Source organism: Chiloscyllium punctatum, chromosome 21 (assembly GCF_047496795.1).
Source record: "Chiloscyllium punctatum isolate Juve2018m chromosome 21, sChiPun1.3, whole genome shotgun sequence".
Classification (NCBI taxonomy): domain Eukaryota; kingdom Metazoa; phylum Chordata; class Chondrichthyes; order Orectolobiformes; family Hemiscylliidae; genus Chiloscyllium; species Chiloscyllium punctatum.
In genome coordinates, this window is record NC_092759.1 from 38,698,312 (window position 1) to 38,770,400 (window position 72,089).

Below are 72,089 nucleotides of genomic sequence, written 5' to 3' on the forward strand. Positions count from 1 at the left end.
GCAAAAAGAAAATGCTGGAGAAACGAAAAAGGTGAGGAAGTGTCTGCCGAGAGCAACAGAATTAACATATGTAATATGATGTGACACTGTTCTGAAAAGTCCTATTAGAATCAAAGGTTAACTTTTTGCACCTCTGCTCAGATGTTGCCAGATCGACTGAGTTTCGCTCCAGCTCTTTTGATTTCTTTCTTCTTTCTGAACTGTGACAATGTGTCTGATCTGAATGATAGCAGCAAAGCTGTTATCTTAGTTGAATCTCGAGTAATTTGTTATTGATTTTAAATGAGAAATTACAAAGTTCCTATATTTGACAGGCTCTAAATATCGATGACGTATTGCATTGTGAGACCTTGCCATGACAATGTTGAAACAAAACAGAAGGTGCTGTAATCGCTCAGCAGGTCTGGCATCATCTGTGCAAAGAAATCAGAGTTAACGTTTCATTCCAGTGCCCCTTCCTCAGAACTGACGGTAACACGGAAAATGTTCAATAATATGCAGAAGAGACTGGATAGCTCTTAATGGAGACTGTTAGCAGCTAATAATAGGGTGTGAGAAATGGAAGGCTATGTGACAACTCGGCCTGGTGTATGGGTAGGTGGCTAGGACATTGGGGAGTTCAGGCCAGAAAATTATTGGACTTGATTTTGAATCTAAAGGGCTGCAGAGTCCGCACATGGAAAATGAGGTGTAGTTCTTTCAGCTTGCGCTGAATTTGCCTGGAACACTGCAGCAAGCCTGACACAGAGATATTGGTCAAGGAATAGGATGGGCTGTTAAACTGGCAGGCAACTGAAAACTCAGAGTCATTTGCAGTGGTCCAACTTGGATGTTCTGTGAAGCGGTCACCCAGTCTATCCTTCATTTCCCTATTTGGAGGAGACCACATTGTGAACAACGCATGTAGTAGACCGCATTATGGGAATTGTTGGTAAGGTGCTGCTTCACCTGGAAGGTATAGTTGTGCCCTTTGATACTGATGAAGAGGGAGGAAAATGGGAATGTGTGACACCTCCGGCAGGGGAAAGTGAAGTGGACCTGGAGTGGGAGTAAATAAAGAGTAGACCAGTGTGTCCTGGAGGGAATAATCCCTCTAGAAGGTGGACAGGGGAGGAGAGGTGAATATGTGCAGATGGGGACATCTCGCTGGAGGTGGGAGAAATGTGGGCTGATGATCCTCTGCATGTGAATGCGGCTGGGATAGTAGGTAAGGGCAAAGTAAAATCCGTTGCTAGAGGGAAGGGGAGGGGTAGGCTAGAAGTGCAGGAGATGGGTCAGACACGGTTGAGGACCCTATTGACAACAATGATGGGTAATCCCTTGATGGAGGAACAAGGTGGACATTTCAAAGACTTCCATATTGAATTTAGGATCAGCAGAAGCAATGCAGTGTAGTCGGAGGAAGTGGGGGAATGGAATTGAGTCTATGCAGGAAACCAGGTGTGAGGATGTATACTCCAGGAAGCTGTGGGAGTCGGTGGGATAATACTGGATATCAGTGGCTTGTCTATCCCCAGAAATGGAAGCAAAAATGTTGAGGAAAGGAAGTAAGGAGCCAGAGATCGGCCAGGTGAAAGTGATGGAGAGTTTCAAATTCCAAGCGAAATTGGTGAACTTTTCCAATTCTGGACAAGAGAGAGATGCAGCAGCGATGATATCATCTGTGTATCGGACAAAGATTTGTGGATGGGTGCTGGAGTAGAACTGGATCAGCGAATGGTCAACGTCCCCAAGAAGAAACAGGCATAACTGGGGCCCAAGTGTTTATCCATGCACTTCATCTGTGTGGCAGGACCAGGCTGAAGCAATGGGTCTGCCCGGGCAGTTCTGTTTGTGAATTTTTGAGAGGAGACAGAAGTGAGCTCTGCTATCAGAGGACCATCAGCTCGAGGGCATTTGGGGGGGGGGGGGTGGGGGCGAGTGGGGCATAAACCTCCAGATGAAATGTGGTCAGTTATTGTAGTTGATACAATGGCCTGATGTGCCATGGTAGGGTCATGGTCCAGGGGGAGATTAGAGGAGGTACCTGAGAGTGGGCGTTCAACCTTTGCAATGTCGAGGTCAGTCCACCAGACGATAGCAGCACGACCCTGTTCGGAACAGGCTGAATAACACAGTCAGGGTTGGACTTAAGTACATGGAGTGTAGGCTGTTCGGACATTGAAAGTATGGATTTGGTGAGGGGAGTGCAGAGAAATTAAGACAACCAATGTCATGTTGAGATTTCTCAATGAACCGATTTAGTTCAGGTGAAGGCCAGAGGGAGGGGTCAAGGTGGAGGGAGAGTGTATATGAGACAGGGAGAGGAATCTTGCCGAAAGAAATGGGCTCTGAGGCGAAGACAGTGGAAGAACTCAACTAAATATCATGCCTAAAATTCATTAAAGTGGGGGCACAAAGAGGTAAAGTTCAGACATTTGATTAGTACAGACCATTCAGCGTCAGAGAGTGGAGGTTAAGGAGGGATAGTGAATCAACGACAGGAGGTGGAGTTGGGGGAGGGCATGGAGTCAGTGGGCAGGTATGGGAGGGGAGGAAGGTTCCAGAGGGTCAAGGACATCTCTACCTTGTTGCAAATTGTGTGCCCAGTACATCTGTTTAGCACGACGAATGAGCCGGTGAATAAATTAGAATTGTGGAGTGGCGCAGCTTTGAGACAATATAATGCGATTCTGCTGGACAGAGAAAACGTTGATCTCAGTGGTACTGATATCACACGATCAGACCTCAGAAAGTAACTGATTGAAAATAATTGGGAATGTAACCTTATTGTAACGTCCTGATTTCACTGGAGTGACACTCAAGCAGCAAGGTTCTAATTTTCAGAGACGTTAGACCAAACTGTGAAAATACAATATGTCTTGATGTTATTAACAAGAAAAATTTATCCATGGTTTTGGAAGGCACTAGCAAGGGCAGAGTTTATTTGTCATTCCCAATAGCTCTGGGGAAAGTGTCATTGTTTAGTGAGGAAATTACCAGCACAGAATTTCCTGCGATTCTCATTGACCACAGTTTACCTAGGATCCCTGATGTCACATGAGTCAAATACTACTTTAATACAACGCAAGTTAGTCTGATCTCACCTCAACTGACATTGGAAGATCAGTTAAATGAATAAAGAACAAAAGGCCAGTACACAGCCTGTTTGAACAATGTGCTCACTCTACTCACAATGTTTAAAGTAAAACTGATGCATGGATTTCTGATTCTGAGGAGAGGTTTGTTCGATTTGTGATGAGGCTGTTTGGTTAAGCGCTGTGACAGAGAGACAGAAAGACACTCCACTCTGTACCATGAGGAATAAAACCACCCTGTTCACGATGGATCAGTCAGTGACAGAAACACACTATTGTCTGTTCCTATTGGACATTGATCATCTCAATCTCATCATTGACTGATGATCATATAGCAGCCCAGAAGCCAGCGGCTCCCAGCATCCCAGTTGGAAAGCAAAAAGTGGAAGGGATGGCCAGAGAAAGTGGGAGGAACTGGGGAATTGGTGTAACTTACAGGGGAGTGGCAGAAGAAAAGTGTGAAGGGAGATCATCAGTGGAAGGGTATATAGCTGCAGGGGGGTAGTGCAAGGGAAGTAGGAGTGTAAGAAAAGAGTAGGACGGAGGAGGAAGAAAGGCAGATTTTAGTGACAGGGAAAAGCTTGTTTTTGCGGTAGTGAGATTGGATGAGAAAACATCTCTGTACAAGAAAATCAGGATCTGGATTCCATTCTAAATTAAGAAAGGATTTCTTGTACTTTCTCTTCTCTCACTTGATTTTTGTTCAGGTTGTACATATATTTCTAAATCTCCATCAAGTGCAGACGACATGTTTCTTTCTCCCCTATGTGGTGTTTCAATGTTTTTAATTTTTTTACAGTATATATTTGCTTCCAATTCAAGGTGGATATGAGAATATGATTTAATCTTCTGCAGTTTGCCCATAATATAGAATTTATTTTAATATTTATTCTCATCACACTCGCTGATTAAAACAAACAATGAATGAGTGCATGTCCATCCTGCAGATGAAAAATTTCTTCAGCTCTGGCTGTTGCAGGGAATGTTAAATAGAACAGTGCCACGTAAAATGCTAATGTTCCACCGCAAGATGCCAAATCCTAGTTTATCCTCAATTATTTACAATGTTTATAAACAAAACATGCAGAGGGGCAGAGTGTAAAAGGTGAATTCAACTCTGTGTCGAAAATGCAGTTTGTGGATCCCTCATAAAATGTGTTAACTACATCACTCATAAATTCACCAAAATAGGAAAAGCAAGAGACTGGAATTGTCAAATCATCGTCTGAATAACATCTGGAGAACAGGAAGGAAATCACGGTTTATTTGCCATATTCAGAAATAACGGTTGTGAGAATGTGGAAGGTGGGGAGCAGTGGAATGATGACAATGTTGTGCATGACACAAAGATGGGCGGGGTGGATCACAGTCAGGAGGAAATTGTTAGGCTACAGGAGGATAGAAACAGATTATTCAGATAGCTAGATCAATGGTCTGATTGAATTTAACACCGATAATTTGGGAAGATGCAATTCAGAAGTAACAAGACAAGTGAGTACTCAAAAGTGAGTATGAAAGAGGAGCGATAAATTTGCTCGTTTTTTCTTTGCAGCAGGGAAGCTTGAGGAGGGAATATAGTACAGCTGTACAAGAACATAAGGGGTATGGAGAGGATGAACAGACAGCAGCTGTTTTCCTTAGTCAAAGGATCAAAAACAAAGAGACAGACTTTTAAAGTGAACATCAGGGGATTGAGAGAGGATTTGTGGAATGTGGAATTTGTGGATTTTCGAACTGAGAGGATGGTATGAATCTGGAATGCGTTGTCGAGGAGGGTGATTGAGGCAGGTAACCTCACAAACGTTTAAAATGTCTTTGGATATGCACTTGCGGGCACAGACGTGATTGGCCTGTTTTTTCATTGCATGATTCTTTGCAGTGGCAGCTATGAACACTCTGGTATATTCTGAAACAATTAACAATGGCAGTTGCTGCTTTGTTCCTTTGACTGTACTTAGTAAGTGGCTATATTACAAGCCAGCATCATCTAGTGCATCTTCAGCACTCACTCAACCAAAGGTAGCCCAGCCATCTCTGTGACCATCTAGTGTAATTCAAATGCTCAGTGCACGCATTGTCCAATAACAACACTGACACCATTCTAGCTGAATGCAACCATTATAAAGCTACATCCATAATATGACGACAGCTTTTCCTCCATTACAATACAGACCTCGAGCAATAAGGGTGTTGTTTATCTGAAGCATAATAAATTCTTTCCCAGGTATTCACTTTGACAAGCAGCAAGTTTTCCCGTGTTTTGCTGCCAGTTGTTTATCACAGAATTCCCCAGCTCAACCTCTTTCCCCTTTAACATTTTCTTGTGCACTGTCTCCCTGATCCCACACAACTCACTCCCTGACATCCCCCACACTCTCCATCCTTACTTGATAATCTCTGAAAAATCTGCACTTCCTCTCTATAATTTATTCCAAATCCCAACTCACTGTTTTGATTCCATCTCTCGGCATAGTCATTAGATTGGCCGTGCCTGATATCCTATTCACCTCTACCTTCTGCTCAGTTCCTGATCTTCTGCTTTGGTTCTCACTCTCCTGGTTTATACAAATCCATCTGACTTGCACTAGAAAACCTCCCCACAAGGATGTTGGTGCTTTTACAGTTAAGATTCAACCTGTCTTTTTTGTACAGGTCCCCACCTGTCCTGGAAGAGATCCCAATGATCCAATAATCTGGAACTCTCACACCTGAACTAGATTTTTAACAACATGTTAAGCTCTACTGTCTTCCTCATCCTTCCCTCTTTTCCACATGGCACGGGGAGTAATCCAGAGATTACAGAGGATTATTCTTTCTCTCTCTCTCGCTCTCTCTCACACATACACACACATTCAAACACACACAGAAAGACACTATATTACTTTGCAGAATACAAATAAACTTAAAATAATCGGAATGACAAGTGGAATGAAGTATTTAGTTATAGGGAGGATGAGAGAAATTGTGCTTCTTCTGGAAGTCAGTTTGCTCACTGAGGTGGAGAGTTCATTTTCAGACGGTTCATCACTATACTAGGGAACATTATCAGTGAGACTGGTGAAGTGCTGGTGTCATGTCATGGTTGCTATTTATGTGTTTAGGTTTCTTTGAGTCAGTGATGTAATTTCCAGTATTGGTGATTTTATGTCCGGTTCTTTTGTCAGAGAGTGTTCGATGGAATCAAAATTGATATGTATGTTGATAGAGTTCCGGTTGGAATGGTATTTTTCTAGGAATTCTCGTGTGTATCCCTGTTTGGCTTTTCCTAGATGGATATGCAGACCCAGTCAAAATCGTTCCCTTCCTCATCTGTATGTAAGTATACTACTGTTAGTGGGTCATGTCTTTTTTTTCTGGCCAGTTGTTGTTTATGTATCCAGGTGGCTAGTTTTCTGACTGTTTTTCCGATGTAGTGCTTGTAACATTTCTTGTAAGGCTTATTCTTCCTTCAGCAGAACAGAAAAATATGTGAACTAATTGCGGTGCTCAAACATATGAAAAAAAGTTGTAGAGTAAAACAGGAATACTCTGTTTCCGTTAGTTGGCATTACATCATCAAGGAGTTCTAATTCCAAGATTGTCAGCAAAAGAGCCAGGAATGAGATGAGGAAACACTTCTTTATTGAGAGAGTTGTTAAGATTTGGAATGGAACTGCCTGGGAGAGTTGTGGATGAACATTAAAAAATAGAACTGGATATGTATTTGGAAATATGAATTTAACAGGCTGCAGAGATAGGGCTGGCAAATGGGAGGCACTTAGGAGACATTCCTGGAGCTGATGCACACACCGTGGCCAATGGCCTCCTCCTGTACTTTAAAGTTTTGCACTCTATCATGTGTCTGATGCGAATAAAAGTCAGTATCCGATTATTTCCCAGTCTAAATGCTCACGAATATCTGATTATTTAGTGCAGCATAAGCATTTAAAATGCAACTATTGCAAGACCACCTTCATTATATAGTCTAATTATTGTTCAGATTATGAATATTTTAAATGTTGTGTTCCAACTACTCAAACAAATCTGTCATTGCTTTGGCACAAATCTCTTTGAAAAGGTTTGACTTTTCACTCACACGATAATATGTTCATCGTTTTTGTTCACTGTCTGCACTTCAAATTAAATAACAGTGCTTCTAAAAGTTAAATGTTTTCAAATTATTGTTCACTAAAATTTGATAGCACAAATCATTTATTTCGTTTAATATTCACAGAGCATGTTGAACTATAGACATTTCTACTTCGCTGACAAATAGTTGAAGCTTGTACATTTCAGTGAGAAATTAAACTGATTGATTATATATAAATATATAAGAACTCCAATTCTATTTGATTGTTCAATCGTTTGCTCACCCTGACCATGTAATCATTCAGAAGCCAACCACTTTCAAAATGTTGGAGTGACAATGCATTGTTTTGAATCCTGATATTGTGTGTTTAATTCTGATCACCAAAAGAATTACATCCATGTTCTTTGTTCGATAGAAAATAAAATGAGCATTCTTTATTTATGTGTTAGAAAATCTTGACAGGAGTTTATATTTTTGTTCCATAAATATCGAATCAACCTAATTCTTTTCAGAGATTATAGTTCAGTCGAGTAATCATAGTTGACATCTTAGTTTTGCGCAATTCACGAAACATAGCAAGCATTTGATTAATACATGGGTCACCCAACAGTTTTAATCTGAAGAAAACAGCAGCAAATGACAAGTTAAGAATTGCGTTAATAACTGAACTTGGCGGAGCCTGCCTGATGTAGGACACCACACATATTGTACTGACATTCAGGTGAATGTAACAATGAACAACATAACTGGAAGTTTTGGGCTAACGCCCCTCCCCAGCTTCCTAATCTCACATACATCACTCCCTCACACATTCAATAATTGATAAGAATCTACATGCTGGGTGAAACATAAAACACAGAACAGTGCAACTTCGTGCAGACCCTTCAAGCCTTGACGTCCTGTCGAACATTTATCCTACTCGAAGTTCAGACTAACTGACATACCCTTCATTGTACTATCATTCATGTGCCTATCCAATAGTCATGTAAATATCTGTAATGTAGCTGACTCTACTAACGCTGCTGGCAGTGCATTCCAAGCACCCACCACTCTCTATTTAAAGAACCTACCTCTGACATCTCCTCAAACCTTCTTCTAATCATACTAAACTTATGCCCGCTCGCGATAGCCATTTCCACCCTGCGAGAAAGTCTTTGGCTACCAATTCTGCCTGTCTCTCAACATCTTATACATCTGTATGAAGTCAATTCCCATTCTTTATTGCTCCAAGGAGAAAAGACCTAGCTCCCTCAACGCTTCTTTGTAAGACATGCTATCCAATCTAGGCAGCATCTTGGTAAATCTCCCCGGCACCCTCTTCGAAGCCTCAACATCTTTGCAGTACTGAGGCGACTAGAACTGAACACAAAATTCTAAGTGTAGTCCAACCAGAGATTTTTGGCGCTGCAGCATAACCTTGCGGCTCTTAAACTCAATCCCTGGCTAATGAAAACACCATAATCTTAATAACCTTATCAGCTTGGGTGACAACATTGAGCGTCCTGTGATATAGACCACACAATCCCTATGGTCCTCTAGTCTGCCAATAATCCTGCCTTTAAACCTGTATTCTTCATTCGAATTCGACCTTCAAAAATGAATCGCTTTACACTTATCCATGTTGAACTCCATCTTCCATTTACCAGTCAATTCTGCATCCTGTCAATGTCCAATTACAACCTAAGACAACCCTTCACACTATCCATAACTCCAACATCTTTATTACATTGTAAAACTTACTAAAGCACCCTTTCACTTTATCATCCAAGTCATTTGTAAAAATCACAAAGAACAGCAGTCCCAGAACCGATTCCTGAAGAATGCCACTGCTCACCAAGCTCCAGGCTGAAAACTTTCCATGTTCTACCACCATCAGTCTCCTACAGGTCAGACAATTTGTATCCACACACACAGATTTCGCTGTTTCCCTGTACCCCATGCCTCCTTACTTTCTGACTGAGCTGATCTTTTGGTAACTTATCAACCACCTTGCTAAAATCCATGTGAATCACATCCACTGCTCTACCTTTACCAATTTGTTTGATCAAATCTTTAAAGAATTCAATAAGTTCTGTGAGGCATGATTGCCCCTAATAACGTCATGCTGACTATATCTAATCAATCTATCATTTTCCAAGTAATCATAAATTCTGTTTCTCAGAATCCTCTCCAATACGTTTCCCAATACAGAAGTAAGACTGACTGGCCAGTATTTCGCAGGATTATCCCTATTGCCTTTCCTGAACAAGGGAACAACTTGCCAACCTCCAATCATCAGGCAATACTTCAGTGGACAGTGGGGACGCAAGGATCATCTCCAAAGGCGCAGCAATCTCTTCCCTCACTTCCTCTGTTAACCTCTGGTGCTTCCTGTCTTGTCCAGGTGACTTATCTACCCTTATGTTTGTATTTCAATCAGTCTGTATTTCAGCTTACTTTGTCTACTCCCTGTCCAAACAACTGATTGACTGCTTTCCATTTCAGGGCTATATACAGCGCTGCCCTCCTGAGCAAGTACCGTTCCAAATGTCCCATGAATCATGGAATGGAAAAAATGTGAACACACCAATGTCTTCCTGATGAAGGGACTGTGCCCAAAGTTTTCACTCTCCTGCTCCTCGGATGCTGCCTGACTTGTTGTGCTTTACCAGCACCACACGTTTCGACTCTGATCTGGAGTCCGTACTTTTTCCATTACTGAGAGCTGACCCCTCTGCACACTGAGCACAGTAAAATATTTGGAGCTGACTGTTCAGTTCTGGAACGTTGCATTTGATTAACACATTAATTAAAAAAGAAATTACAACTCAACAATTATTCATTCATTCCCAGAGTAACAGTTTTAGTTCATGGAAAGGCAGCTTGATAACAAATAGTAAATGACTGAAGAACTCCAAGGTTCTTATATTCCAGGCTGGATGTCCTTTACCTTAATGCTGGGAATATTATCGAACCGATAGATGTGATAAGGGATTGAGATGACATTTTTGGAGTGTGACATTTTCGCCATCACAGAGATGTGTTTGAGGGAAATCAGGGCTGACAACGCAATATTCTGTGGTACAAGAACTATGGGCAGCACACGAGAGGGGTAAAAGAGAAGGTGGTGTTGCCTTATTAATTATGGAGTTAATGACTGCATTTAGCTAGGATCATATCTTGGAAGGGTATTCAAATGACGCTTTGTGGGTTGAGGTTAGGATCCAAACGATGACAGATGCACTGCTGGGGATATATTATCGACTCTCAGATAAAAGAAAATACAGCAGCAGATATATAAACAATTCACTGAGGTGTGTAAAAACAATAATAGGATTATTATATTGATACATTTCAATTCCAAATATTCATTAGGGCAGTGATTTTTTTTAAAGAGGGGAAGATGACTTGACATTTATTCCAGAGAGACTCTTATACCAACATGGAGAAGATACAACAAAGAGTTGGGCAGTGCTAGGTCTCACTGTGGGGAACGAAGCCAGTCAGGTGCTGCAGGCAGGATTGGGAGAGCATTGCAGGACCAATGACCGTGACTCAAGCATTTTTAGCTTGTTAAGGAAAAGATCAAAAGAAAAAGGTTTGAAAAATAAAAATTCTTTGAATGAGGGAGGCAGAATGTATCATAACAAAGGCAGGATCTGGCCACAGTACAGTTATTTCTGGGTGAAACTGTAACAGAACAGCGTGTAGGTGGGTGTTGGTGGGGATCACATGCTCACAATGGAATTGATGAGAGTGTCACAACAACATGTTACTCCAAAGATGAAATGTAGCAAAACAAGCCCGGAGAGACTGGGATATCTACAAATATTCAGAATGGAATTAAAAATGAAAGAGAAGCTTAAAACAGGCATAAAGTGAACAGGTCAATGGATGTCCCAGAAGAGGAGAGAATGTTTAGAGCTAAACTCTAAAAGTAAGTAAAAGAGCAAAAAGGGGGTGGGGGATGGTGATAAAAAAAACATTAGTGGGCAATATTTTTAAGTCTCCAAAGACATTTGATCGGTTTATTAAGGGTAAGATGGTAACAAGAGAAAGTATTATGGATCGAGGAGGCAACCTGTGCATAGAGCCAGAAGATATGTCAAAAACGTACTACATATTTGTCTTCACTTTGGAGAAGCGGTTACTGTATTCAATGTCTGTTCCTGACAGTTTGGCATTGAGCAAATTAACACAAAAGCTGAGGAAGAATTGGAAGTTGGTGCATGGCAAAAAATGGGCAAATCCCTTGATCCGGATGAACTGTATCTTTGACTGATGTGGAAGATGAGGGAGGAGATTACTGGCTCTTAAACTTTGTGTTGCTTTTTTTTGTTTTGCCTCTTGCCACAGAGGTGGTATGATCGAACATGACAACATCTAATGTAGGTTCAACTTCCACACAGAGTGCTAGACAAAAAGTCATAGGATGAAAGACCACCAAGTCTCACCTCAGTGAGAGGGAAACAATTGTAGAAAATTGAGATAGCTGTTGAGGAATGATCACTAAATATGTTCAAGGCTGAGATGGACAGAGTTTTAAACAAGCGTTGCAGGGAAAATGCTTAAAAATAGAATTGAAGGTTATCAGAATAAATGTACCCTAATTGAAAGGAAAAACAGAGTCAGCGAGCGGATGGGCATTATATCGCTCATATGTCTAATGGTAAACCTTTTCAAATAGCCTGTATTCACTGGAACACCAGCATCTCTCCCTCCAGAATGAGACACAGTTTGGAAAGCAATCAATAGATTCAAGGAATTCATAAATGCAGTACTAATAGACAGAAAAGACAAGATGACTGCGACAACGTGGATTGGATGTGAGGGTGAATATTTGCATCAGCGCAGTCACCACTACTAGGAGGAAAACCTCAGCAAGACACTCTCCAAGTCCAAGTCTGGGCCTGGTGTGAAGAGTGCTTAAGGCCCAAACAATACATCGCTGCAGTGTTTCCCTCCTGCCCGAACCAAAACTATATGTGGAATGGTCTATTGACTTGCTGATAGTGGCAGAGTAGGTAGTAAAGCTTTGGTTCCAGAGGCTTCGGTGAGCAGCGGCTCAGCAAAAGGTACAGGTAAGCTCAAGTAAAGTCTTTTTAATACAACTTTGACAGTTGAGCTGGCAGTTAGGGCAGTTGCACGTTCCTCCTGCGGGATGTGGGAGCTGAGGGAGATTTTCACTGTCCCTGATGACGACGCGTGTGGGCAGTGCAGCCAGCTGCAGCTCCTGGGAGACCGTGTTCGGGATCTGGAGTTGACTGCTCTTCGGATCATCCATATACAGAGCAATTCAGAGGTAAGAGCTTTAGTGAGGTGGTCACACCCAAGTCCATCCCTTGTTTCTTTAAAGACTGTCATAACCCAGTCCCATGTAAAGATCCACGTCCTGAGTTCGTCAGCCTTACCTGTCAGCCGTGTTGCATTAAAATAGACGCAATTTAATCCAACTGGCGTTCCTTGCTTCCTGTCGTGTTCCAGGCAGAGAGTAGCTGGGCGACAACCAGGAATGGGGAAGGGAGTAGCAGAGAGTGCAAGAATCCCCTGTGGCATTCCTCTCGAAAACAAGTATACCATTTTTGATACTGATTTTGTAGTGTTGGGAGATGGATGACAGGAAATGACCATTTAGGGGAAACCAGCAATAGCCAGCTTAGTTGCATTACGACTGGTTCTGGGGAGCAATGGGAAAGGATAAAGGTAAACAGGGTCTTAGATATAAGAGATTCTGTGGCCTCAAACGGCAAACCAGGATGGTGTGTTGCCTCTCAGTTGTCAATGTCCGGGATGTCTCTGAGTGTCTGCTGAACGTACTCGGAGTTGAGGGGTGGGGGTGTTGGTGAGCTGTAAGGAGTCATTGTGCACGTTGGCACAAATGACACAGGTAGACATAGGAATGTGGTCCTACAGAGTGATTACTGAGAGCTCGCAAAAAGTTAAAAAACAAGACCTTGACAGTCACCTGATATCTTCCAGTGTCATGAGCGAGTGTAGGTAAGAACAGGAGGATATGGCAGATGAGTATGTGACTAAAGAATTGGTGCAGGGGGAGGGATTCATATTTTTAGATCATTCGGAGCTTTTCTGTGACAGAGTTGACCTGTTCAAGAGGGACTGGTGGCACATGCACATGCACTGGACGGGGGACCAATATCTTCGCAGCCAGTTTTGCTCGTGCTACAAGGGAGTGTTTAAACGAGTTTGGCAGGAGGTGGTATCCTCAAGAGCAGGGAGGCAAGTGTGAGGCTGGAAGGAGATACAGTATTCAGAAATACTACGTTGAAGAGACAGATCAGGCTGGAACATGATAGGGAGCAAGGAATGCCTTTGATTAAATTGCATTTATTTCAATGTGAAAGGGCTGACAGACAAGGCCAATGAATTCAGGGTGTGGTTAGATAATCGGCGCTGGATAGTCTAGCTATTACAGAAACATGGCTGAGGGATGGGTAGGACTGACAGCTTACTGTACCAGGATAAATGCATTAGGAGGGACAGAGATGGTGGAAACAGGGAGGGGAGTTGCATTTCTAATCAAGGGGAGTATAAAGCAGTGATCAGAGGTCAAATAACTGACGAATCATCCAGTGAGGCTTTGTGGGTTGGACTAAGAAATAAGAAGCGGATGGTGTCTTTATTGGGGTTGTAATGTAGACCCCCAAACTGTCAACAGGAATTACAGAAACAAAAATATCTAGAGAGTTTGGGGAGACTTGCAGGGAACATTCGGGTTGTCATAATAGGGGTTTTAATCTTTATAACACAGACTGGAACTGCCGGAGCATGAAGGGATTTTATGGGATGTAATCAATTAAGTGCGTCAGGAAAGTGTCCTCCAGCAGTATATAGAGGGTGCTAATCAGGAAGGGGCAATATTTGACCTACTCACTAAATATATCAGGATAGGTGAGTGAGGTGACAGTAGATGACACTTTGGGACTAGTAACCATAGGTCTGTTAATTTTAAAATAGTTATGGTGAGGGAAGAAGTTGATCCACAGATTCAAGTTCAAAATTGGGGCAAGGTTAATTTTGATGGTCTCAGACAGGAGTTTGCAGGGGTTGATCGGAGTTGTCTGTTTGCAAGCAAAGGGACCTCCAGCAAGTGGGAGTTTAATATCTATATATTCCTGTGAGGATGAAAGGAACGTTGACAGAAATGAGGAAACCTGGATAACAAGAAATGTTTAAGCTTTGACCAAACAAAATGTGGAGGCGTGGCTCAGGTAGAGGCAGCTTGGATCACGGAAATCCCTGTAGGTGTACAGGGGATATAGGAGTATATTGAAGAAGGAAATCAGAAGGGCGAAAGGGGGGATGAGATAACCTTGACTGAGAAGATCAGAGTGAATCCAAAGAGGCACTTTAAGTATATTAAAGGAAAATCATTAACTAAAGAGAGAATAAGACCCCTCAAAGACCAAAGTGGACATGCATGTGCAGTACCATAAGAGATAGGCAATGTTCTAAACAAATATTTCTCCTCTATATTTACAGTGGAGAAAGACATGAATATATGGGAATTTGGGGAAATTAGTGGTGATATCTTAGGGACAGTCTGTATCACAGTAGAGGAGTAATTGATGTACTAGAATCTTTGAAGTTGAAGAAATCTCATGGTCCTTACCAGATATATCCAAGACCACTGCAAGGGGCTAGAGAAGAATTTGCGGGGGCCCTGGCTGATAATTTTGATCATCAGTTACCACAGGTGAGATCCCAGAAGACTGAAGGATAGCAAATGTTGTGCACTTAATCAAGAAGGACTGAAAAAATAAAGCCTGGGAAATACAGACCAGTCAGCGTAACATCCGTGATAGGTAAATTTCTTGAGAAGATTCTGAAGGATAAGATGTACATGCATTTGGAAAACAGGGTTTGATTAGGAATAGTGAGCATGGCTTTTTGAGTGGAAGTTCATGCCTGAAGAATTTGTTAAATTTCTTTGATGACGTGACCAGGAAGATTGACTAGGGCGGGCCAGTAGACGTCCAAATGTGTGGTGCTGGACAAGAACAGCAGGTCAGGCAGCATTGGAGGCGAAGGAAAATCGACGTTTTGGGCATAAGCCTATCATTAGGAATGTCCAAAGTTTCGATACTCCTGCTTCTTGAATGCTGCCTGACCAGCTAGGCATTTCCAGTGCCACACTTTGCAACTCTGATCTCCAGCATCTGAAGTGTTCACTTTCTCCAAGGGTGATAGATCTGGTCCAAATGGTTTTCAGTTACACCAGAACAGGATAAGGCTTTTCAGCCCTTGGAGTATGATATACAGTTACAGGAGGAGGCCAATCAATCCTCATGGCCATAGAACTAGACCCATTCCAGATCATGCAGCAACACGATCAGGCTATTCAGCTACTTGAAGTCAATAACACAGGAAATGGAAAAGGCAACAAAGTGACTGGACTATGGGGTACACGGGAATAACACCAGGCTATGTAGCCTGTAAAGCCTGCCCCTCCCGTCAATAAGGTCAGGGCTGATCTTTCCCGGCATTAATTTCTCTTCTCTGCCCAATTCTTTGTAGCCCTCAACTCCCTGATGTGTCAAGATCCTTTACCACCATTCTGCTCCCTCAAACATTTCAGAGATGTAGCTGTCTGGTTTAGAGAGGCCCGAACAGTCACTACCCTCTGAGAGAAGGAAACAGTCCCCACGGATTTACCTTGACCTTTGACATGAACAAAATATATGAGCACAGTATCAGAGTGACTGACCCTGACATCACTGCAGGGCGTAACTGAGGAAGGTGTCAAGGAGACTAAATAACATTGAATCTAATGGGAAACAGTTGTAGACTCCTAAGTGGTTGGGCCATTCAGGACACCATGTGGCTGGTGCAGATCAATCCTCTCAGTCCCGAGATATCTATGTTAGCGATCCTCCGTGTAGCTTCCTCGACACAAACATCTTCAGCTGGTTCATCAGCGTCTTCCCCTCCGTCATTAGATCAGAAGTGAGAATGCTCAGAAAATATCGCATAAAGCATCAAAACCTGGTCAACATTCAAGCTCATGCTGTTAATATCTAGGTAACATTCATGTAACAGTACTACTGGACCCTGAACATTTCCAAAGAACTAAAAAAGAGCAGCTCATTCTGTATCCCAAGCTGGTATCACAGAAATGTGAGAACGCCATTCAGCCCATTGAAGCTATTGGATAAGAAGAGGCACAGCCCATTTACTACCTCTTACCTATTGCACAAGAAGAGTTTGTTTTAAAAAAAAACTACAAATGTTGGAATGCAGGAGGCTGGAAGAACACAACAGGCCAGGCAGCATCAAGAGAAGAAGTCCAGCCCTTGGGCATAAGCTTTCTTCATGACTGGGGTGGGGGTAACGGTATGTACAGATAAAGAGTCGAGGTGCAAGAGTCGGAGGAGGCGGTGTGGTGAAGTGGGGAACACAGGTCGAGGGTTGCCACCGGGTTGGTCAATGGGAGAAATGAATCCAGTTGAGAGCTGGAAGATGAGTTGATCAGAGGAATGGAAGGGCGAGAGGCTGGGCAGGGAGTCGGGGTATTGGAAGGGAGGTTACTAGAAATTGGAGAACTCAATGTTGAGTCCCCCGTGCTGTAGGCTACATCGGTAGAATATGAAGTGTTGTTGCTCCAGTTTGTGCTTTGGTTCGTTGAGGCAATGGAGGAGGTCAAGGATGACCATGTCGGAAATGGAGTGGGAGGGGGAATTGCAATTGGAGATGATTGGGAAGTCAGATCAGCCCTTACAGGCCCAGATGAGATGCTCACCAAAGCATTCCCCTTAGTTTACATTTGGTCTCCCTGATATAGAGAAGACTACATTAGGAGTGCCAGATACACTAAACTTGGTTGGATCCCATCAACCTGTCACATCTTCCATAAGGACCAATCACTTCACTAATTTTGGTTCGTGCCACACTCCCCACCAAATCCGCCAAGCCCCACTGGCAACTGACCCTGCAGATGAATAAAATGCATCATCTGCTGGCACACCACCTCCCTCAGCTCATCCAAGGCCCCAAACAGTCCTTCGACATGAAACATAGGTCACCTGCCTCTCCTTCAACCTAGTTTACTGCATCAGGTGCACCTGATGTGGGCTTCTCTACATCGGGGAGAGCAACGTAAACTAAGGGCTCATTTCGCCGAGCATCACGACAGGGCCCACAGCGGCCGACCTGAACTGCCAGTCACCACCCATTTCAATTCCCCTTCCCAATTCCTTTCCAACATGACCTCCTTGGCCTCCTCTGTTGCCACAGTGAGTCAGACCGCAAATTGGACGAACAACATCTTACCTTCTGCCTGGTTAGCCTACAACCCCGAGGACTCAACATTGAGTTCTCCAATTTGAAATATCCTTCCCAAAGATAGCCCTACTCGCTTTCCAGCCCCGCCTTCTCCCTTCCATTCAACCAAATGACCCCGCCTTCTAGCTCCCAACCGGATTCATCCCTCTCATCGACCAACCAGGTTGCACCCACCACTTGTGTCCATCTAACTCCTACCTCACCAACCTGCTGCTCTCCCCACCCGAACCACTCCTTCCCCTCTTTATCTGCAGTTCCCCCTACCCCCACTCGCAGTCCTGAAGAACGGCTATACTTGAAATGTTGACTTCTTCACCTCCTGATGCTGCTTGACTTGCTGTTTCTTCCAGCCTCCTGTTTGTCTATTATTACACAGGAAGGTAAGGAATCTAGTCAGCACAACACGCAGGTAAGCAGCGACCACGGGTCACCCAATAATGGACCTCTTCCCTGGAACGAGGAAGAGGACATTCAGCCACCCAAAATATTGACACACGAACAGATGAGGCCATTCAGCCCCTCCAAACTGTTACACTGAAATAAGCGGATGTCATTGATGCTGCAACACTACAAACTAATGAAGCAGAGACTGGACAGACAGACTGCTCCATGTTGTGCCTCCTGGCTCCATTGCTAATGTTTCACGCGTGTTATAATAACGTGGTTTGCTGATGGTAAGAAGGCACAGCGGATGGTTTGTGACACATCTCAAGGAGGCATCATCCATCTCCGAGAAGGCAGGGCTAGTCTTCTGCATGGTGGTCAGAAGCTTTTGAGAATGACCAACCCTGTCAGAATGTGGCTGCTGACAAGTTTGTAAACAACATGATGCTCAGTGCAGGGTCTCACTCCAACCGTGCATTGAGACGGAGAGAGTTTGTTCAGAGCCTGGAGCTGTCTCTCACCCAACATGGGGGCTCCACGGAGACATGTAAACTATCACAGAGTCATAGAGTTCAACGTGCCCTTTAGCCCAAACTGGACCATTCAGACTAAAATGTCCATCCATGCTAACTCCATTTTCTGGTACTTGGCCCATGTCCTTCTTAACATTCCCTATCATATATTTGACCAAATGTGAAAACATATATTGCGGGAAACACATAGTATTTCACGGTATCAATGTTTAGTTTTGAAAATAATGAATATCGGTCCATAATGCTCAGGTTTTATTGCAATCACTTTTTATTCTTTTGTCGCATTACAGATTGAGCACTCATTTCCTTCACACTCTCCTCGTGGTTCCGTCAACGCAGGGATTACTCTGGTGTATTGCCTTTATTCTGTCTCATTGTGGCAAGGAGATCATTCCTCATAAAGGAGAGAAAATCTGTTCACAGCGTCCCAAGTACTGTTTCAATAACACTTTACAAATTCAGTAAGGTGTCTTCAAACTTATACTTCCACCATTTTGCAATGAAGGACACTATACATTTACTAGGCTGATTACCTACTGCTCCGTATGAATTCTATCAGTGGCTCATGACCAAGGACGTCCACCTCCTTTTCACCAAGAACACTTGCCATCATCTCACCTTCGCATAAATACCAACTGAGAAGGATGGTATGTTTTGCCAAATCATTTTGTTGCATTGAAAAACGCTATGCTTTAAGCACAGCCACGCCAACAACAACATCACTATTGCCATTGGAGATGGTTGGAGATTCTGCGGAGGTGATGGCCTAGCTGTATTATCTCTGGAATATTAACCCAGGGACCCAGGTGATAACGGAGACCCCGGTTTCGAATCCCACCATGGCAAATGTTGGAATGTGCATTCAATAAAATATCAGGAATTGAGAATCTAATGAAACCATTGCGTTTATCCTACCTGGCACATTAATGCACTTCAGGGAAGGAAATCTACTGTCTTCACCCTGTCAGACTTACATGTGAGTCCAGACCCACCGCACTGTGGTTTACACAGAGTTGTCGTTTGAAATGTCCAAGCCAGCCGCTCGGTTATATCACTCACTACAAATTCTCAAATAAATGAAACCGGGCGGACCTCAGCACTGACTACTAACAGCTCACAGACTGCAGTGGGTCAGGAAGGTGGCTCACCAGCACCTTCTCAAGGACAATGCGGAAAGGGAATTATATACTGGCCTAGCATCCCATTACTGAATAAAAGAAGATGATCACACTCAAGGAAGAGAGACAAAGGGACATAGCTGACTTCAAACCGAGACTTTGATGTACGTTTTACATGGGCATGAACTTCTGTAATATGGGAACAGGAGAAAAATAAATAAGATTAGTCTGGACTTTTATTTCCACTCCAGCTGATCATCAACAATCCCTCTGTTTGTTTCTTTCTCTCTACCTCTCTCTTTCTCTATCTATTCAACTCACTCCTTCTCCCTTTCACAACTGCCATCCATGTCATCAACATCAAACGCACTATTTCCCAGCTACATTCAGTTCTGACGTATGGTGATTGGACGCAAAATGTCACTTCTATTTTTCTCTCGACCTGAGGCTGCCAAATCTGTTCAGTTTCTCTGGCACTTATTCGTTCCTTTTGTTTCTGATCTCTCGAGGCAATTTTTTTCCTCTACCTTTCATGGGATGTCTGCATCACTGACAGGGCAGCATTTGTCGACCTCACTAAATGCGTTTTACTGTGAGGCCATTCCTTAAGGTATTGGGTCTGACGTCAGTCTTAATGCAGATCAGGCAATAATGTGAGATTTAATCACCAAAGTACAACAGTGAAATAGATAAACTTATTGACAAAGTGCTGCTGGGATTATATTAGTAAAATTCACTTTTATTTCCAGTTCCTGTCAGTTGAATTTAAGTTCAGTCATCGTCTGTGATAGGATTTGAAACAGTGTCCATAGTGTAGTTACCTTGGCCACTGAATTACGTGGCCAGCGACATTATGACTCTGACACCGTGTCCCTGTCATACTTTACTGACAAGAACAAGATTTTGATGGAAACATTTGGAACGGAAAGAGTGATTGGAAGAGAACAGGAACCATAAACTCTCACTTTTACCAAGGTATAGATAATGGTTTATTTAGCACACGCACTGACGTCAAGATGGGGTCTGGCGATACAATGGAGCTGAGAGCAGGTATCTTTGGTGATGGAGAGAGTACCAAGACATAAATCAATTCGGGGAAAATAGGTACTTTGTGATTGTGAACAGTCTTGTTTTCTGATGTTTGTGAGGGCAGGGGTGTGGGCAGTTCTGAAATTTATGGGTAATGAATGGATTTGCATTTGAAACTGAAGACAATATTTTCAGTATTTACTAAATATAGATAACAGAAATAGCACTGAAGTTCACTGTGGGATTAATAAGTAGATAGAGATGGGGAGACTTACCAGAAACACCAACAATAGTGAGCATGGGATAGTAACCAGCCTGAATAATCAGCAGTACACCTAATATCCGATCTGGTAATATGTGCCAAGACCAGGAAAAATACAAATGACACCAAGATAAACTCCTGTCCATTGTTGCAGCATTCCAGTCTATTTTTCTTAGACTCTGAACCATTGGTGCGTCATTCCAGTCTAATGCTCTCACATTCTGATCCACTGTTGAAACATTCCATTTACTGTTCTCAGATTCTGGCCCATTGTTGGAACATTCCAGTCTATGGTTCTCAGATTCTGATGTCTCCTTTCCCTGTCGCTGCAACTGCTGATCCTTGTCAGTGTTGCTGGTGATACATCTGCAGCAATAATGGGATAAAGCACTGGAAGAAGCCCCATACAAATAGAAGAGGAAAACCATCCAGTGACATAATTAGGATCCATGGAGAGTGACATCAATCACAGTCACTGAACAAACAGATCCAGATTACTCCTTTCAGAATGTGGCCTTCAGTTCAAAATAACAACTGGATTGAATTGAATGTTGACATCGCTGGCTAATGGTCACATCTCCCATCACCAATTGCTCTCGTGAAGTTAATTGTGAGGGAGAATTATGGACGTTTTCTTATCGCGGACTAGATGATTCTGCTGTGTAATTCATTTGTAATGCTGTAACCACCTGAACGCTCCAACATGACCATCCAAAAAACAAATCACAATCCAGACGTGGTTTCCATGCTGGTCTCTCCTTGACTAGAACAGGCGCCAAGCAACTGATTCTCAGTGGATATATTTACCCTGACCATACACAGGAAGTGTGGATCTGTCGGGACATTCCACTCGTGACAATGCAGAAGCTTCAACACACAATATGGTTGAACACTGTTTTATGTAAATTAACAAACACCTTAATACATTAGATTGGCTTCAAAGCGGTAAGACTTACATTTTTGGAATTCAGTCCAAAGCCAAATGTGGCATGTTCTCACAAAGCCAGTCCTTTTACAGGGTTATGTTGTCCTTGGTTTTTTTGAAAGAGGGTCTAAAGGACCCAAGATTCCAATATGTCAGAATTTTGAAAGGTTCGTTGGGGTCCTTTTGTTTATACCTAACAGATAATGCCTCATCCAGAAGCCTTTCAAGCCTTTAAAAAGTACCCTGTATAATCAGGAGGACCTGTCCTGCTCCCACAACTGGACAGGTTGGATCAGTTCAGGGGCTAGTTGAGTCAGAGTCACTGGACGCTCTCTGCCTCCTTCTGCCCTTCTGACATTATAACCTTTAAGCAGTTGTGTCAGTTTTATTCTTGGTGCTAAGGGGTTTTGTTTCTTGGAATTGTTGCAAGTATATTGGAACAGCATCCTTAAATCGGGATAGACTGTCAGGTTCGGATACAATACGTTATTCTGGTATTCTATTTTTTGTTCCTTATGTTTAATTTGGTAATTTGGCAAATAAATGTCATATGTTTAAAACTCGGCAGTCTGACCAGCTGATTCTCTCTGGGAATATCAGCTATACACTAATCTTCAACAACTAGCAACTTTACCATCCGGCTACCTGCTTAAAATGTTTTGAGGGGTCGGGTCTGGTCCATAACAGATTAGGGGGCCTTTGCAGAATTTAGGCAGCGATTGGCAGGGGATGTTGTCTCTTATTTCGTGTGTTGAAGGTGGAGAAAGTGACCTTGGGGAGTTTTACAAAATGCACATAAGTCCAAGCCGCAGGAATTCGAATACAAAGGGAGTTAAAGCTACCGTTTAATGTGAGGAAAGATGAGAGGATTGCAGCAGTAGCTCAGCATTCTAATCTGCTGGAAACACCATCAGGATCTGTGGGGATGACTAAACTTCAATCGCAAAAGAAGCAGCTTGAGTTAGATGCAGAGATGAAGCAATTTGAGCTACGACTAAAACCAGAAGAGGAAGAAAGATAACGATTAGGTTTAACAGAGGAAAGAGAAAAATATAATAGATAGCTTCAGCAGGAGAGAAAGCAAAAGAGGGAGCATTTGAGCTTCAGAGGTGGACACTTAGAATGGAAAGTCAGCTTTAAAGGATGAGGATGAAGTCTGAAGGTCAGCTTAGTGAGGTCCAGACTGAAGATGGGTAAACCCATGGTCGTCCAAAGCCTGGTGAGAAACGTGTTTCAGTATATTCACAGCTTGCCTAGATTAATGAGGAGGAAAGTGGCTAAAGAATTTCAGTGGGCAGGGACCATGTAGGTTTTGTTGACCCAGACAAAACTTGTAGATTGAGCTAGTGAGGTATGCGCAACACTATCAGAGGAGGGATCTGGGGAGTATGAGAAGGGGAAAATGTACATATGAGTATGTGCCAAAAGTCTACAGACAACGTTTCAGGAATTTAAGGAGGGATCCTGGTCCAAACAAATATTGAGTTTGAAAGAATCAAACGATGTAATTTTGATAAATGGATAAGAGTTTTAAAAAGAGAGCAAATCTACAATGCTCTGAGAGAGACAATTACTTTGGAGTAGTTTAAGCATTCACAAAGTGCAACCTCATTTGGAAGATACTAGAGATATAAAGACAAGACTGGCAGCTGAAGAGGCTGATGATTATGACTAGTGATTATTGTTACAAAACTTGTTTTGGCTTCCAGAGTCAATTTCAGTCCATGATGGATAGAAATTGGGGCAAAGAGAAATCCCGACGTAGAAAGGGAGACGTAGATCTCCGTGAAGGCAATACCTGAACGAGGCAAAGAAGATTTAAAAAAAACTCCGGTGTTTTCATTGCAACAAATTAGGGCACATGAAATCACTGTTTTGGTGGGTTCAGAAAAAAAACACAGACGCAGGAAAAAGGAATAAATATGGGAGTTTTGATGGAGCGGTAACAGAATGCACAGTGGAAACTAGAAAGCTGCATCAGAGTGTATAATCTGATTGGAGGTTTGTTACGGAGGGAGTGCCAGATCTGCTTAGAAAATATACCTGTAAAGGGAAAGTTTATTCACATACGGCAGGTAAAGAGGATGCAATATTAAGAGACACAGGATCCTCTGTGAATAGACAAGGAGATATGTACTCCTGAAGGAATATTCCCAGAAAAAGTACTGCGAAAGGCAATTCACCATGAGACATAAGGTGCAAAATTATGTAAAGTGAGCATGTCCAGAAATGTGTGGGGAAATTGTGGTAGAGGTATTGGACAAACTCTCTGCTCCAGGAATACAATTTGTCCTTGCGGAAAAAATAGCTGATTCAGTGGTAGGATTACTGCCACTCTCGTTGAAAAGTGGATATGCAGGCAACTGAATCAATGTAGGAATCTCATCCTGGAAACTTTCCTGATTGTGGGTAATAAATTCCCAATGACACCAGTTGAAACAGAAAATATCAAAAATGTAAAGATAAGGAAGTTTAAGTGGCATGAGCAGATACTTTGTTCCATCAGACATTTGAGACAAAACAGGAGCAAGTAGGTGATCATGTGAATATTTTTTGCTCAGCTAAACTAATTGAGTCACAGCAGAAAGATAAATGTTTAAAGCAGTTGTATCAAAAAGCACAAACGTTAGGAATTTTGAATGTATCCCTGAGCTTTATTACCTCAAAATTGATGACTAAATGAGGAAATAGAGACTATCATATATTCAAGGAGATGAGAAATGGGAAGAGATTCATCAAATCACATTGCCAATGGGGTACAGAAATGAGGTGATGCGAATGGTGCTTGAGTTACCAGCTAGAAGTCAGTTAGGAGTGAGGGAAAAAAAAAACCAGACTGACTACGGAGACATTTTACTGGCTTGGACTGCAACAGGATGTAGTTGAATTTTGCCAGATGAATCACACATGTCAGGTAATTGGAAAAGCACATGCGATAATACAACCTGCACCTTTCTTAAATTTTCTGGCATTTGAGGAACCTTTTATAGGAGTCTTAATTGATTGGCTAGGTCCCAGACCACAATCAAAAGATTGGGCATCAGTATTTTTTAAACAATAATGGATGCATCGACTAGATTTCCAGAGGCCATCCCAAGGTTCAGTATCACAGCCAGAAGAATTGCAAAGGAATTTTTAAATTTAAAAAAATAGATACGGACTACCAATGAAGACACAGTGAAATTAAAGTTCAAGCTACACATCGAATTAATCACTATAATGTCTTAGGAATGCAGCAATTCAAATCTACTGCAAACTATCCACAATTGCAGGGAGCGCTAGAAAGGTGACATTAAACATTAAAGACCATGTTGAGGGCTTATAAACAGGATTATCCAGATGATTAGGGTTAGGGAATTCCATTTGTACTTTTTGTGATCAGGGATACCCCCAATTAACAGAGCAAATTCATTCCATTGGAATTATTTTTGGGGCATTAAGTGAGGGGACCATTAAAATTGATTAAGGAGAAAATAGTAAATTAGAGTTCAAAGGCCACACATTGGGATTAGGTCTCAAAATTTAACGAACGATTAATAGCGCTGGGGAGTTGGTTCGACATCATTTAAAATAAATGCAACATATAATAAAACAGGAAGCGGACAGGGAATTAAAAAAATGCAATTTTGCGATCGGGGATAAGATATTACTGTTACTTCCAGTTATAGGTGAACCTAGAAAAGCAAGGTTTAGTAGGCCTTATGAAATACAACGGATATTGAGTGAAAGTAACTACTTGATAGGGACTCCAGATAGAAAGAAATCTCACAGCGTATGTCATGTGAATATGCTCAAAATGTACTTTGACAGGTAAGGACAGCCAGAGAACAAGGTGTTAATGATTACGGCACAGAAGGCAAAAACAACTTCAGAGGATTCTGATTCGGACATTCCTCAAATTAAAGTGGACAATGAGGTAGTTGTTTAAAAATGTGTTGCGAGAAAAGCGCAGCAGGTCAGGCAGCATCAAAGGAGAAGGAGGATCGACGTTCCGGGCATAAACCCTTGTTCAGGAATGAGGAGGGTGTGCCAAGCAGGCTAAGATAAAAGGTAGGTAGGAGGGACTTGGGAGTGGGGCATTGGGAATGCGATAGGTGGAAGGAAGTTAAGGTGAGGGTGATAGGCTGGAGGGGGGTGGGGGCGGAGAGTTCGAGAAGAAGATTGCAGGTCAAGAAGGCGGTGCTGAGTCTGAGGGTTGGGACTGAGAAAAGGTGGGGGAGGGGAAATGTGGAAGAAGGAGAAATGTGCATTCATCCCTTGTGGTTGGAGGTTTCCTAGGCGAAAGATGAGTCGCTCTTCCTCAAGGCGTCGTGTTGCCATGGTCTGGCAATGGAGGAGGCCAAGGACCTGCACATCCTTGGTGGAGTGGGAGAGGGAGATAAAATGTTGAGCCACAGGGTGGTTGTGTTGGTTGGTGCCGGTGTCCCAGAGGTGTTGACTGAAACGTTCTGCAAGTAGGCTGCCGGTCTCCCCAATGTATAGGAGACCACATCGGGTGCAGCGGATGCAGTAAATGATGTGTGTGGAGGTGCAGGTGAATTTCTGATGGATATTGAAGGATCCATTGGGGCCTTGGAGGGAAGCGAAGCGGGAGGTGTGGGTGTAAGTTTTGCATTTTTTGCAGTTGCAGGGGAAGGTGCCAGGAGTGGAGGTTGGGTTGGTGGGGGGTGTGGATCTGACAAGGGATTCGTGGAGGGAGTGTTTTTTTCTGGTACGCTGATTGGGGTGGGGAGGGAAATATATCCTTGGTGGTGCGGTCCGTTTGGAGGTGGTGGAAATGACGAAGGATGATCCGATGTTACTGGAGGTTGGTGGGGTGGTTGGGGAGGACTAGTGGGGTTCTGTCCTGGTGGCGATTGGAGTGGTGGGGTTCAAGGGCGGAGGAGCAGGAAGTGGAGGAGATGCGGTGGAGAGCATCGTCAATCACGTCTGAGGGGAAATTGCAGTGTTTGAAGAAGGAGGCCATCTGGGTTATTCGGTATTGGAATTGGTCCTCCTGGGAGCAGATGCGGTGAAGGTGAAGGAATTGGGAATATACCCCCACCTTTTCCTCCGCTACATTGATGACTGTATCGGAGCTAACTCGTGCTCCCACGAGGAGGTTAAACAGTTCATCCACTTTACGAACATCTTCCACCCCAACCTCAAATTTACCTGGACAGTCTCAGACTCCTCCCTCCCCTTCCTAGACCCCTCCATCTCTCTCTCGGACGACCGACTCAGCACGGACGTATACTATAAACCGACTGACTCCCACATCTCTCTAGATTACACCACTTCCCACCCTGCCCACTGTAAAAAACGCCATCCCACGTTTCATTCCAGCTCCAACTCTGACATCTTCCTCGCAATGAGGAAAATTACTCAACTATATACAGTCCCTGAATAGGAGAATAATTACAATCTGACCAATTACCACACCCTCAGTCCCATCACGACTGTCACATTGGTGGGGATACGTCTCGATAGAGCGGTCAAGTAGCACCGAAATAATCATGTCAGTATGGTTTCCAATAGATTCCCATGTGGAGATCGTGCAGTCGTGGACATATCATTGGATTATGAATCCAGACCAGGTCAATGCTCTGGCAGCTGGTGGAAGTTAAAAATAATTAATAAAACATCGATACCTAAAATCTGGTGTCAGTAATACTGTCCAATGTTGATTGTTCACATTGATATCCTTCCCCAATGTACTTTCAGGAAGTGAATCTCCCGTGCTTTCTTGGCCAAAAAGTGACTCCAGACACACAGGCATGGTCTCTGAATCGGCCAAGCGAGACACTCAATTGTAGCAAACTATTCTGAGGTCTTAAAGGATAAAACCTGACGGAACATCCGGCATCAACCTCGTTATCAGAAACGGGAGCGGGAAACACAGTTCTGTTGACACTACATAGACATCCTTCCTAACATATGAAAGTTTGTGACAACGTTTACAGAGTTTTTCCACAGACTGCACAGAATCATCGGGAGAGGAGGAGGTCATTCAACACATTGATCTTTCCCCATGCTAGTTCATTGCCGAACATTTCCTCAATGCAGTTTCCCCACACAATGTTCATATCCCAAAATATGTTTAAACATTATGAAATATAGTGCCTTTGGCCCATCAATAAACAGGGAGTTCTCTGAGAACGCTTGTTTATTAAGTATGATTTGACTGCATTGCGATTCGTGAACCATTTTCTATAAAGTGAAATATCATCCCTACTTACAATCTGTCACACCCTGTCAGAGTTTTATATATCTCACTGAGATCTCCACCCATCTTCCTAAAGCCCATGGAATACAGGCCGAGTCACCCCAAACTCTGCTCCCACAACTAACCTGTCATCCCAGAGATTAGTCTGGTCATCCTTCACTGCACTCCCTCAATGTCAGGTTTGCCCTTTATAAGGTAAGGACACCAAAGCTGCACACAACTCAGCACAATGTTCGAGTTGGGGTCCTACCAAGGCCCTGTACAGTTGCCGTAAATGACCCTTACTCTTGAATTCTAAATCCCCCTGATATGAAGTTGAATATATCATCTGCTCCTGCAATATTGCTTTCAGTGACTGGTATACAGGGAAATCCAGATTCTTTTCAATGTTACAGCTCCCTACTTGCTGAGTCTATGTACACTGTATACAGCGTGCCAATGCCATTCCCAGTCTTGACTTCCATGTTCAGAACACACAGCCCTACATGGACTTGGAAGGCTGCGCAGAAATAAACAAAAATGCAGCTTAAGTTCATTTATTTATCTAATTTTTTCAACCAATCACTTTTCAAATGATAGGCTGTCATTCAACTGATCCCATCAAAGTACACAACCTCTCATTTCTGCCATTTCTCTCCATCTGCCAGGTATTTGCCCAGTCACTCCACTTGTCTCAATCACTTTGGAACCATTTTTACATCCTCCTCATCCACTCACAAGCTGACTTCATTTAGTGCTGTCAGCAGACTTGGGAGTATTGCAATTGAGCCCCTCAACCAAAAATATGATGTGTATTAGGAATTGCTGGATGTCAAACCTTGTTATATCCTCCAAGCCTTCCTTTCAAAAAACATGGTTTTATTCCTACTCACTGTTTCCTGCCAACTCTCCCATTCTAAAACCATGACCATATATTAGCCCCAGTCCCATAGGATTCGAATTTGCACAATAGGCTTGGGGCTTTATCAAAAATTCTTTCTGAGATTCCAATCGTATTGCGTTGATACCTTGTCCATAATTTTGCTCAAATATGATTCCTATTTCATAAACCTCTGTTGACTTTGTTTATGCCTATTAATATTTTCAATATTTTCCAATATTTTCTCTAAAACTTTTTAGTTGCTAATTTCATTCTATTCCCCTTTTCTCACCGGACTAAAATTCCCTAGTATTGCGAGGAAACTTTATTTATTTAGTTTTTATTCTGTGAAGGCATAACTGAAGTATTTGCTCCATTGATCTTCTATTTTCCTCTACTCAATTATCTGGTATCAGGCTGTAAGAAAGCTGTACCTTTTTCTCTTAATTTTGCCATTAATGTATTTTCAGAAGATATTACAAGTTCACTCATATACACTGTGATAAGATATTCTTCAGACACCCATCAATTCCTATCTTAAGCTATTGAATGATTGATCCTCCACAGCCATACAATCACAGAAGCACAGACTCTGTACTATCAGAAATACAGCACGTCTACATTAGCCCCACTTTCCAACACAAAACCCGTATCTGTGAATCTTATGGCATAACCATGTATTTTCTAATGTTTTTGAGGTTACCATGACAATTCCCCTCCCACGAAGTGCATCCCAGACCCCACCACAATTTGGATGAAAAACAGTCCTCAAATCCTCACTGAGCCTCAAACCCTTCACTTTAAAAGTGTGTCCCTTTGATTAAAAGGACCAGCTGCTGTCTATCCGCTTCGTTCATGTCCCTCGTAATCTTATCCTCCTGATTCACGTCCCCCTCAGCCTTCTCAGCTCCAAACTATACAACCCGAGCTTACCCAGCCTCTCTCCATAGCTGATATGCTCCATCACAGGGAACATCCTGGTGAATCTCCTCTGCACACCCTCAAGTGCAATCACATCCTTCCTGGAATGTAGCTCCCAGAATTACACACAGTATTCCATCTTGGCTAATGAAATTTCCGCATAGCTCTTATAATCTATGCTTCGATGTGAGAAGGCTGTTTTTACGCTCCCGTATGCTTTCTCAAATTGTGTGTTACCCTGTCCAGCCACATTCAGGTAAGTGTGGAAAAGCACCGTCTGAGCTTCCTAGTCTGCTGCCATTCATTGAGTCCTCACCTGCCTGGTTCCTTCTTCCAAAGTGCATCACCTCATATTTATCAGGTTTACATTTCATCTGCCATTGATGTGACCATCTGACCATTCCATCTGCATCTTTCTGTAACATAAGGCCTTCCTCCTCACTGCCAACTAACCGGCCAATCTTTGTATCAAACACAAACTTACTTATGACACCCCCACGCCTCATCCATATTCACAGCTGCATCCTTTATGTTAATGTTTAAAATCACAAAACATCAGCTAATTTATTTGGAGGCTAGCGTCCAATGGTGTACCACGGGAATCAATGCTGTGTCTCTTAATATTTGTGATTCAGAGGTGTTGGTGTTGGACTGGGGTGGACAAAGTAAAAAATTGCATAACACCAGGTTATTCTCCAACCCCAAATTCACTATCAAACCGGCAGACAAGGGAGGCGCGGTAGTAGTTTTGCGCACCGACCATTACACCGCTGAGCCTAAACGCCAGCTCACGGACACCTCCTCCTACCGGCCCCTTGACCATCACCCCACCTCCAACCACCAAACCATCATCTCCCAGAATATCCATAACCTCATCACCTCAGGGGACGTCCCATCCACCGCCTCCAACCTCATAGTCCCACAACCCCGCACCGCCCGTTTGTACCTCCTGCCCAAAATCCACAAACCTGACTGCCCCGGCCGACCCATTGTCTCAGCCTGCTCCTGCCCCACTGAACTCATCTCTGCATACCTCGACACGGTCCTGTCCCCCTTAGTCCAACAACTCCCCACCTACGTTCGGGACACCACCTACGCCCTCCACCTCCTCCATGATTTTCGCTTCCCCGGTCCCCTTATCTTCACTATGGACATCCAGTCCCTGTACACCTCCATCCCCCATCACGAAGGCCTCGAATCCCTCCGCTTCTTCCTTTCCCGCCGTACCAACCAGTACCCTTCCACTGATATCCTCCTTCGACTGACTGAACTGGTCCTAACCCTGAACAACTTCTCTTTCCAATCCTCCCACTTCCTCCAATCCAAAGGAGTAGCCATGGGGACGTGCATAGGCCCCAGCTATACCTGCGTCTTCGTAGAATATGTGGAACAGTCCATCTTCCGCAGCGACATTTGCAACATCCCCCAACTTTTCTTCCGCTACATCAATGACTATCGGCGCTGCGTGGTGCTACCACGAAGAGGTGGAACAGTTCATCCACTTTGCCAACACCATCCACCCCGACCTCAAATTCACCTGGACCGTCTCAGACTCCTCCCTCCGCTTCCTGGACCTTTCCATTTCTATCTCGGGCGACCGAATCAACACGGACATTTACTATAAACCGACTGACTCCCACAGCTACCTAGACTACACCTCCTCCCACCCTGCCCCCTGTAGAAACGCCATCCCATATTCCCAATTCCTTTGTTTCCGCCGCATCTGCTACCAGGAGGACCAGTTCCAATACCGTACAACCCAGATGGCCTCCTTCTTCAAGGACAGCAATATACCCCCCAAACGTGGTCGACGATGCCCTCCACCGCATCTCCTCCACTTCCCGCTCCTCCGCCCTTGAGCCCCGCCCCTCCAACCGCCACCACGACAGTACCCCACTGGTCCTCACCTACCACCCCACCAACCTCCATACACAGCGTATCATCCGCCGTCATTTCCGCCACTTCCAAACGGATCCCACCACCAGGGATATATTTCCCTCCCCTCCCCTATCAGCGTTCCGAAAAGACCACTCCCTCCGTGACTCCCTCGTCAGGTCCACATCCCCCATCAACCCAACCTCCACTCCCGGAACCTTCTCCTGCAACCACAAGAAATGTAAAACATGCGCCCACATCTCCCCCCTTACATCCCTCCAAGGCCCCAAGGGATACTTTCAGATCGGCCACAAGTTCACCTGCACCTCCAAACACATCATTTACTGCATCCGCTGCACCCGATGTGGCCTCCTCTATATTGGGGAGGCAGGCTGCCTACTTGTGGAATGTTTCATGGAACACTTCTGGGACACCCGTATCAACCAACCCAACCACCCGGTAGCTCAACACTTCAACTCCCTCTCCCACTCCACCAAGGACATGCAGGTCCTTGGACTTCTCCATCGCCAGACCATGGCAACACGACGGTTGGAGTAGGAGAGCCTCATCTTCCACCTAGGAACCCTCCAAGCACAAGGGATGAACTCAGATTTCTCCGGTTTCGTCATTTTCCCTCCCCCCACTGTGACTCAGCCAAATCCCTCGAACTCAGCATCGCCTTCCTAACCTGCAATCTTCTTCCTGACCTCTCCGCCCCCACTCCCACTCTGGCCTATCACCCTCACCAGATCTCCTTCTACCTTTCGCATTCCCAACGCCCATCCCCCAAGTCCCTCCTCTCTACCTTTTGTCTTAGCTTGCTGAACACACTTTCCTCATTCCTGAAGAAGGGCTTTTGCCCGAAACGTCGATTCTCCTCTTCCTTCGATGCTGACTGACCTGCTGCGCTTTTCCAGCAACACATTTTCGTCTCTATTCTCCAAAAAGGTTTATTTGGAGGCATGAGCTTTCGAAGCGTTAATTATTCATCAGGTGGTTGTGCGCTTTGATGAAACGCTTCAAAAGCTAGTGCCACTGAATACACCTTTTGGAGAATAACCTGGTGTTATGCAATTTTTAACTTTGTCCACCCCAGTCCAACACTAACACATCCGAATCACAAATATTAAGAGACACAACACTGATCCTTGTCGTACACGACTGGACACTAGCCTCCAAACACAAACAGCCATCTACCGCCACCCTCTGTCTCCTACCCCTAAAGTTGATTTGATTGCAACTTGGCAACTTGTCCTATCTGTTCCCTGGTTTTTCTGTTCCGCTGGACACTCTTGTAGAATATCTGGAGATTCTCACTAATCTTGCCTGCTAGTAGGCTTCCCTGCTCCTGTGTTAATTAGTTCCCTCCAAGTGATGAATTTCTTCCTTTTTGCAGATTTAACTGGCCTGTCCCAGATCCTGCCATTATTTGCCTTTAATGCGGAATAGAAAGTGAGGAAGAGTTCTGTTCATTTCCAACTTGTGATATGTTTTGTGAATTATTGAAATTTCACTGCAACCCACCTCTCATTTTTGAAACTCTAGAGAACACTGGCCAAGTTTCCTCATCAGGCAATCTCACCATCTGAGGGATTAATCTGGAGAATGTCCATTGCACTTCCTCTGTGGTCAGTATATTCTTTCTGAGATTTGGTCACCAAAACTGTGCACAATACTCCACGTATAGTCCCACCAACACGCTGTGACACTGCTTCAACTTGTCTTTACATCAATGTTCTGACTCTCTTAAATGAAGGCGAACCAAACTGTAACTTTCCACTTACAAATGTTCCTCCGAACACCCTTCATATTCATTGCATTTACGGACTCACTGAGATCTTATAGAAACCCTTCCGAGAATCCAATATCTATAACTTCTACTCGTTCCCCATTATCTATGTTGTAAGAAACAACTGCAAACAATTCCGAAGTTTATCAAGTATGATCTCTCTACCAGAAACGCATACTGATTCTCTCCATTGTTGCTGTTAATTTCTATAAATCAAAAATGTCATCCTGTTTAATACATTCCAACAGTTTCCCTACAGATGTCGATTAATTGGTCTGCAGTTCTCTACACTAGGTCCTCTTCCCTTTGTAGCTGTTTGGATCCCTTCCATTCATCTATAGTGCTTGGTTCACGTTTATCCACAATAGTTTCTGCCCTCTGCAGAATGTACAGGAAAACAAAACACAGTCATCGACAGTGCAATTATTACTACTGCTGGTGATTTATTTCTGACGTTTTGATGGGAAGTACATCTGTTTCGTTAGACTTAACAATGCTCAATCCAGCTCCATGTTCAAGTACTACCTTGTTACTGATATGAATTGACTTTATGTCTTTAACTCCAGAAGGCCAATATGATACTTGGAATTACTGGGTGATTTCCTGGATATTACTCCATGAAGACAGATGCAAAGGAACTGGTTATTTTCTTGGCCATTTCCCTGTTCTCCACAATAACCTCTCCTCTCCCAATTACAAATTTCCACATTTGACCTTGCTTTTATCTTGTTTCCTTTGAAATATAGATTGTTGGTTTATGCAGTCTTTGTGCTCCTGTTTGTTAGCAGGCACGCTCTCTTTTTGATTTCCTTATCAGTTTCATGGCCTTCCTTTTCTGGATTGTAAACTTCTGAGAATTCACAGGTTTCCACAATATCTGGAATTCGTCTGAAGTCACTTCCTATGATTAATACATTTTCTAATTTGTGATGTTAACCATCATTGAGTCACTTTCTCACTTTTTGGTGTTTGTACCTGAAATAAATAGGCGTATTTTTCAGACTTTGCAGGATTTCTAAAACCTCCTGGTCCTGACCAGATATATTCAGGAACACTTGAGAAGGATAGATAAGAAATTGCGGGAGCCCTGGTTGGTTCTTTTCCATCATCGCTGGTCAGGTCCCAGACGACTGGAGGGTAGTGAATACTGTGCCCTTATTCAAGAAAGGCTACAAAGGTAAATCTGGGAACTAAGGAACAGCAAACCTAAAATTCTAGTGGGTAAGTTACTTGAGAAGATTCAGAGAGATTGGATATACATGCATTTGGAAAGACAGGATGTGATTCGGTGTATGATTAGAATTGTGCTGGAAAAGCAGAGGAGGTTAGGCAGCACCCAAGGAGCAAGAAAATCGATGTTTTGGGCAAAAGCCCTTCATGAAATTCAGCACGTCTTTGTGCAAGGGAGATCATGACTCGTAAATTGCTTGGAGTTCTTTGATGAAGTGACCAGCAACGTTGAGGAGGGCAGGATGGTATACATAGTCTATATGTATTCCAGTCAGGCCTCAATAAGGTTCTACATGTTCCGCTGCTCTGAAAGGCGAGATCACATGGAATTGAGGGGGAGGTGGCAAATTAGGTACAAAATTGGCTTGGTGGTAGGAAGCAGAGTGTGATACAGGAAGAATGCTGGTCAGACTAGAGGGCTGTGACTAGTGGAATGCCTCAGGGGTTGGTGCTGGGACCACTGCATATTACATATGTCTATGATTTAGATGAGAATGTACAGGATTGATTTGTAAGTTTGAAGACGACATGAAAGTAAGCAGTCTCATGGCGAGTGAGGAAGGTTATCATAAATTTTAGAAATTGCAGCAGTATCTTGATCACTTGGGGAAGTGGGCTGAGAAATGGCAAATGGATTTTAATAAAGTGTAAGTTCTTGCATTTTAGAAATTCAAATCAAGGTTGGAGTTTCATGGTGAATGGTTGGGTCCTTAGGAGTGTAGTGGAACAGAGGGACCTCGGAATTCAGGTGGATGGTTCTCTGGAAGTTGATTCAGAGGTAGACAGTGCAGTGAAGAAAGCTTTTGGTACATTGGCCTTATTCAGTGTATTTCACTGAGTATCAAAATTAGGGAGTTATGTTGCAGTTATACAGGACGCTACTGAGGCCATATTGGTAGCGTTATGTTCAGTTTTGTTCACTTTGCTAAAGGCCGGATGTTATTAAACTGGAAAGAATGCAGAAAAAGATTATAAGGATGTTGCCAAGGACTCAATGGACTGAGTTATAGGGAGAGGTTGGACAAGCTAGGCCATCTTAATTTTGTGTGTGTGTGAAACTGAGGGAGGATCATATTGAAGTCTGTAAGATCATGACAGGCCTGGATAGAGTGAATGTACCCTGTCTTTGTTTTCCCCATTTTTGGGCAATCACAGATCAGTTTAAAGTCAGAGGAGAAAGAATAAAAGGGAATCTGAGGAACAACCTTTTTACACACAGGGGCTGGTACGCATATGAGATGAGCTGTCAGAGGAAGTGATTGGTTAACAACATTTATAAGGCATTTGGACAAATACAAGGATAGGAAAGGATTAGAAGGATACGGGGCAATGGCAGGGAAATGGGGTGAGCGTGGATGGACATTTTGTTCAGACAGTTTGGGCTGAAGAACCTGTCTCCGTGCTTTCGCACTCTATGACTCTAACAACCATTGCTTGTCTCCCACTGAATGTTATATTGTACTTTACAAATTCACTGGAGCTATCTTGACCCTCTAGCCTCCAGTCTTCCACGATGTTTAACTAGTAAGTTCAAGCATTCTCTATTGTGCGTAGACGCCGTGTAAAATGCACTTTATTAATGTCATTATTCCTTAAAAGCTGCTTCATTACAAGGTTATTAATTCGTCATTTGGACCAGATAATACCAAATCCAAAGTAACCTGCTCTCTAGTTTTCTTCACAACATACTCTTGAACTTACGGAATTTATTTTTCAAACATGAGCAGTCGCTTAATTAACGCAGTCCAAATGCAATTTGAGACCATCCAATAAGATTGCAGTATCCACAACACTTGCATATCTATATGATGTTCAGATTTTCTGCTAGCGTTTTGGTTTGATATATAACACACCAATATTCCCTTCTCCTTTCTATCTGTAAGCTCTACCTAAACTGATTCTGTGGAAGCTGAGGGACAGGTCTGTGTTGTTTTTAGTGACGGACTTGGACAAGACATTCGGAGAGCCTCACCTGGAAGCTGAGATGATCTGAAGAAATGTCCTGCAATACAGGATAAGCATTGATATCCTCCCCGCTCTGTCAGGATAAGAGTTACCGTAAACTCTCTGCTCGCTCACACTCACTGTATGTCTGTTATAGAACCTACCCCTGAACAAGGTTCACGCTCTATCTCCAAACAAGGGTCAGGCACGACCACTCTCAATATTGAATTCAGTAACTTTCTTCCTCACTTTCTCTGTCACCTACGCAGTACCCCCCACACTAATAATACTATAAAGATTCAAAACTGTCGACTGACTAATTCCAGACACCTCACAATTCCGCCCAACTACACCAGCACTAACAGCAGGGTCACCCATTCCCACTCACCCTCCAACCTTCCCATTTTCCCATTCCAGGAGGTAAAGCCTGGAATACGACAGAAAGGCAAAGCCGGTTGATGAAGTGCCCGATATCCATTCCCTCACCCCCTCCCCTTGCCAAGTGGGTAGGACACTGGTACGAGCCAGAGAGGACAGGGAAGCCTTGTGTGGAGATTTTGAAACATCCATGTGCCACCGACCGATGAAGGAGCAATGTTCAGTGAAAGACAATTCTCACTTTAAATCCACTGACAGTTCCAACGACAGTCCTTTCACTTCCAAAAAAAGGACACAGATACCTCAGTGCACAGAGACGCAGACACACAAATACACAGAACTATTGGTAAACACCCCAATATGCGAACACGCACAATACGTACAAGGAGATAGGCATACACACAGGTAGAAACACACAGAGACATATACAGTCACATACAAATAGACACAAAGACAGTTAAGAATCACACAGGCTGACAGATATAGACACACAAACACACAGATAACAAGCACATGGACATGCACGTATATATATATACACACACACACATAGACATGCACACACATACGCACATGTATACACACACACACACACACACACACACATGCAGAGGCAAACACACAAACACACGCAGTCCCATAGGAACAGAAACTAGTGTCATTAAGATGCAAATCGATATGCTTTGGATTTGTAAGAATATCAAGACATCTAGGGAGAAGGCAGAAGAATAAGATTGAGGTACATATGAAAATAATTTAACGGAATTTTAGACTCGATGGGTCGAATGGCCTCATTATGCTCCTTGCTTTAATGTTCTTGTGGTGTAATGCTATCAGGGATTCTCTACCTGAGACAGCAACAGAGGCTGGGTTTGATATATATTTGATTGGAAAGGGTCAGCGGGAATGTGGAACAGGTTTGAAGTCAAGAATAGTTTATGTTTATTCCCAATTATTGTGTCCTTATGTCTGAAAAGAAGTGGTGATTTGATGTTAGGTTAACACGGTTTAAAATAACAGGTCCCAGAATGAAGTAAGGACATTCCTTTCGCTTTAGTGTTGTGCCATCTGTGGTGTACTCATCCTTAGGGAACAGTGAATACTCGGTTATTGAAGGTGTTCAACGCTGAGCTTGACTGATCTTTGCTGGATAGGACAGTCAATGTTTCTTGGGAACAGACCATGTACAGATAGTCAGACACAATTGAATTTGTTATGAGCATTCTGAATGGTGCAGCCATAAGGCCAACTGCTGCCCCTACCCCATGCGCTGTGCCCTCAATCCACGCTTGAGTCTATTACAGAGATGTACTTCGGCCCCTACCGTATGTGTTTTTCCCTCTATACACCCCTCAAGGTTATCACAGAGATATCCTGCTGCCCCTACCCTTTGTGTTGTTCCCTCAATCCACCCCTCACGGCTGTTGCAGAAATATACTATTGCACCGATCCCATGTGTTTTTGTTCAATCCACCTCTCGATGGTGTTACAGGATAGGGGACCACCCTTACAGTCAGGCAGGATCGTTACAATGAGACGGGAGAAGACCATTCTGCCCCTCGAAGGAGTTACACAGGAATACAGAATGAAGTAATTCAGCTCGTTGAGTACATTACACAGGCCAGGAGGAGACGATTCAACCCACCTTAGGTGCTACACAGGAACAGGGAAGCTGTCGCTAACAGGAAATAGAGAGTAGAGGTAAATATTTATTTTCAGGTTGCAAAGCTGTAACTAGTTAGTTCTCTAGAGATCACTGTGGGATCATCAATGACAAATAATCCGTATCAAAGATCTGGTGGAAGGGAACTGAATGGCGCAAAGCTCAATTAGCGCATCACCAAGATGATCGTTCAAGCTGTCGTCAAATGGAGGTACTGAGTCTGCAATGTGATACAGACGGGGAAGGTTAGTGAGCAAACCTTCAGCAGAAAGAACATACGGTGAGTTGTCTACTGTGGCAGGAAGGATAAAACAATGGCGAACAATTTATTTGGAGAGAGATTGCAGAACTCTGTGATATTGGCGGTTTCCATGTTCCTGGGAGGTGAATCATATGAAGTCAGTCTGCAGATGCAGCAAGTGATTTGGAAGGTAAGTGGAATGATACTGTTTCTGGCAAAAGTTATCACGTTTAATGAGGAATGTTTTACTGCATCTGAACGGGGCATTGTTGAGACCACATCGGACACACTGTGTGCAGTTTTGATCGCCTCAACGTAAAAAAATATATAATTCTTTCAGAAGATTTTCATGGATGTTTCCCTTCACACATTCCTGGAAGGAAGGCCTTTTGTTATGGGGGTTATCAGTTTTGATCTGAGATGAGAAATCTTCTTGAACCATACATGACTTTCTGAAAGGTGTTTTAGCTGGATGCGTGTTTCCTCTTGTTAAGGAGTTTAAAGCTGGAGAACAATTTTATGAATAAGATGTTTTGATATCAACACACCTATTATATAGACATTGACCGATATTTACAAATTACACAGACGCATATAAACATGTCATCAGATGATAAAACAGGGACTTTTCTTCCTAATGAAAGACACTGTGTACAACAACAGCGATGATGCACCTTCATATCGTCCATTATCATCTCTTCCAGAGAATGCTCCAGGAGAGCACACATGGCCCAGCTTGATGTTCAGTTGACATTATTGTATGGTTCAACACAGAGAGGGAGAAAAATGTGCCCTGCCTGAGAAGCAGCAGCTGATTGATCTCTCTCTCTTACTTTGTCCACCTGATAGCAAAATGTGAGACAATAAAATCCCTGAGTTATCTTCACCACTTGTGAAGGATTCCTAGTGAGGACTCATTGGAATCTCTCCACTGCTGGAAGCAAAGGGCGTTCAGCCAAATCCAACTATTCCACAAATAAATCCCATTACCAGCAGCTTGTGTGAGCAGAATAATTTCAAAGTCAGTAGAACATTTGGGAGACTTTATCTTTTACCGTTTGTTGTGAGTTCAACTTCCTGCATTTCACATTTTTCTCCAAAATGGCCCAGTCTGAGTCCTAAACAATTGGCCATAACACTAAACTGGCTACATTTAAAATTTGTTGTAATCGGTGGAGTGGGACTGGAAAAGGACACAGTGACCCTCTAACATTTGTCGCAATATGAATGAGAAATTCTTATTAGACTGTTTTTGTGGGAATTCCCTTTATCAAACGTTTGTGGTGCCTGGATGTTTGCATTTATTCAAAATTGTACTGTACTCAAACATTTGACAGACAACCGCATGTGAGAAAATTGTATGCAGATTGAAAAGTGCTGCTGAAACTACAATCAGAGTAGCTACAAACTTAGTGCCTTGTGAGGCAGTGACAACTTGTCTAATGACCCACTCCTGCTCCTCAGTCCTATGTTCCTATGTTCAATTCAGCCCCTCAAACCTCCTACACTGGTGCTGACGGAGGCATCTTGTTCCACATACATGGTCCACAGTAACACAGGATCTCATTCTGTCTCTCCAAGCTGTCACACATCGTTTGGTGTGGGTTGGAAAATGTCACTTCAAAATCCAGGCTGGGTTCGCAAGACAACTCTGGTCTCTTTACAGAGTGTCTCCTCTCTGAAACTTGTGCTTCATTTGTTGGTCATGGTATAGACCCAGATTCACTGCGAATTCAGCCCCCAGACCTCACTAAGTGATGACTCATAAAGTACTTTGCTCTCTCTGATTGGAACGTTCAAGAACAGAACTTGCAGGAAAATTACAATCATTAACTTTGTAATGACAGAATATGAGAACATAAGGAACAGGATCAGGTCGTTCGGATAATCAAGACATTATATACGATCATGGCCGATCTGCTGTTCGTATTAACTCATCTTTCATGTCCAAATCCTTCACATCCTCTCAGATCTCTGGCAGATCAAAAATCCATCTATCACCTTCTTAAAATACTTTCAGTGATGTAGCTCCCCTAGCTCTCGAGACAAGATAATTCCTGACATACACTACTCTCTGTGAGAGGAAAACACTCCCCATACAGACACTATAACCTATTGATATGAACAAGAGGTGAACACAGGGGCTCAGCAAAGAGTGGATAGCCTTGATATCAAGGCAGTATTTGACTGAGAATATCTGAGAATTTGACTGAGAATTTGACTGGAAGTGCCATCTTATTTGAGCTTAATGGGAATCAGGTGTCCCCTCCCTACTGGCTGGGGTCTTTCAGAGCACAAAGGAAGATACATGTGGGTGGGGGCCGAAAATCTTCTCAGTTCCGGGAAGTCTCTTCAGAAGATCCTCAAGGTAGCTTCCTCAGCACAAACATCTTCAGCTGCTTCATCAATGTCTTTCCCCATCATAAGACCGGAGGTCGGGATGGTCACTGAGGGTTACACAATGTTCAGAACATTTTGTCTCGCATCAGCCCCTGATGCAGCCTGTGTCCGTGTTCAGTAAGACCCGGGCAGCATTCAAGCTTTGTATTTAAAATGTCGGTAACATTCATGTAACAGTGCTGTCAGACACAGTTAAAAGAGGAGCTCATTCAACATCTCAAGCTGGAGTTTGAATCACGTGATGTTCAGTGTAGGATAACAAACCAAATGCACAATATTCAAAGTCTGACTCTCTCTCTCTCTCTCTCTCTCTCTCCCTGATCGATATAGGGAGTGGGGGTGGGGTGAGGGGAACGTCCTCAGAGGGTCTTGTAACTCGAGAAAAACAAGCCATGGATTTTATCACCGTATCAATATCTGTCTGAACATCATGAGAGGCTGTCCATTCCTCTTAAGTTTCAATGAAATCATCTTGTATTCTCTCACAGCGCTCAAGAATATTCTTCATTCACACCTCATTTTCCCACCATCCCAGGGATTGGTCGGGTGAAAAACGTGTGCACTCTCTCTTTGGCAGGGCGATTATTTCTTAAAAAGGAAAGACAATCTGTCCACAATGTCCCAAAGACTGCCTCAACAACCCTCTTAGGTTTGATTACAATAAGTTATTTTCCTCATTGAATCATCTCCGTTTCTTTCCTATGGCGTAAAAAGCCTTTCCTTCTCACGACACTGCGCCTGACGTGGCATTTAAAAGCTCCTTACATCTATATGTGTACAACAACAAAGCCAACAGCAGAGGTGCTGCGGGAGATGAACATCACACTCAGGGAAAGACTAAGAAAGAATGCACTTGAAATAAGGAATGGTCACCACCTGAATGGAAATGAGCTGTAGGAATATCGAAACAGGCAGAGGAAGGGAGTTATCTTTCCTTTTGTTCTTCCCTCACAGGTCAGGCCAGCCTGTTATGCCGATCTTGAAATGAGAGGCTGGTTCAGCTGTTCCACAGGACAGTAAAGAGTAAAACACATTGCTGTGGGTTTGCAGTCACACAGAGACCTGATCAGGGAAGGATGACACATTGCCTTCACTAAAGGACATGAGGCAAGCTGATTGGCTTTTTATACTTAATGAAGATGGTTTCACTTCAAAGCCACAAATTTCCTTCATATTAACAGATTATTATTCTGTGGCTCTTGATCATGAGTCAATGACTTGAGCACGATGCATTATCTTGCTGTCAGACAGTTTCTGTGCAGAGAACAAGTTAAACATTTCAAAGGCAATTATTTTGTGATTGACATATGGTTAGAAGGGGCTTGAAACAGGTGATTCCGGATTTAACAGAGGCCCAAATGATGGTTTACTCAGAAGGTGCACTGTGGCTGAGGAGGAGTAGGGGTATCATGATGGTGGTATTGGACAGATTTAGCGAGTGGGGGGGATATGGAGAAATAGATCTGTTCAGGGCTAGAAGGATTATGGAGTTTTAGAGTTTCTCCTCGCATACTGGTGAGTCATTTGAAAGTAGGGATTTGCTCATTATAATTTCTAAGGAAAGGAATTTTTCATTGGAGCTGAAAACAATGACTTCCACCTTTCCTAATTTTAATAACATGAACAACAATTCATTGTAACCTGCTTTAAAAGACAGAATACCTTACCAGGAACACCAACTATAGCGAGGATGGGATAGTAACCAGCTTGAATAACCATCAGCACATCATAGATCCGCCATACTAATGATATCCAAGGTTGGGAAAGCCAGTAAAGACTACTGGATAAACTCCTGTCCATGTTGGATCATTCCAGTCTAATGTTCTCAGATTCTGATCTCTCCTCCCTGTCTCTCTAGAGCTGCTGATCCCTGTTAGTACTGTCGGCGATGCTCCCACTCATTCTATGGGATAACACATTAAACGGAATCCTTAATTAATAAAAGAGGCAAGCCCTACAGTGACACATTCAGGATCCACGGAGACCGACATTAATCACAGTCACTGAACAAATAGCTGCAACCAACGCTTTTCAATTCAATACTGTTTTATTAAAATTCAAAATAATGATTAACATTTACACAGTCTGGATTGGATATGCGAGGGTGACTGAGGGAATGAATTTTGAGTCTGGTAGATTAATTGTGTGCAACCATTCAGTCTGCATTGGATATGAAAGTAATGCCAGAGGTTTATCGGACCACCAACATGTTTCTCTGCTTATAAATGGAAACATAGACCCTGTAACTGCTGCTGAGGCATGACAATGTCTGTAAGAGATTGAAAGAACATTTATAGGTCATGATCTGGAGAGAATATATATCTAAGACAGCATGGGGTTATAACAGACATGTGGGGTTAACAGAGAATTGTAACTAAGAGACAATGGGGACTCCAGATGTTAGAGAATTAAGTGTAGATAAAGCATGATAGTAGAGAAGACACAGTAGGTCAGGTAGCATCCGAGGAGCAAGAGAGTCAACGTTTCAGGCAGGGCCCTTCTTCAGAACTGCGAAGGGGCAAAGGGGCTGAGAGATAAATGGGTGGTGAGGGTGAGGCTGGGGTCAAGGTTGGTGATAGGTGGGCGAACCTAGAAGGTGATAGTGAGAGGTCGGTGGGGAGTTGGAGCGGATCAGTGGAAAGGAAGATGGACAGGTAGGTTGCCATGAGAGGGTGGATCTCAGTCGGAGGGTCGGATCTGGGATCTGGGTCGTCGAGGGGATATTTGCAAATTAGTCAGTTCAATGTTCATGCCATGTGTTTGTCGGCTCCCGAGGCAGAAGATGAGGTGTTCCTGGCGACATCCTGGTATATCTCTTCTGAACCCTCTTCAGCTTAATAATCTCCTTCCAATAACAGAACTGAACACAGTACTACAAAAGAGGCTTCATCAATGTCCTGCACTATCTCAGCATGACTTCTCAATTGCTAACCACAAAAGTCTGAGCAAAGAAGTAACCTTAAACAATTTGTCTATAAGTGCCACAAACTTCTGTGAATTCGATCTGCAGCTGTGGGTCCCTCTTTTCTACAACGCTACCAACGCACTACTATTAATTGTACAAGCCCCCCCCCCGCTTTTAATTTTACCAAAATGCAATACCTCGCATTTATCCAAGTTAAACTGAATTGCCACACCTCAGCCCAGTGAGTGATATTACTGCCCCCTCACCCTCCTGCTTCAGGTTTAAAAGACCCTCCCCTCTCCAGAAGGCCTACAAACACAGGCCTTGAGTTTCCCAAAGACCAAGAGCTTGATTTGCTTTGAGCAAGCAGAGGGAGGAGAGGGTAAGATGAGGCTAGAAAGTAAACTGATGCCTGTATCACTTAATAATTTCAGGAAGAGGGAAGCCACATGTGAGAATTGGAAATAGCGGCTAGTGTATTTTGGCCAGAAATTGTGCTCTTTCCTCATCTTTGGTGTTCAGTATTGATATCTATTCGAGTTCCCTCACAGTGCAGAGTGTTTCTGCACGATTGTTTGCCCTAATATTGAATATTACAGATAATAGCTATGTAAGCTGGAAATCATAGCCAAGCAATTAAAGAAGTTCATTGTTAATCTCGATGGCAGAGCACATGCACTCGTCATCCTATAGTTGAGGCTAATATCTTTTATTTGTTTAATAATGAGAACTGTTGCCTGTGTTTTTCAGTAATGTTAATCAGAATGTAATATATCCATGTAGAGCTGAAAACGGACACTTAAAATATGACTCAAATTCTGGGCATGGTTTAAGTCTTGTGTCGTGTGTCACACACCTGCCCCTGGGTCATAGCTCTGAATTCGATTCCCTTCCATGAACTTGTGGCAGTGTCACCTTCTCTGGAACAGATGATCTCGATTCTGTTGTGGGGGGGGGGGTGTCAGAGTACGTTCAAAGAAAGCTGATGAACAAACACAGGAGAATCATGTTGCAGCTTTAGGGGCTATTGTTGAGTAGTGGTAGTGCCCCGACATCTGAGCCTAAAGGTTCACATCCAACAGAGATGTTTCATTATATGTCTGAGCACGTGGGTTAAAATGATTTTTGAAATGTGACTTGATGGAGTCCATGAAACGACTGCACAAAACACTTCATAGGACAAACAGGGAGACAGCTAACGATCCGCATCCATGAACACCAACTAACCATGAAACGACATGACCAGCTATCCTTAGTAGCCACACACGCAGATGACAAGCAATATGAGTACGACTGGGACAATACTACTATTATAGGACGAGCCAAACAGAGAACAGCCAGGGAATTCCTAGATGCATGGCAATCATCCTCAGATTCTATCAACAAACAGATCGACTTGGACCCAATATACCGGCTACAGAAACGGACAGCTTGACCCAACAACAGAAGCGGCAGAGACAAACCACTATAAATGCCGGAGAAAACATCACAGAAGCGCTTCACAGGAGGCTCCCAAGCACCGAGGATGTCACCTTGACAGGGACGAAACATCTGCAACAGAAATTCACAGCTCGGCGAACAGAACCACAACAAGTATACACAGAGCACAGACAAGCCACCCTCCACCACCACTTGTCTCCTGCCAGTAAACAGTTGTACACCGAAACACACACACACAACCCTACACCACTAAGTTGTTTCCTGCTATTGATCAGATATACGCAGAAATACACACACAATCCCCCTCTACTGCTCTGTCTCCTGCCATTAAACAGAAATACATAGCAATGGACACACACAACCCTCTAACAACTCACTGTCTCCTGCCATTAAACAGATATATGCAAACACACACACACACACACACAAAACCCTCCACCGCCGCCCTGTCTCCCGCTACTAAACAGGAATATGCAGAAACACATACACACCAACCTGCACCAATACCTGTCTCCTGTTATTAAATAGTTATAGACAGAAACACAAGCACACAACCTTCCACCTCTATCCCGTCTCCTGCCATTAAACAAATATATGCAGAAACACACACACACAACCCTCCATGGTGTTTGTGCAGTGCGTCCAGGAAGCTTTTCCAACTCAGTATGTAGATTGTCCAACCAGAGGGGAGGCCATATTGGATTTGGTACTCGGTAACGAACCAGGGCAAGTGATGGGCTTGTTAGTGGGTGAGCATTTTGGATGGTGACCACAATTCTGTGACTTTTACCTTGGTTAGGAGAGAGATAGGTGCATGCAACAGGGCAGGTTTTTCAATTGGGGGAAGGGTAAATACGATGCTGCAAGACAGGATCTGAGGAGCATAGGTTGGGTGCATAGGATGTCAGGGAAGGATGTCATTGAAATGTGGAACTTTTTCAAGGAACAGATACGACGTGTCCTTGATATGTATGTACTTGTCAGGCAGGAAAGAGATGGTCGTGTGAGGGAACTCTGGTTGATGAGGGAGGTTGAATGTCTTGTAAAGAGGAAGAAGGAGGCTTACATAAGGCTGAGGAAACAAGGTCCAGACAGAGCGTTGGAGGAATACAGGATAGCCAGGAGGGAGCTGAAGAAGGGGATTAGGAGAGCTAAGAGAGGGCATGAAAAATCTTTGGCGGGTAGTATCAAGGATAACCCCAAGGCCTTTTATGCGTATGTGAGAAACATGAGAATGACGAGAACGAGGGTAGGTCCGATCAAAGTCAGTCATGGTAGGCTGTTTATTGAGACAGAAGAGATAAGAGAGGTCTTGAATGAGTACTTTTCTTCAGTATTTACAAATGAGAGGGACCATATTGTTGATGAGGAGAATATGAAACGGACTGGTAAGCGAGAGGAGATATTTGTTAGGAAGGAATATGTGTTGGGCATTTTGAAAAACTTCAGGATAGAAAGTCCCCCGGGCCTGACGGGATATATCCTAGGATTATGTGGGAAGCAAGAGAGGAAATTGCAGAGCCGTTGGCAATGATCTTTTCGTCTTCACTGTCAACGACGGTGGTACCAGGGGACTGGAGAGTGACGAATGTTGTGCCCCTGTTCAAAAAAAGGGAATAGGATAACCCCGGGAATTACAGGCCAGTTAATCTTACTTCGGTGGTAGTCAAAGTAATGGAAAGGGTACTGAGGGATAGGATTTATGAGTAAATGGAAAGACACTGCTTGATTAGGGACAGCCAGCACGGATTTGTGAGGGGTCGGTGTTGCCTTACAAGTCTTATTGAATTCTTTGAGGAGGTGACCAAGCATATGGATGAGGGTAGAGCAATGGTAATAGTGTACATGGATTTTAGTAAGGCATTTGATAAGGTTCCCCATGGTAGGCTTACGCGGAATGTCAGGAGGCATGGGACAGAGGGAAATTTGGCCAGTTGGATAGAGAACTGGCTAACAGGTCGAAGTCAGAGAGTGGTGGTAGATGATAAATATTCAGCCTGGAGCACAGTTACAAGTGGAGTTCCTCAGGGATCTGTTCTGGGTCCTCTGCTGTTTGTAATTTTTGTTAATGACTTGGAAGAGGGAGTCGAAGGGTGGGTCAGTAAATTTGCAGACGATACGAAGATTGGTGGAGTTGTGGATCGTGAGGAGGGCTGTTGTCTTCTGTAAAGGGACTTAGATATGGTGCAGAGCTGGGCTGAGGAGTGGCAGTTGGAGTTCAACACTGTCAAGTGTGAGGTTGTCCATTTTGGAAGGACAAATAAGAATGCGGAATACAGGGTTAACTGTTTGGTTCTTAGTAAGGTCAAGGAGCAGAGGGATCTTGGGGTCTATGTTCATAGATCTTTGAAAGTTGCCACTCAGGTGGATAGAGCTTGTAATATGGCCTATGGTGTATTAGCGTTCATTAGCAGAGGGATTGAATTCAAGAGTCATAAGGATGTTGCAGCTGTACAGGACCTTGGTTAGGCCACATTTGGAGTACTGTGTGCAGTTCTGGTCGCCTCACTTTAGGAAAGATGTGGAAGCTTTAGAGAGGGTGCAGAGGAGATTTACCAGAATGTTGCCTGGAATGGAGAATAGGTAGTACGAGGATAGGTTGAGTGTGCTAGACCTTTTTTCATTGGAACAGTGAAGGATGAGGGGTGACTTGATAGAGGTTTATAAGATGATCAGGGGAATAGATAGAGTAGATAGTCAGAGACATTTTCCCTGGGTACAACAGTGTTACAAGGGACGTAAATTTAAGGTGAAGGGTGGAAGGTATAGGGGGCATGTCAGGGGTAGGTTCTTTACCCAGAGCGTGGTGGGGGCATGGAATGCATTGCCTGTGGGAGTGGCAGAGTCAGAATCATTGGTGACCTTTAAGGCGGCAATTGGATAGATACATGGATAGGTGCTTAAGCTAGGACAAATGTTCGGCACAACATTGTGGGCCGAAGGGCCTGTTCTGTGCTGTATTGTTCTATGTTCTAATTTCTAGATATACACAGAAACACACACACAAAACCCTCCACCACACCCTGTTTCCTACGATTAATCAGACATACATTGAAACATGCAACACAACCCTCCATCACCACGCTGTCTCCCGCTATTAAGCAGATGTACACAAAATCACACACAAACACAACCCTCCACTAACACCCTACCTCCTGTCAATAAAGAGATATACAAAGAAACACACAAAACTAAACCACCTCCGTCTCCTGCCATTAAACATATATACATGAAAACACGCACACACAAACCTCCACGATCATCCTGTCGGCTGCCATAACGCAGATAAACACACGCGCGCACACACACGTCCATCACACACTTTCCGGCGATTACGCAGGTATAAACAGACACACACATCTCGACTCCATCACCCTGAACTCTGCCATTGAGTAGATATACACAGAAATGCACCCACAATCCTCGAACCATCACCCTGTCTCCTGTCATTAAATAGATATACACAGAAACAAACAAACACAAACTCTTGACCACCACCCTGACTCCTGCCATTACACAGATATACACAGAAACACACACACAACCTTCCACGAAGACCCTGCCTCCTGCCTTTAAACAGATATTCACAGAAACGCTCATACATAACAACCCTCCGCCACCATCCTGTCTCCTGCCAGTAACCACATAGACACAGAAACACAGAAACTCGACATTCTACCACCACACTGTCTCTTGCCATTAAATAGATATACACAGAAACACACAGATACCACCCTCCTCCACCACTGTGTCCTGCAATTAAACAGATACATACAGAAACATACACACTAATTTCCAGCACGACCCTGTCTCCTGTCATTAAACAGTTGTAGCTGAAAATGTGTTGCTGGAAAAGCGCAGCCGGTCAGGCAGCATCCAAGCAGCAGGAGAATCGACGTTTCGGGCAAGAGCCCTTCTTCAATAAAGTGAGTGCTGCTCATGCTCGAAACGTCGATTCTCCTGTTCTTTGGATGCTGCCTGACCTGCTGCGCTTCTCCAGCAACACATTTCAGCTCTGATCTCCAGCATCTGCATTCCTCACTTACTCTATTAAACAGTTATACACAGAAACACGCACACACACTACCCTCCACCACCACTCTGTGCACAGCCATTAAATAGATGTATACAGAAACACGCACACAACACTCCGCGAACACCCTGCCTCCTGCCATTAAACAGGTACACACAGAAACACACCCACAACCCTCCATCACCACCCTGTCTCCTACTATTAAACAAATAGACACAGAAACACGCACACACAACCCTACATCACCACCCTGTCTCCTGGCAAGAAAAGATATGCACAGAAACACACACACAGACCTTCACCACCACGCTGTTCTCCTGCCAATGAGCCGATATACACAGAAATACGCACAGAAAACCATCGACCACCAGCCTGTCTCCTGCCCTGAAACAGATATACACAGAAACACACACATACAGAACCCTCCACCACCAACCCGTTTGCTGCCATTAATCAGATACACACTCACACACTCACACACACTCACTCACTCACACTTCCCCAATCACACTCACACCTCACACCTCCCCAATCACACACACACACACACACACACACACCTCCCCACTGACACACTCTCCGGTGATTAAACAGAAACTCACCCAGCTCGACACCAACACCCTGTCTCCTGCCATTACACACACACACCCCTTGAACAGCAATTTGTTTACTGTCATTTAGCAATTAAACATATATTTACAGAAACATACAGACAACTCTCCATCACCACCCGGTCTCCTGTCTAACAGATATACACAAAAACACGCACACCCATTTCTCCAGCACCACACTGTCTCCTGCAATTAAACAGAGATACACAGAAACACACACACAACACTTCACTACCACATTGTTTTCTGCCATAAAACAAACATACACAGAAACACACACAACCCTCCACGACCACCCTATCTACATTCATTAAACAGTTACATCCAGAAACACACACTCACTAACCTCCAAGACCACCCTGTATGCTGCAATTAAACAGTTATTTACAGAAATATCCAGACAAGCCTCCACCACCACACTGTCTCCTTTCATTAAACAGATATCCACAAAAACACACACACACCACCCTCCACCACAACCCTGTCTCCTGCCATTAAACAGATATACATAGAAATACACACACAACCGTACACCACCACTTTGTTTTCTGCCATTAAGCAGATATGCACAGATACGCATGCACAACCATCAACCGCCACCATGTCTCCTGACATGAAACAGACGTACTCAGAAACAAACACATACCATCCTCCACCAACAGCTGGTCTCCTGCAATTAAACAGGTATACACAGAAACACACACATAGAGAACCCTCCACCACTACCCTGCTTGCTGCCATAAATCAATTATACACAGAAACACACACGACTTTTCACTACCATCCTGTCTCCTGCCATTAAACAGCGATACACAGAAACACACACACGATACTACACCAACAAGTTGTTTTCTACCGTTGATCACATGTACACAGAAACACACACAAACCTCTACCACATCCCTGTATCCTGAAATTCAATAGATATCTATAGAAACACACACACTCAACCCTCCACTACCATCCTGTCACCCGACATTAAACTGATGTATGCAGAAGCACACACACAACCCTGCACCACCATCTTATTTCATGCCATTAAGTAGATATACACACAAACACGCACACTACACTCCACCACCGCCCTGTCTCCTGCCACTAAACAGATATACATATAAACACACACACATATACAGAACCCTCCACCACCACCCTGTTTGCTGCCATTAATCAGATATACATACAAACACACACACACAACCCCCCACCATCACACACTCTCTAGCGATTAAGCAGATATAAACAGAACCACAAACACATCTCAACACCATCACCCTGTCTACTGCCTTTAAACAGACATGCACAGAAAAACACACACACAAACTTCCACCACAACCCTGTCTCCTGCCATTAAACAGCTAAACGTAGAAATACACAAACACACAACTGTTAGCCACCACATTGTTTTCTGCCATTAAACAGATATACACAGAAACGCACACACAGACACAAAACCCCCGAGGAACATCTTGTTGCCTGCCATTAAGCAGATATACACAGAAACACACGCACAACCTTCAACCGCCACCATGCCTCCTGCCATGAAACAGATATAATCAGAAACAAACACATACCACCCTCCACCACCAGCCTGTCTCCTGCAATTAAACAGATATACACAGAAACACATATACCACCCTCGACCACCACACTCTCTCTCCTGCCAGTGAACAGATATACACAGAAACACACATCCAGCCTTCAACGAACACCCTGCCTACTGACCTTAAACAGATATACACAGAAACACGCATACATACCCAACCCTCTACCACCACCCTGTCTCCTGCCAGTAAGCACACAGACACAGACACTCTACCCTCCAACAACACCCTGTCTCCTGTTATTAAATAGATATATGCAGAAACATACACACAACAAAAAAACACACACACAGACCAAACTGTCTCGTGCCATTAAGCACATATGCACAGAAACGCACACGCACACTCACGAAAACCTCCTTCACCACCCTGTCTCCTGTCATCAAATAGTTATACACGGAAACACACACACACACAACCTTCCACGAACACCCTGCCTACTGCCCTTAAACAGATATACACAAAAACGCACATACAGGCACAACCCTCCACCACCACCCTGTCTCCTGCCATTAAATAGATACATGCAGAAACACACATAATATTCCATGAACAACGTGCCTGCTGACATTCAGCAGATATATGCAGGAAGACACAGACAACCGTCCATTACTACCCTGTCTCCTGCCATTTAACAGATATACACAGAAACACAGACCACCACCCTTCTCCTGGCGTTAGGCACATATACACAGAAACACACACACAACCCTCTACCACCACCCTGTTGTCCTGCCATTGAGCAGATATGCACAGAAATACACACGCACAACCCACTATCACCACCCTGTCTCCAGCCCTTAAATAGGTATACACAGAATCTCACACACCCCTCCACGATAACCCTATCTGCTTTCATTAAACAGAGATACACAGAAACACACACACACACAACCCTCCACCACCACCCTATTCTCTTTCCATTGATCAGATATGCACAGACATACACACACAACCTTCGACCACCACCAGTCAGTCTCCAGTCATTAAACAGATATGTACAGAAAACACACACTAACCCTGCACCACCACCCGATCACCAACCATTAATCAGACATACACAGACAACCCTCCATTAACACTCTGTTTCCAGGCATTAAACAGGTATATACAAAATTGGCTGGCTGACAGAAAGCAGAGAGTGGCTGTAGATGGAATGTATTCTTCCTGGACGACAGTGTTAAGTGGGGTCTCGCAGGGCTCTGTACTTGGGCCTCTGCTCTTTGTAGTATTTATAACTGACTTGGATGAGGAGGTTGAGGGGTGGGTTTGTAAATTTGCAGATGACACAAATTTTGGTGGTGTCGTTGATAGTATAGAGGACAATGCAGGCTGCAGCCTAATTATAGAATGCAGAGCTGGGCTGAGAAATGGCAGATTGAGTTCAACCTGGATAAATGCGAGGTGATGCATTTTGAATAATGGAACTTGAATGTTGAATATAGGATTAAAGTCAGGATACTTGGCATTTTGGAGCAACAGAGGGATCTTGGTGTGCAAGTACATATATTCCTCAAAGTTGCCACACAAGTGGATAGGGTTGTTAAGAAAGAATATGGTATTTTGGCGTTCATTAACAGGGAGATAGAGCTTAAGAGCCGTGAGGTTTTGCTGCAGCTCTACAAGTCCCTGGTGAGGCAATACTTGGAATGTTGTGTCCAGTTCTATTTCGTCCTACTATAGGAAAGATACAGATGCTTGGAAGAGGGTGCAAAGAAGGTTACCAGGATGGTAACTGGAGGGCTTGCTTTATAAAGAATGGTTGAATAGGCTCGGACGTTTCTCTCTGGAGAGAAGGAGGAAGAGAGGTGACCAGACAGAGGTGTACAAAATAATGAGAGGAACTGATAGTCAATAGCCAGAGAACTTTCCCCACGGCAGGAATGACTGGTATTAGCACTCATAGTTTGAAAATATTAGGAGGAAGGTATAAGGAGATGTCAGAGGTTTTTTTTACACAGTTGTGAATGCATGGAATGCGTTACCAGTGGTAGTGGTTGAAGCAGAGTCATTGGGGACATTTAAGCGACTGATGGACATGCACATGCATCGCAGTGAGTTGAGGGGTGCATAGGTTGTTACTATATTCTACATTAGAATTAAATCTCGGCACAACATCGTGGGTCAAAGGGACTGTTCTGTGCTGTACGTTCTATGTTCTATGCTCTCTGACAAATGTGAGTCGACCTCTGACAAACTAATGCCAACTGCAAAAGATGTTTAAAGAAATCATTGAGTTGCAAAGTTGTCAGCACTATAAGTATGTTTTGGTCATTGTTAATGTTTTTTCCTTGATGGGTTGAAGCTTACCTCACTTCCAACGTTACTGCTAAAATTGTAAATATTTTACTCAAGGAGATTATTACCTGCTTTGGTATTTGCTTTTTTCTACATTCTGACAATGCCCCCCATTTTATTGTAGATATTAATGAGGAATTATGCTCTCATTTTTGGATCCACCACCAACTTCATTGTGCTTATTGCCTACAGGCTGCAGGGTTCGTGGAGCCTGGTGACCAGAGTCTGAAAACTAAACTTACCAAATGGACTTCTGATACAGGTCTTTCCTGGGTGAGGTTGGTGCCTCTGGTATTGTTCCACCTACAGTAAACTCCCGTGGGGAAACCTCGCTTGTCCCCAGCCGAAATCATCCGAAGTCGAGCTGTCCTCTCACATTGGAATGATGCCTCCTCCCGTATTCATTTCAAACACATGACTGAGGATATGTCCTCCTGTGTTCTTTCTTTGACCAAGATTTTGGGAGATCTTCAGTCTAAGGTCGGTGCTGCTCCCCTCCCTCAACAATATCCCAGTTATTGAATTTCCAACTCTTTTATTCTCATCAGGATTTGGACAAGCTGCAGCCACCAACCTCAATGGCAAGAGCCCTTCCAGGGTCTCCACACCAGCCTGACTGCTGTAAAGGTCGCCGTGCATTCCGCCTGGGTTCACCTTCATCACTCCAAGGTCAATAGATGAGGCCATTCCGGGGTGGGGGGGGGGGGTGGGGTTGGTGGCTGTGGTGGTGATGATGATGGAGATGGAGACGATGGGGAACTGGAAAACGAACCGGAATCAGTCGATAACAAACCAGACTACTATGATATAGCTGCATGTTTCGAATCGTAATTCTTCTAATGTTTTACATTAATGCAGAACGACCATTAAGATGAAGATCGAACTTGCCCTGTTATGTGGACTCGTTGTCGCCTGCATTAGTGCTGAAGAGGGGGCTGTTTACCTGTGTGATCCTGAACAACCAGAAACTGTGCACCGTTTAAACTGAAAATATGTCCTTACGTGCCCGAGAAACTGATTCCTTTGATGCATGGAATGTTACCAAGAATGACTGTCGCAATGATCAAGTGCACCAAGAAGTTCGAAAAGTTCATTGGGCTTTACCCTGTCAAGGTGTTTTGTGCCAGTTTGATTTCAGTTGTGCTTTTGGTGTTTCTGGTAGGAGTTGCCTCCACTCAAAGAGGTCTAAATCGGCACGTTGCAAAAGAGAAAGGGGGAGATGTTGTCCTTCACTAACAATTTGCTTTTGCAAAGTCATCATCAAATATTCAGCCAGCATGAAGTGGTGCGTTACGTCCTAACATCAGCAAAGGACTCTTTGACCCCTTTCCCCCTCCTGAATACAAACTAGAGAGTATGGAACACCTGTTAGGCATTTATCGGATAGAATCTTTCCTTTGATTATTACTTATCCCCACCTGCTAGCCTGTGGAATTCCTATAATAAGTCCGGGGAAACCTATCCTATTTGTTACAACAGTACAGAATGGGGAAGCACTTAAGTGAATGTGACTGTTTATTCCATGTGCCTTTGTCCAATGCACCAACTGCTACTGCGTCCCTGTGGCGCCTCACACCTCATGCATATGCCTACTGGAGGAGTGTGTCCCTGTTATTGTGGATATTCAGGCTCTTTGTGGTATTTAATGGCACACACCTTACTATGAGACCCCTAACAGCACCTCCATCTTCTCAATTGTGGGGTGGAATGAACCAATCTGGGACAGTAATCACATCTCTTACTGAAAGACCCACCACTTTTTATGGAATTGCTTTCACCCTAAGAGCCCAGTGCGACCGTACTTTGCAGCTATGGACTAACTATACTTTCAGGGTTGTCAAAAAGGCAGGCCTGCTTCATATTGGGAAGCCCCCTTCATTATCTAAACTAAACCTGGATATTATTTTTGTCAGCAATGGCAAAGTGAATAACTTCATTGTTCTGAATGAAACAGGTAATTCGTGTGCTGTAGCTGATAGGGAAGTTTTCATAACTACTGTTCCCTGCCCAACTACTTGGGAATGGGGCTGGGGTTTCCCTACTCAACGTTCAGTTTGACCTGTATTCTGCGCGCATTGGAGAGGTGGTATGGCTTTGGATAACTGTAAAGTCCCGCTTCTGGCTTACACATTTCTCAGTACCTTTTCCTAAGGAGGATCTGCAGCAATTATTAGCCATCCAAACTGAAACTATCTTATTTATGGTCTAACCCGCTTGGGCAAGGAGACCGTTTGGATTTAGCAGGAGGTAAGGATATGCTCTTAGAATTACATCTATCCCCTCAGCAAAACCGATATTCCCCCTCGACTCCCTAAACGGCAAAGAGGTTCGGGCTTGTTACATAGTAAAGGGCAAGTGTATGTATGGGGATTACTGACCTCCTAGAGATCATTACCAAGCAGGTAGATAACATCTGCAACTTTGACAATCACATGATAGAAGCCACTGCATGGCGAGATGATGTGGGCTGCTCTATCCACGAGTGTCCCCCTGACAGTGACATGGTGTGGGATTGTATAGCCCAGAGTGTCCCCCTGACAGTGACATGGTGTGAGCTGATGTAACCTAGAGTGTCCCCCAGACAGTAACGTGGTGTGGGCTAGTATAAGCCGGAGTGTCACTGTGTCACTGACTTGAATGGAGTGTCATTGAATCATAGAGTGATCGAGCATGGGAACTGACCCTTTGGCCCAAACGTGTCTGTGTTGACCATGCTGCCCACTCAACTAATTCCAATTGCCCACATTTGAACCATATCACTCTCAACCCTTCCCATCTATGTATCAATTCATTTGATTTACATGTTGCTATTGTACCTGCCTCAACCACTTTTTCTGGCAGCCCATTCCATTTCAAAAACATTCTCTGCATAATGAAGTTACCTCTCTGGTCCTTCTTAAATCTTTCCCCCTCACGTGAAAAAAAAGGCCCTGTAGTTTTCAGTCTGTAATCTCTGGGAAAATGACTCGATGCATTCATCCTATCTATGGCCCGTGTAATATTATGCATCTCCATAAAAACACCCCCTCATTCTCCTACATTCCAAGGAATGATATCCGAACCTGACCCACCTCTCCTTATAACGCTGGCCTATTAGTCCTGACAACATTCTTGTCAAACTTCTTTGCACTCGTTTCAGGTTAACAGGATGACCAAACCTGTACACAATGCTCGAAGTGTGGCCTCACCAACGACTTACAGAATGGTAGCATAATGTCCCAACTCCAATATTCAATGCTTTGATAGTTGAAGGCCGGCATGCTAAACGCCCTCTTTACCGCCCTTTCTACCCGTGACGCCTCTTCCCGTGAAATATGGACTTGTGATCCGAGGTCCCTCTGTTCCACAACATTCCTCAGAATCTAACCATTTACTGTATAACCCCTATCTTTGTTTTACTTTCCAAAGTGTAACACCTCCGACTTATCTGTATTTAATTGCAGTTGCCAATCCTCAGCTCACTTCCCCATCAGATTAAAATCCCTCTATTATTTCTGATAATGTTCATCGCTATCAACGATACCTCCTAATGGTATCATCCATAAATCTAGTAAACTTCTTGGGAGTACTTGGAGTATGTTGTGAAGTTTTGGGCCCCTTATCTCAGAAGAGATATACTGGCCTTGGAATGTGCTCAGAGGAGTTTCACGAGAATGGTCCCAGGAATGAAAAGCTTGACATATGAGTAAACTTTGAGGACTCTGGATCTTTACTTAATGGATTTTAAAAGGATGAGAGGAGATCTAATTGAAATATACTGAATAGTCTGGACAGAATAGATGTTGTGAAGATATTTCCATTGGTAAAATAGACTAGTACCCGAGGGCACAGCCTCAAAGTAAATGGAACAGCTTTTAGAACGGAGATAAAGAGAAACTTCTTCAGCCAGAGAGTGGGGAATCCATGGAATTCAATGCCACAGAAGGCTGTGGAGGCCAGGTTACTGAGTATATATAAGACTGAGATGGACAGGCTCTTGATTGTCAAGGGGATCAAGGGTTATGGCGAGAAAGCAGAAGAATGGTGTTAAGAAACTTATGAACCATGACTGAATAGTGGAGCAGACTCGATGGGCTGAATATTTCAATTTCTGTTCCTATGTCTAATGGCCCTCATCATGCCTTGTATATTCACATGCAGAACATTTATGTAAATAACAAATAACAAAGTTCTCAGCACTGACACCTGTGGCACTAATTATAGACCTCCAGTCTGAGAAACAAACTTCAACCATCACCCTCTGCTTCTTACCATTGAGCCAATTTTGAATCCAATTAGCTAGATCTCTCTGGATCGCATGTCACCTAAACTCACTGACTAACCTGCCGTATGGGTCCTTGTCAATGGTCTTACTAAAGTCCATATATAGATAATCCATTGTCCTTCCCATATGTATTCTCGCGGTTATCTCTTTGAAACAATTTAAAAGATTTGTCAGACATGATTTCCCGCACACTAATCCATGCTGACTATTTCTAATCAGACCTTGAATTTCCAAATGTTAGTTCATCCTGTCTCTCATTATCATCTCCAACAACTTGCCTAACACTGATGTTCCACTCACTGACGAAGAGCTCCCTGGTTTGTCTTTGCTACTTTTCTTAAACAATGGAACCACTCCAGTGGCAAACGATGAAGCAAAAATCTGTGCAAGGGCCTGTGCAATTTCTTCCCTAGCCTCCCATAACATCCGACGATGGACATATTCTTGCCCAGGGGATTTATTCACCTTATTGTGCTTTAAGGTAGAAAATGCATCCACTCCAGTAATATGCATGCAGATCAAAACATTCCAACTTGTTTTCCTTATTTCCTTAGTATGCATCATTTGCTCCTGATTAAACATGGAGGAGAAATATTCATTAAACGATATCCCACCCACCCCCCCACCACACACACACACACACACACACACACACACACACACACACACACACACACACACACACACACACACACACACACACAAGGACAGCCATGCTCATCAGTAAGGGGACCTATTCTATCCTGAATCATGCTTCTACTCTTAATATGACTAGACAACCTCTTGGGATTATCTTTCACCTTTTCTGAGCGATCCATGTCATGTCCTTTTTTCAGGCTTCAGATTCCCCTCTTAAGGGTGCTTCTACACTTTGTGTAGTCATCTAAGGATTGACTTAAGCCCGATATCTTAAACCCAACGTATGCCTTCTTTAATGTCCTTACCAGATCCTCAATATCCCTCTTCATCCAAGGATCAGGATCCCCCTCAACCACTGTCTATCTAATGAAAATAATTCTTATTTGTTCAATCTTTCTTCATGGCTGGCACCCTACATACCAGGCAACATCCTGGTGAAACTCCTCTGCACTCTCTCCAAAGCATCCACATCGTTTTGCTAGTGTGGCGACCAGACTGTATGCAGTATTCCAAATGTGGCTGAACTAAAGTGTTATACAACTGAAACACGACCTGCAAACTCTTATATTCAATACCCGATCCAATGAAGGAAACCATGCCGTACACCTTCTTCATCACTCTACTGATCTGCCTTGCCACCTTCAGGGAACAATGGACCTGAACACCTAGATGTCTCTGTACATCAATTTTCCCCAATACTTTACTATTTACTGTATAGTTTGCTCTTGGATTGGATCATACAAAATTCATCGCCTCACATTTGTCCAAATTGAACTCCATCTGTCATTTCTCTGCCCATCTCCCCAATCTATCTATATCTGCTGTATTCTCGAACAGTCCCCTTCACTGTCTGCTCCTCCACCAATCTTAGTGTCATCTGAAAACTTGCTAATGAAACAAGCGACACCTTCCTCCAAATCATTTATGTCTACCACAAAAACCAATGTCGCAGCAAGGGCCCCTGTGGGACACTGCTGGTCACAGATCTCCATTTAGAGAACCTCCCTTCCATTATTAATCTCTGTCTCCTGTTTCCTAACCAGCTTTCTATCCATTTGGCTAGAACACGCATGCAACTTCACCTTCTTCTTCAACTTACCATGGGGAAATTTATCGAATGCCTTACTAAAGTCATTCTGTATGACATCTATATCCCTTCCCTCATCAATCAACATTGTCACCTCTTCAAACAATTCTATTAAGTTTGTAAGCCATACCATACCTTCAGAAAACCATGCTACCTAGCACGGAGAAGTCATTGTATTCTGAATGGGTATATATCCTATCCCTCAGTATCTTCTCCAGTTGCTTTCCTACCACTGACGTCAGGATCACAGGTCTGTAATTTCCTGGATTATTCCTTAAACAAGGAGACACCATTAGCAATTGTCCATTCCCCAGGGACCCCCCGCGTGTTCAAGGACGCTGCAACAAAATCCATGAAAGCCTCAGCTATTTCCTCTCTCACTTCCCTCAGTAACCTTGGGAAGATCCCATCCAGACCTGGGGACTTGTCTTTCTTGATGTCTTTTGGAAAACACACCACTTCCTCCCTCCTTATGCAGACTTGACAAAGAGTAATCAAAGATCTATCCCAAACCTCAACATCCACCCAGCCCCTCTCCTTGGTGAATATCGATGCAAAGTACTCATTAAGAATCTCTCCCGATTTCTCTTCCTCCAAGCATATCTTTCCTGTTTTGTCCATGAGTGGGCCCTTTCTCTAGCTACCCTCTTTCGCGTTTTATGTGACCAAAATGCTTTAAGGTTTTCCTTAATCCTGCTGGCTAAGGATATCTCATGACCCATTTTCGACCTCTTAATTCCTCACTTCAGATTGGTCCTACATTCACAATATTCTTCCTAGGCCTCCTATATCTTCGTTCACCTTGATATTATGTACTCATTCTTTTTCCTTTTAGTTAGTGTCACAATATCACTTGTTATCCATGGTTTCCTAACCTTGCCATTTCTATCCATAATTTTCACAGGAACATATCTCTCCTGAACACTAATTAACCTCTCCTCAAAAGCGTTCCACCTATCATTTGCGGATTTCCCTTCAAACAGCTGGTCCTAATCCTCGTTCCCCAGCTCTAGCCGAATTTTGCTATCGTTGGCATTCCACCAGTTTAGCACTCTTCATTTAGGACCACTCTCATCTTTCTCCATGACTATTGTAAAACTAAAGGAATTGTGATCATTATTCCCAAAGTAATCCCCCACTGTAACTTCCACCACCTGGGCGGGCTCAGTTCCCAACACCAGGTCCGGCATGGTCGCTTCCCGAGTTGAACTGTTTCTACACTGCTCTAGAAAACGCTCCTGGATGGTCCTACAAATTCTGCTCCATCTAGACCTCTAATACTAAGTGAATACCAGTCAATTTTGGGAAAATTAAAATCTCCTATCACCACCATCCTCTTGCTCCCACATCTTTCTGTGATCTATCTACACATTTGTACCTTGATCGGTGTCGGGAGGCCTGTAGTCCAATCCCAGCATTGTTACTGCACCCTTTCTCTTTCTGAGCTCTGCCCATATTGCCTCACTGCTCGAATCTTCCATGGGGCACTCCGTCAGCACTGCTGTGATATCTTCGTTGACCAGTGATGTTTGTCATCCACCCCTTTTACCTTCTTCTCTACCCCACCTGAAGCATTAATGTCCTGGGATATTTAGTTGTCAATCACGCCATTCCCTCAACCAAGTTCAGTAACAACAATAACATTATATTCCCAGGTACTATTCCAAGCCCAACGTTCACCTGCCTTACGTTCTTGCATTAAAACGACAAGTCCCTGTGTGTTCACCCTCAGCTTCCTGCCTCCTCTTCCCCTCAGTCATGCTGAATTCATTCCCGAGTTACTTAGGCTTTAGTTACTACCTCCTTTCTTTCCACTAAACAGATTTGTTACCCGATCCCCTGCCACATTAGTTTAAACCCTTCCCAACAGCGTTTGCAAATGCACTCCATCGAACATTGGCTCCAGTCCTACCCAGATGTAGACCGTCCAATTTGTAATAGTCTCACCTCCCCCAGAACCGGTCCCAATATCCCCAAAATCAGAACCCCTCCCTCCTGCACCATCTCTCAAGCCACACATGCTTCCTGATTATTCGATCATTCCTACACTGACGAGCACTTGACAATGGTAGCAAACCCCCGAGGTCCTACTTTGTTAAGTTGGTTCCTAACTCCCTAACTTTTTCTTGTAGGATCCTCATGCCGATGGCACATTATTGTGGGGAGAGATCTTTCAGGCACATAAAGTATCAGGGATGCTATTTTAGACTGATGAATGGACTCTGTAACTCCAAATAATAATGATCTTGTTCATGTTGATCATGTTTTTTGAATGTCCTGCGCATTGTAACCTGCACGCCTTACTATGTCCACATTTATTTTTCACCCTATGATCTTTGCGTCCTTGCTTACTGTCATCTGCCTGTACTGCTCATAAATAAATCTTTCACTGGCCTTAGGCACATGTGACAATAAATCAAATAAATTAATCATTTCTCACCCTAACAGTGTCCCATTCAGAAATATGTGATCGTCGCTAATCCTCACGTTTCAGCGCAATCATCCGTCTTTGTCTCCTCGCACGACAGATTAAATACTCAGTTCCATCACTGTCTCCTCATGGAGTCATCATCTCATTGATTAGACTGCTAATACTTGCTTGAGTTGTGTCTGTATTAATGAGATCGTGCCTTATAAAGAAGATCACACCTCTACACAGTGCCCCAAATAATCTCTCATCAAGGCACTACAAATACGGGAAGACGGCTTTAGTTTTGCACTTGAATCATATTACAATGAAGGGCAGCATAAAATATAAGATGTCAATATTTACGGCCTTGGATGTGCTATTTTTGGTGACTCATGATCAAGGACATTCAGGTCCTTTTGAAAAACAACACTTCTCAAACTTGTACTATTTAATCAATACAAAATGAGATGTATGCTGTTTATTTCTCATATCCAAATCATTTCTATGCCTTGCAAATTGTTGTGGTTCAAACACTGAAACTTGTGATATCCCATGAGTAACTGCCTTCAGTCCATAACAGTGCAAGAAGCATTGTATTGCTTCCACTGACCAATTCTCAATCCATGTGGTATATCCAGATCACCCCGTCTGCAACTTACCAATGTTCTCTAACTTCCTTTGCTCACTTGTTAGCAACAATGTAAAAAATGTATTCTGCAAATTCAAATACACCACTCGCACTCTTCTCTCTTGTGGATGTATCAACGAACACAAACTCCACAGGTTTCTCAACGATGATTTCCGGTTTCTAAGTCTAAGGTGACTGTACCCAAACGTCGAGTTATAAAATTTCTCATAAAAGGTTCTAATATTTTCCTCAGACCTAACATCATGGTACCCATTTTTTTTTCGTTTCCCTCCCGCGCTGGTTTTAAATATTTAGAATTACAATAATCACTTTCCAGTCTGCAGGAACGATAAATTGCAGATTCTAAAGAAATTTGGAGGGTAATCAATACTTCTTTCTTGTCGTTACAACGTTTAAAAGACATTTGGATAAGTACATGAATAGGAAAGGTTTGTACGGATATGGGCCAAGCGCGGTCAGGTGGGATTAAGTTAGTTTGGAATTGGAATAGTCAGCATGGATTGGTTGGACCGAAGCGTCTGTTTCTGTCCTGTATGTCTCTATAACTCATTCACTAACTGCAATGCCACTTCTCTGAAAACTCAGATGAAACTCATTTGGTGCAGTAACTTGCCAACCTTCAATTCAATTAGTTTTTTAAAAAGTTCACTTTATTAATTCTAATCATGTTCTTATTTTTACCAGTCAATCTGTCCCATATTATTTCTAGAAGATTTTCCGGACCTTCCATTATGGAGACAGGACGAAGGTATTATCCTCAGCAGCAGGTAGAGATTGATTCCGTCACTGTGTGAATACATTGGAACACTGCAATTGGGAGATGCTGGACGTGACACCCACTCCTGCTCAGAAAGTTCTATAATCAAGACAGTTCAATGAAACTGTGGCTTCCTGGTCATTGATAGCATAGTCCTCTCCCTTGTTTGAGGTTACAGGTTATACTGAAAGTCATTTTAGAATCAAACTGTCTTCAATCTTTGCACCTCACATAGATCCAAGTCGAGGCAAGAAAAAGTTTGTGATCAAAATATATGTAACGAGAAGAGTTGTCCGAAGAGAATTGTAACTGGAAAGATGTGGATGATGGTTTATTCAGAAACAGTGTTGAGGCAGAAGTGAAGACTGGGGATATTGTGAAGGTGGGAGTGGGATTGGGCAGGTTTTGTGGTAGACGGAATATTGAGATATAAATCAGTTCAGGATAAAATGGGGTAATCGTGGTTATGAATACTTTAGTTTCTCCTCAGATGCTTGTAAGCGAGGGATATAAAATTCATGGTATAGAAATGGAAATTGTGATTGAAAGACAAGACAATATTTTGGATCTTTGCCAAATATACACTACAGAGAGAATGATGACATTCACGACGGGTTAGAGAATTAGTAAATGGGCAGAGTTCGACTCACCAGGAATACCAACATTAGCGAGAATGTGCTAGTAACCTGCCTGAATAGTCATCATTACACAGCTTCAATCGAGATGTTGTTACTACACTGAAGTGTCCTCCACCACAACAACTTCCAATATAAAAACTGCTTCTGGGCACAACTGCCCCGAACATACACAAGAAATACGGATTTCCCTGGATTTTACTCTCACAGCTCTTACCAGTTAATTGTTTATTGTTTATATAAGGCAATTCTATAATCTGTTTGTAAAGATGCAAACATCTTATTGCACAATTTGTATGCATTTTCCTTTTGAGATGTTTTGTAGCCTTAGCGCAAAAGTAAGTGTTCTGTTTAAAATTGACCTGGTTATTGGGATTCAAGGGTCAGACACAGTACGTATTTTTCATGGGTTAATAAACAGAAAGGAACAGAAGACAGTGGCTGTGGAGACTGATGAGGAGTAAAGTGACATCCCCACCAGTCCCCAATGTCTTCTTGACAGACAGAATAAAATAAAATGCAGTGAAAGAAACATAATTTATTCGGAAGAAGGAATGGCAAGTGACAGTGTAAACAAAACAGAATCATTTCAAATAGAATGGCTGAACAGTCATTGGTGTGTGCTTGCGTATGTGTGTGTGTGTGTGTGTCTGTGCGTGTGTGTGTGCGTGTGTGTGTGTGTGCAGATAGATAAGATTGTTCATATGTGTGCAACATATTCAGAATGAACAAGAGAGACATACTTAACAAACATGATGCATGTGATGTACAAAATTTATAAAATATGAATATGTTATTTACTCTTCAGCTGAGAGGTTTTGTTCCCCTTCTCTCAATGTACCGTCTGCCTCCTGCCCCTTTCTGGCATTCCCTGATCTAATGTTTCATTCTTATCGGATGGCTGTTATAAATTCCTGCTTCTGGTGCTCCAACTTGTTTCAGTTAATCCATTTTCTACCAGGAAACATATGCTGGGTTCTGTCAATAGTTGGTGCCTGTCAGATGGAACGAGATAAATGTTCTGGCATCAAATCCAGGATTTCAGCAGATTAATCTGTTGCACATATACTGCATAAAGGACCACTGCACACAGGAATTGTTAAACCAAATAGGGAAGCACATCTAATTCTATCAATCATGTAGACGTCTCTATTTTTACATCTTCACGTTTCAGCCTGAAACGTTCACTTTCCTGTTCCTGGGATGCTGTCTGACCTACACTGCTTTTTCAGCTTCATATGTATTGCTATATCCGCAGCAACATATTTTGTTGTGCATTTTATACATTTCATTTTATTTTAGCTGTTTACTGACAAGCTTATCTCAACATTCTCACTACAGGGTCAAGGAAACAGTCTCTTTGTCACGAATGCTCCTGTCTGCTTCGAAATCACTTCCTTTGTTTTCACCGTACTTTCAAGTCTGCTGTTCGCAATAGCATTGTAAATGGAACTCTTGTTATGTTGAAGCTTAATGACACCATGTCCAATGTATTTCAGAACTTCCTTGTTCTTATACTCCACACATCTATTCATAAACGTAAGGATCCATTAAAAGCTTTTATACAACAGTTTCAACTTGGCTGGCCATTTGTAATTTCTAATGGCTGGCCATTTCTTTCTCTCTGTCTTTGTCTTTCCATCAAGTTAATAAATCCTCGAATCGTTCTTCGTGTCCCATGTCTCAAACGTCCCTCTTTCAGTTAACATCTATTGCTCACTTTTGGATGAGATGACTTATAATTGAGTAATGTAACTAAAAAGACATGAGGGTAGCGTTGGCCAGAGTTAGTTGAAAGGGGAGCTGAACACGGAAATATGGTGAAGCAGCAATGACAAGAGTTTCTGGAGATAATTCAGCAGCACGTTCATCCCAATTAAGAATAAAGATATTCAGCGGAAGACAAGGCAGCCGTGCGTGATAACGAACTCAGGGACAGCATAAAAGTAAAAGAAGATTTATGGGAATCTAGACGATTACGAAGCCTATAAATTCCAGCACGGATAACTAAGAACAGCAAATGGCAGCAGAGGGTGAAATATGATATTATGCTTCTTAATCATGTAAAAGAACATTGAAACAGATTTTTAGACATATAACAAGGAAGACAGGGAGTAAAGAACAAACAAAGGAATGTTGGAAAATAAAAATTGAATAGTTATGGGAAGCAATGGAATGGCTGAGGAATTGAATACATTGTAACAATCTTCACGGTGGAAGACACCAGCAAAATTTCAAAACTTCAAGACAGTCAGAGGGTAGAGGTGAGTATAGTGACCACCAGTAAGGAGAAGGAGCTGGGGAAGATGAAGTTGGATCAATCAGCGAGACCAGTTGGAGAACACCCCGTCGTTCTAAAGAGATGCCGAAGGTGATTGTGGAGGCATTGCTGGTGAGCTTTCTGGAAATTTTGGAGAGCGGGAGGACTGGCAAATGCAAGGAGAGAGGGACACAGAAGACAGGAAATTACAAATGGCCAGCCAAGTTGAAACTGTTGTATAAAAGCTTTTAATGGATCCTTACGTTTATGAATAGATGTGTGGAGTATAAGAACAAGGAAGTTCTGAAATACATTGGACATGGTGTCATTAAGCTTCAACATAACAAGAGTTCCATTTACAATGCTATTGCGAACAGCAGACTTGAAAGTACGGTGAAAACAAAGGAAGTGATTTCGAAGCAGACAGGAGCATTCGTGACAAAGAGACTGTTTCCTTGACCCTGTAGTGAGAATGTTGAGATAAGCTTGTCAGTAAACAGCTAAAATAAAATGAAATGTATAAAATGCACAACAAAATATGTTGCTGCGGATATAGCAATACATATGAAGCTGAAAAAGCAGTGTAGGTCAGACAGCATCCCAAGAACAGGAAAGTCAACGTTTCAGGCTGAAAGCCTTCATCAGGACTGGGCCGGGGAAGGGGAGCCGGGAAGTAAATACAGGGAGGGGCGTGGGGCTGAAGGAAGCGTAGATGGGATGACGAAAAGGGATGCAAGTAGGGGGATAGTGTGATTGGTCAGTGGGAAGAGTACAGTGGATATGCGAATAGGAAGAGGGACAGCTTAGGTCAGGTCAGGGAAGGAGAACATGAAATAAGGCTGTGGATGGAGGGATTTGGAAGCCAGTGAAGTCAATATTGAGACCAGTGAACTGTAAGTTCTCAAGCTGAAAGATCAGGTTGTGAACCCTAGTTTCTATTTGGCCTCACTCTGACATTAGAGGAGGCCAAGGATGGACCTGTCGCTGGATGAGCAAGGGGGTGGTGAGGCAGTGTGAGCGAGTAATTGAAATGAATGGAAACTGGAATGTAGGGTTGGTTAAAGCGTGCAGAGAGCAGATGCTCCATGACTAGGTCCCTGAAACTCCCTTTGTTCTCCCTGATAGAGAGGAGACCACATCGGGAGTTGGAGACGTGCTTGGTGGGGCAGGATCAGGCTCTGTATGGAGCACCAGTGCTCTGAACACAACAACCAACCCAACGTTTCAGTTACCTTCCATTTTAATTCCCCCTCCAACTCATCTGGGGACATGCTCATCCTTAAGGAGAAAGTGAGGACTGCAGATGCTGCAGATCAGAGCTGAAAATGTGTTGCTGGAAAGGTGCAGCAGGTCAGGTAGCATCCAAGGAATAGGAGAGTCGGCATTTCGGGCATCAGCCCTCCTTCAGGAATTCCTGAAGAAGGGCTTATGCCCGAAACGTCGATTCTCCTGTTCCTTGGATGCTGCCTGACCTGCTGCACTTTTCCAGCAACACATTTTCAGCACATGCTCATCCTTAGCCTGTCCACTGTCAGAGGAACACCACCTGAGAGTTTACCTTTGATGCTGATAGCCCAATGGCTTGACTATCGACTGCACAAGCTTCAAAATCCCTTCACACGCAGCCTTATCCCATGTCCCTTCTTCCTGACCAGACCCATCTGTCCATCTTCTCACTCATATATCCGCTCTACCCTTTCACTGACCAATCACAGTAACCTCATACCTGTATGCATACACCACCATCATGCCAACCATTCGCCCTTCCATATCCCATCACTCCATCTCTGGGCTCCTCTCCACCTCACCAGTCCTGACGAAAGGTCCAATATCAAAATATTGCCTTTTTGCTCCTCTGATTCTGTCTGGTCTTCTGTGTTTCTCCAGCTCCAAGTTTATTAACTCTGACCTCTCGCACCTGTAGTACTTACTCTCTCCAAGTTGTGGAACTATGTAGTCTACATATAAGAGGAAATACACTTGGACATTTGAAAAGATCGTTAACTTTTTCCTCATTTCTTAACAACCCAACACATACTTTCCAGAAGAAGCAGCATTTCACTTGTAATCTTTCAATCCAGTCTCCTGTCATTGCTGCTCACAATTCAGACTCCTTTAAATTGGGGAGACCAAACAGAGACTGCACTGAGCAACACTCCCATTCTGTGTGTAGGAAGATCCCTGACCGTCTCATTGTTTCCCATTTCAGTAACCTACCTTGCTGTCATGCTAACATTTCAGTCCTGGGCAGCTGCAATGTTCAAATGAAGCACAACCCAGGCTCGATTAACACCTCACATTTCACTTTGATACGTTACAGCCTGTTGGAGTAGGTATTCCATTCCATAACTTCACAGCATGACGCCTTGATGGCTGTTCTCAAGTCTTTATATATTCCTTCTCTTGGTCTCCCAATGAACTTGCCCTGTTTTTGAATCGTTTGTCTTGCACTCAATTAAGGAACCCAATGCCCCCCTTTCCAATCTAATGTATACTTATTTTACATTTGGTTCTCTTTTACCACAAACAAAAGTCCATTCGTCAGTGGCATTGCGCCTCCACACTGTTTCCCGTCACGCCTCCACTACCTCTGGCAAGGGATTAAAAAGCCCTTTTTCCAATCCTTTTCTGTTCTGAAGAAGCTTCACACTGGACTTGAAACGCTAACTCTGTTTCTCTGTCTCTGTAGATTCTGCAGATCTGCTGTGTTTCTCCAGAAATGAATAAAACACATTTTCAATTAAACAAATAACTGTTGATACCGGAAATCTGAAACCAGAACAAAAAAAGAATCTGTGAGCCTTGAAGAATGATCACTGGAACCAATGACTAACTCTACTTTCACTCCACAGGTGCTGCCAGACCTGCTTAACGTCCCCAGCAATTTCTGTTTTTCAAAGATGAGCGTCAACATTGCTCAAACCCTCTGTCCAACCTGGAGCGCCATATACCAGGAAGTGCAAGATAACAAAAGATGCACAAATTCATTGGTTCTGAAACTATGTTAGGCTGGAATCACTGACACTACAGATCTCTTACTCTTAGGGAGAGAAACAGCGGGAGATGTATTCACTCTAAACACAGAAGGTCGCACATACTGGAAGGGAAAGGATTCAGATGAATATATTAAAGCGTGTTGACGAATGTGACAAACTGTAAGTGTGACACCATGGAGAATATAATGAGAATATAAAATTGGACGTGTACCACATCAGAAACCAGAGTAGGTCACTGAGTACATGGCTGATGGATGAATGGATCTCGGTGTGAACTGGGGGATAGGCAGCAGAACTGTATGAGAGATATTGCAGCTCACACCGTGTATTCCATGTGGTGCAGTAAACCACAGCAACAACAGAAGCAGAATTATATAAAACTATAATCTAACTTTTGGCCCTGGGTAATCCCTCAGTCTACAATTTACATCAAGCTGAACTATGGTTCAGTGACGCATGTGGGTAAACATGTCAGGGTCAGAACCATCTGCTCCTAAAACTGATGAGAACCCGTTAAAGCGACCACACTTGACTGGTTACATTCCAAACACCAGAACTGACATGTGATAGAGAGGACGCAATGATCCCAAGACGAACAGATCAGATCGAAGCTCAGCAGCCCTGCCACACCCAGTCATAAATGGATTAATCAACTCACTGCAGGACAGGGTCATACACATATCCCTATCCTAAATAATGGAACAGCCCTGCACATCAGGGAAATAGACAAGGATTCCTATCGACACCATACTCAGCCAGAAGTGTTGAGTTTATGATTCAACTCACCTTGTCAGGATACCCACAGAATCACAGATGACAGTTTTCAAACAATTTGATTCGCTCTATGTGACATGAAGAAACAACTGAACACAATAGGTACAACTTCGACAATGTACGACAAGCCGTGTCCCTGGAGAAGCTATTTATTTGCATTTCCAAGTCTGACATCTCTCTGACAATGTGGAAAATTATTATGAAAAGTCTATTAAGAGGAAAATAATTACAGTATGACCAATATGACCCCCTCAACTCCATTAAGACAGTCAAATGGGTGGGAGGGCTTTTTGACAGAGCTGTGAAGCAGCACAAAAATTACCTGCTCAGTTTGGTTTCCGCTCGGTCCCCATGTGGAACTGATGCTGTTGTGGAAATGTCACCGGATTACTAACCCAGACCAAACAAATGCTCTAGCAGCTGGTGGAAGTTAAAAGCAATTAATAAAATGTCGAGGTCTAAAATCTGGTGTCAGTAACAATGACCGTGAAGCCAATGTCGATTGTAACCACCAATTTGCTTCTCCAATGTACTTTCAGGAAGTGAATCTCCCGTGCTTTCTTGGTCTGGCCTAAAAGTGACTCTAGACACGCAGACATGTGATAAACAATGGTCTCTGAAACAGCCAAGTAAGACACCGAATTGTATTAAACTGCTCCGAGGTCTTAAAGGATAACCCGAACAGAACACCCGGCACCAGCCTCGATATCAGAAAAGGGAATGGGAAACACAGTCCTGTCGACCCTGCAGAGGCCTCCTTCCTAACATCTGAGAGCTTGTGACAAAATTTACAGAGCATTCCCACAGATTGCACAGAAACCTCAGGAAACGAGTATGTCATTCAACACAGTGAGCCTCCACATTCTCATCATGGCCGAGGATCTCCTCAATGCGTTTCTCCTACAGCAGACTGAGATATATTGCAATTGATTCATTCAACCAAATGTTTGAGATGTTTACGAATAGCTAGGACCCAAGGACATATTCCTGAGATACCCCACAAGCCTTTGTCTCCAATAAAATGATCCTTTTATTCCAGTGTGTCTGGTCCAAGGGCTGCTTTGCTGGAGCTTGTGCACTCTTGCATGCTTCTTTTTTCTTATTTTCTCCCCCACTTTTCTCTCTGTATCTTACTGACTCAAGCTGGACCCAGGGTTTGAACCTAAAGCTAAGCGCAATGCGGAGGAGAGTGAGTCCTTACTTATTTTTCCAGACCAACCACAGGACCTGGAATTGGCAGCTGCTACATCAGCAGATGCAACGTGGGTGAGATAGAGCCCAGCAGCAAACTGTGATTCCTGCAGATTAGAGACTTGTTGCTGATTGGGTCCTGCTGTTTGCTGATTGGTGGTGATGAAGCAGATAGTGGAAGGCCATCATGGTCACATCAATGATGTGGGTCTAGCAGTAAGAGACATGTCTCTGACATTCGAACGGTCTGGAACAGGGGGCAACGAGCCGGTGATGGAGGAGTATCTGCCCAGTGGAAAAGATGGTACCTGAGGATCAGCATCTTCAATGTTACTGGGGTCTTGTGTAGATGGTGA